Raw genomic sequence first — 72,089 nt, forward strand, 5'->3', positions numbered from 1 at the left:
GCTAATGAAATATGTTTCTAAGTTCCATTTATATATGAAAATGATAATATGGAACTTTTTTTTAACCAATGATAAATGTATGAAATCCAAGTGTTCTAGAAAGTTAAAGGTGAGTAATTATAGAAGGAAAGGGCAAAATGTGCAATGAGAAAGACATGTGTGTTGCATGAACTTTATAAAATTGAGTAATTATACAAGTAAATGATAAAATGTTCCAATGACAATATCTTGTTGACTATCAATTTGAAAAAAGGAAACAAGAGAACAAAATTAAAGTTGTATGTGCTGTTGTATAATCAAATAGAATCAACAAGCATAACCGACAACATATGTTGTAACCACATTATGATATTGGGGGCTTTTATAACCAAAAGAGCAGTAAGGTATGGTTGTGGCTACAGAATTGACTTTCCCAGTCATATCACTTAGAATTTCACCTTACTAAGCAAAGTAGCGTAAAGAGAATCATAACAACTCAGCAATCACATTTTAGTCTTTTCTCTCATCCACATGAACCAAATCAACAAAATAACAACAGTAATAAATAAAAAATTACGACTTACATTTGGCTTTAATTAACTCAAACATTGTTTTCCTCTGTTTTTGGCAATCAAAGATACAACTATCAAAACAAAAACCGAAAAGATATATCGTTACTAGAGGTGGCAACAAGCAAGCCATCTTAATTCTTCTGGAAAAAATTAGGATATAACTCATGCGATTGAGTTACAGTAGCATTTGGTTACCCATCTTACTAAATGCATCTATTTCAATTCAGACAACCATCTAGCCTGTCTTTCTCAAGCTTTTCATGTCAAGGACGAGTCTTTGAAGATTCCCCCTTACCCTATGAATAAAGGAGAAGTAATGAAATTATAAAATTTTAAAAAGTATACGGACAATATAATACAGAATGCTATGAAAACAGATAGAAACTTAGGAGATTTATATTATGTTTCCATGGCTTCTTACATTCTTGATTAACATCTCTTCCAAACTCTTCAAGCAATTTATGCATTCTTAACGGGTTGTTTGGTCCTATCCTAAGAAGGCATCTATTAATGAGATTCCTTAAAAACAAGTGATATTCTTAAACAATTCCTTATTGTTTTCCAGAGTGGTAGTTTGTTATTTACATGGAAGACCCATAAACATCTATTATTGATTATGCATGGAATGGAGAGAACTCGACCCTAGTGACTTTAACACAAGATGGTCTCTTTAAGTTTGTTCCATATATGTTAATCAGCTAAATAAATGTGGGAGATGTTAAAGAATAAAATCAAAAGGATCAGAACATGTCCATAAAAATAGAGGACTACAAGGCCTGAATGAATAAAACAATTTTAAAGCATCAGCTACAAAGTCACTAACTGAAACCCTTGACTTGTATAGTATGCTTGTTAGCAAGTTGAAAAAGCTTCAACTGAAAAAAGATAAATATTAAATTTATGTCTAGTCTAGGTGGCCAATGGTAATCAGTGATAATTGTAACCTAAATAAACATCTACAGACCTTAGCAATTTATCATACGTGGAGAAGTAACATAAAGTGAAAAACTGATAGTTCGAAGTCCAATACAGTGTGGTGGACCATTGCCATTAATTAGAGGGAATTCGATGACCTCTGGTAGTCAAACAATAGTTCAAGGTTATATAAAGTTATAGAGGCTGAGGAAAGTTGAGTTCCAAAAAATGTGATGAAATTTTGGATTTCCTAACAAAGAAGTTCCACATATTCATGAAGAATCCAAACAGAGGAAAACATCTTTAAGAAAAAGATTACAAACAATCTCCAGTTAACAGCTTCCAGAAGTATAAACCTCCAAAAATGAAGAAAGTCAAAATGTATACCTCACATGCACGACCAAGTATGTCAGGCTTCCTTGGGGATAAAAGCTCTGAACCATCCTCTCTCTTTTACTACTGAAAACAAATAAAAAGTAATATGTTAATATTTATTCACAAACATCCACTTGGACAAAGCAGTTTGTATTGGGTCCTGATATTTTAATGTGATCCAACATATCAAGACTTAATGAGTTAACATAGACCCATTCAGACGGATCACTACTTGGGTCGATTCATTTAAAAGTTAAAAGTTACAAGTACAAATTTTATATTTTATAGTAGAGGCCATAAAATCAATGATAAATGGGCGGATTTGGTTATATAAAACATTTATGTATCTACAAAAAATAAATGGGTCATTATCCATCTAATTGAAGAAGTTGGGTCATGGATCAGATCATTACGCATAAGACATGGCGATCCTAAAAAACCGCCACGTGTAAAAAAAAGTCTGTTGTATAGGTTGTATTCTCCAGTTGTTGTTTGAAAAGGAGAGAGATCTCCACCAATTATGTGATTCCATGACTTGTAATAACCCAATGCATCTTCTTCTTCATCCTTCTTCTCTCCTTCATCATATACAAGACTCACCCCACACTCCTTTATATATTCATTACACCACCCGCTAATAGTAATGTGGTCACCAGCCTCCATCTCATTCATCCCAAGCATCCAATGACTTAACACCACCCAACACTTTCCACTTACAATATTCATGTCCCTATGACGTTCGTATATCCACTTGCGGTTTTTTGTTATATTACAAATTGTCATCAATGGCCATATAACGAACTGATCATATACAAATGGAGACCTCTCATCCAAATCTCGCCATCTCTGCACAAAGCAGAAATTGAGTCCTGTAAGGTTGTTTGGGGATGATGGGATGGTAAACGATATTGATGGCCTCAAGCTTCTATGCCTAAACCAACTCGGCATCTCCCTCGCCTCATACATTGTGCTGAATATTCCAAATTCATAAAACATCATCTGCACATACAAGCACCTTAATTATTCACCATAACAATTATATTATACGTATTCATAAAGACAGACAGTTAAGTTTAACTAGACAAAACCTGGATTTCAGATTCTGAAGAATTAGTTCCCACGTGCCTTTCTTAAGGAAGTCTAAATTACTCCAGCCCAATCTACGTAATACTTTTTCCTCAACGCTCACCATTGCTTGGATTTTGATCACCCCTTCAATTTCATACAACCCAAGTGTGCAATCTATCGAAGAATGGTAATCTATCCAGCTTACTGATAACTGGAGTGGGGACATTTCTGGATCAAATAAAACTTTTTTTTTATAAAATACACATCATATGGATTAATAAACAACTCTCTTAGTGTACGTGGAGGATACTCCACTGACTTCAATTTTTTACAATTCTCCATGCTAAGTATCTCAAGTCTAGGAAGGGTTCTCACACAACTGGGCATGGAATTTATAGGATTTCCATCTAAATATAACTCCTTTAACATGGATAGGCTACTCAAGTCCATGGGAAAGGATTCATTGGACAACTTGTTCTTTGCAAGTGACAACCTTACTAAAGACCTCGGTAAAGACATTGCAAAGGACTTCAAAGAATGTGGTATAGCACCCACAAAGGCACAAAAAGAGGTTCTTCTGTTTATGCCAATTTTGTTAAACGTGCACATTTCCAATGATTCCATATCCATATTCTTGATTCGAGATTCACCAAGATTACAACCATCTAGCAACATTGTTTTAACCTTCTTTAACATGCCTATATTTCTTGGAAGTTTTTCAAGCTTCTTGCAGTAGCTCAGATCAATGAGGACAAGTTCGACACATTGCCCAATTGATTCACAAACATCAACCAAACCAATGCAATTTCTAAGTATTAACCTCTCAAGTGCAAGGAGTTGGTCAAAGTCACCAACACTATGAAGTTGTTTGCAGAAACTTAAATTAAGAATCTTCAGTGAACCAAAAGACCATTTCTCTTTTAAACACGATCCATCCAACTACAAAATGAAAATAAATTAATATAGTATTGAATTTCATCAACTCACATGCATGAATAATAAATGAAGATAAGTTTACCTTTTGCCTCTTCTCAAGTCGTTGTGGATTACTATAACAACCAACAAACGATTCAATATTGCTATATGACATGTCAATAGCAACCAGATACTGCACAGGTAAGCCTAAAGGTATAGACTTTAAAAGAAACCCATGCATACACAACCATCTTATTTCTTCTGGAAAGTTCTCATAAGACCTATTGATGTGCACATAATTGAGTTGTAGTAACATCAGATTATCCATGTTACTCAATGCATCAGTTTTCAGCTCAAATGATGCTCCCAACTTCTCATTCTCAAGCATGTGCATGTCAAGGGCAAGGCCTAGAAGATTTCCCTTACCCTAAGAAGAAACATAATGCAAACAAACAAATTAGGAAATACAAAATATTTTGGACATGCACACTACTAAAAGCATACATGGGCTCTTACCTTTTTTTGTTTCAATACTCTGAATGACTCCTTATGACACCATAATCGACTTCGCTTCCATGGCTTGTCAACTGATTCTTGACGTACGTTGAATCTTCCCATCTCTTGAACCAACTGATGCATCTTCAATTCGTTATTCCCTCCAATACTAAGGAGGCATCTGTCAATGAGATTCGTGATTCCGGATGTTGTGTTTATATCACATGCTTCTAATATTGTTTCGCTAACATATCTATCTATTCCAACAAAAAAACAAGCAATATGCTTAAACAAGTCCTTATCGTTTTTGGATGGCAAAGAGTCGAAGCTCATTCTCAAGACATTATTTATACGATCATTTGTTTCTTTCTTTAGCCCTTCCATGCACCCTTCCCAATACGTCATACCCCGATTATGAAGAAGCTTGCCCAAAACTTCAAGAGCCAATGGATGTCCTTGACAGTACTTCACAAGCTTATTCGACACCTCTTCATAACCTTCCTTGGGATGATTGCACATGAATGCATGGGAACACAAAATTCGTTGTGATTCATTATCATCTAAGCCTTCAAGGAAGTGTTCTACACATTTGGCTTTACTGTTTGTTTTGAATAGTGCACAACTCTCTGTCAAGCATCTGTCCTTTGTTGTTATTATAACTTTGCTTCCAGGATGAAAACCTTTGCTCCCAAGTAATGCATCTAACTGATCAGTACTATTGATATCATCAAGAACAAGAAACACCCTTTTACTAGCTACTACATTCTCTATCATTAATGTGTATTTTGAAGCATCATAAACTCGAATTGAACTTGTTTTTGAAATCTCACCGTATAGTTGTTTTTGTATATCAAGCAACCCGTTATAATTTCCATAACATCTCCTAGTGATATCTCCAATATAGCTGCTTTTGTTGAATTCACGCCAATATAGCCCATAGACATGTTTGGCTAAAGATGTCTTCCCGATTCCGCCTATACCCGAAATAGTGAGTATGTCTACCGTAAGTGAGGATCCATCTTTCAACCATGAAGTGACAAGGTTAATATGATAGTCCATCCCAATAAATAGAGGTTGAGCACTTCTTAACGGTACATGTAATCTATGGTGGATGTCCTTCACAATTTCTTCAATAAACTCTGTCTCAAACCTGAAACTTGATTTAATAAGAATTTACAAAACACAATCGACAAATGAGAAAGCTAACAGACCAGATTTGGAGATTTAATTTATCCAAAGATTCAAATCCAACTTATATCATAGTTAGTAATTTTAATAAGTTCTTCACATCAAAACCATATTGTGTCTGCACTTAACCATATAAGTATCTAACGTGTAAGGTCGTAAATATATGTATAATAAGGCCAAAGATACCAATGTAATAAAAGATTTCACTAACGGCCACCTAACTTGATAAGGATCCGAGCCCACTTCCACCAGACACACCTGAGCCATATTTTGGATAATCCCAATAAGCCTAAGCCTTGGATAGTCCACAGAAAGAAAAGATACAAGAAATGACACATGCAGGGCGAAGAATGGAGAAGGTCGTTATGTATGAAGATAGAGAGAGGAGGATATTATTTAGTGAGATTTTGCATAATGTCAGCTCTCTAGAATTTTTCTTGGAGAATTATTGTTCATCGGCTTCAAGCTCGGGCAGGAGGAATTCACATATTGAATCTCCTTTCTGATTGTTTTGAATCATTTGCTTTCAACTAATACATATATCTCTCTTTTCTAATTCATTTACTGTTACATATGTTTTGAGTTAAGAATTTCAGATATAAAGCTCTACCATAACTTCACTTTGTTTCTATAAAACTATCAATGAGGTGCGTCTGAAAAAGCGCCAGTTATGGTATTGTATATTAAATAGTAGACAGATAGAAAAAGGTTCAAATTGATTTTTAACAAAAGCATATAAAAATAAATGAAATGGTTTATTCAAATTGACTAACCTATGATAAAAATACTAAATGCATAGCAAATGTGAAAAAACTACCAGCATGTTTACTTTATTGTGTCTAAATGAACTGATTTATGAGATAACATAATTGAAAACATAGATTCAACTTTGTGCATCTTCTTGATCTTAATACATCAAATATATATGTCTATTTAATGATATTAAAGAAACTTATTGAAATGCATGGGGCGAAGATGATATCAACATTTCATGCGTTAATTAAACAATATTAAAGGCTTATGCAGAAATGGGTAAGAAAGTAATTACCTTCCATTGATGTCATTTCCTTTTAAATTAGCAAGTTCTTTAAGTGCTTTATTCCACCTGTCCATCTTTTGAGCCCATTGACTTCTTTTATTTTCATCTGTCTCTTTATCCATTTTCTGTTTATGCTTAGACATTGCATCTCCAAAGCTACTTTGTTGCTTCCTGGCATGGGTGGGCTCCACATGATAAAATATGAGGATGATAATATGGTCTGATGTCATACGCTGCTCAAGGATCAGCACCAATTCATCAAGGCACCATGTTGAAGAAGTGTAGTTCTTAGAAAACACAATAATAGAAGCCCGAGATGCCTTAATTGCCCTCTCCAATTCCGGTTTCAGATCTTCCCCTGTTTCAATCTCTTCATCATCCAAGAAGGTGGTGATATTGGCATCTATAAGGGCCTTATGAAGGTGATCAGTGAAACTATGACGAGTGTCAACACCTCTAAAACTTAAAAATACATCATATCTATAACCATCAGTTGATGAAGTAGGACAACAAGTTGATGGACTATGGCCATGAGTTGATGAAGATGAAGATTCTTCTGGATGTTCAGATAGAACAACCATTATGAGTTATGTGTTGATGACCCTTCCCACGATTCTTTGTATTTAATTCACGTTTTGCTTATATGTGGATGTATCTCATTCCTCCACATGTTATCAATTACCTCTTGTTTCTCCTTAAAACCCCAAGGCTTGCTTTCCTCACTTGTGCCTTGATGTCAGGATCCCATACACAATACCATTGAGTTCTTCAAAAAAACACTGAAATGATTATAATACAATATGTAGTCATCTCCAAAGTAAGCATGCAAATTAATATGCTCTGGAAATGTTTAGAACTCGTTATACGAACTGTAATTGTGTTAATATGCCAATTTTTATTTCTAATCTTTGGGTTTCAAATTAATTTTGGAGCTATATAGCGCATAGATGTGTATATGTGAGTTTTTAATATTTTATTTTATTTTTTTTTATTCAAAGGCCATTTTATAGCTTAATGAGTGATGAAGTCAGTTACTTTGTGTGAAAAGGACACTGCTGAAAATTCTCTAGCTAAATTGGTTAACTTGTTTTTCCGGCTAAGTTGGGTGCGAGAAAATAACAGACCAATTTATTCATTAAACCTACAAAGCCTCTTTTTTTATTTGATTAACCCACATAAACATCCCTATTGTTGTCTAAGTAAAATCCATTTAAATTTTAGTCGAGTAATCCTTAAACATATCAACACCAGATATGATTCCTGAAACAACTAAAAGAGCCAATATTACCTTCCATGAAAGAAATTATTACAGTACATATAGAAAATTTCAAGCTTTCATTAGATATCAGCAAACATTTGAAAGATCTAATAAAAAAATAAAATAAGTTGATTGACATGGTTGTTAGTAGATCCCCAAAATTAGCGTCAACAATCTTTTCAAATTTGAATTTCTCTATCAGTAGATCTGGTTTCAGCATACATCTAAAGGATTTCGACTAACATTCACAGGCTTATTCGTTCCAAATAACATGTATTTGAAACCAAAGGGTTCAATTTCAAACTCTATACTAGATGTACCTTCAAAGGTAAAAGCACTTTATATACATGATCCTTAATGGTGAGCTTGTTTACCATAATTCAAAAAGAATCAAATGGAAAGAAACTCTGATTATAAATTAGAAAATATAAAGGAACTGAGGAAGCAATTTCCGCAGATTGAAGAATTTCCCAAGGATTAACGATAAAATTGGTCATGAAAGTTTTGGATTTGTCACCAATTAGTCCTGGAATTTCAAACCACGCAAGATTCAACCCTAAAGTTTTACAATGTATCGATTTAGCCACTAGGATGGGCTGCATCAGGTTTCCCAGTTGCCTATTGTTCAAAACGATCTAAGTTCCCTGCACTCGTGTCGGTTTGATTTCAGTCTGTTGTAAACATGACTCAGATATGTGACCTAATTTACCGCATTAAAAAGAAATAAAATGGATAAATACTCAATTCTCTGAGTTCTTTTCCCTAATCTACTTAAGAATCGGGGGAGGCTTTGGAAGAAAGGTTATGAATGAATTGATCCATTGCTCTATGCCCTACTTCTTAGTTCATTTTTTCCTACTCGGACCCGCCATGCTTTCCTAAAGAGAAGAGGAAGAGGATGACACTGGGGATCGTTCTTACTCAAAGGACCCTCAAAAATCAAAATTTTATTATTTTTATTATTGTTACTATTATGATTATTATTAGTATTGGTATCATCATCTAGTTATAGGCCTAGGGGTGAGCAAAAACAGAAACCGAAAAAACCAAAAACAGAACCAAGCGAATTTTGTAGAAATCACGAACACAATCCATGGGAATTGGGAAACATTATAAACCAAAATATTTTTTCTTTATTTCAAACATAATTTTGCCAGTTGATTTATTCACTAGCCTTTTAGCCATTCTATAGCTTAAAATGTATTTTTATTAATTGCAAACTCAGAAAGTAATAATCATATAACAGTATAAAATCAAAAGTAAATGTATTAAGCTCTAAAGGAGTGTCCACTATGTGGGACCATTGTTTGAACGACAGGTTCAAAAAGTTTACATTTGTTTGTGTAACATCAAGAAAATGAAGAGAGAGAGTAGTTAGATTTTACTCACCTAAACAGAAACAAAGATGGATTAGTGTACCCTATTCTGATTACCATATTTAATGAAAGAATTGAAGTTGACGGAGTGTGACATATGACTCAAAATAAAAGCTCTTTATGTGTATCCATCAATCAAGGATAAAATACTTCAAGATTCTAGTCCTCACTTGTGTTAAATACTTCTTAAGCCTTAAAGAACTTATATTAAATAAATGTTAAAAGGAAAAGCACATTAAGCACTCAATTCTACACTATGTAGTTATTGCGGTCAAAAATATAATAGCAGTCACTAGCCGCTATTTAAAATCACGGTTTTCGCGGTGGTATAGTGTTTTTATATTATGTAGAATTCATATTTTGTACAGTATTAATCAGTTAATCATACTTCAAAGTTTAATCTAATCCAGTTAGTTAATCAGACTTCAGAGACTGATTGCCAATATCACGGTTAATCATACTTTAACACGATTAACAAGAAAATATAAGCAATACTTAACATGTTAATTATACTTCAACACAATCACAGTTAGCAAATAAAATGATTAAGCAATTTGACAGTTAATCGTACTCTAATACTTCAAGTCTTCAACACAATTAACAACACAACACATACATTATTTCAACGGAAGTGGTCAAATACCCAAAACCTAATAAATTTTTTGGTTTGGGCTAAGAAAAAAAAATATTTAATGGAACAACACAAAAAAACGTTTTCTTTATGTAATATAGCCCAAAAATGGAATATATTCAAATAACGGTTGTAGTGCCACTATAACGGTGATCATAATCGCAGTAAGTCGTGGTGCTAATAGTACCACCACAATTCCAAACTGCTATTTGGTAAATAGCGTTCCTACACCTCCGTGAAATGCTATAGCACTGTTGTAACACGATATTAACTTCCCAGATTCTACATTACACAATGCAAGAGAGGAGTGAGAAAGAACACCTACTGTTCACAGATTTTAGAGAGAAGAATAGGAAGAATAAGTAGCTCAAAAGTTTTGGAATTCTTTTCTTTATATACATACACATATGCACCATGGACCATACTGGTAATTAAAAAAAGCATGTCATCTTATGACAAGCATGGGATGAAAGAGGAAAGATAACACTCAAATTGTCCCACTCCTTGCATGCTCACGACAATAATGAAGGAGATGGGATGTTTGTGTGTGTTCTACTCCATCTTAACTAGTAGCATCTGCATCCTTTTAATATATAAACTAACTTTATATAAATGGACTTCATTAGGTCCAAAAAGATATACACAACATATATACTAATACTAATGAGTTACTAGTTGTTTTTCTCTCTTGAAAATATTATTTACATAAATAATAATTTTCTAATTACATACAAGTGTTGATAATATTTATAAGTAACCAAATTCTAATAAATAATCAATAAGTGATAACTTCCTATTAGGTGTGACTATGTTATTAGCAAATATCATTCTATAATGATTCTTGTGCATATAGATCCTTCAATCTCCCATTTGTACATGACTCATCATAGATTGATATAGACAGTGGTGAACATCTTACTACATTTCACTGCATCAAATACACGACGAAAATTCCATTCATTAACATTTATGTAACACCCGTTTATTTATTAAATAAATAAATAAATAAATGAAGGACTCGTAGCCCTAAAATAAGTAATTATGTATAAAAGGATGGTCTCGAAGAGCTAATTGTCACAATTTTAGAAGTTGGGGGGTTAAAAGTGTAAGTTTTGGTTGGGTTCCGTAAAGAATTATGAGGGCAGGGATTACTTGGTAATTATTAGGACTTCATTTGAAAAGAATTTGTAGAGGAGAGGTTGTTTAGTGAATATTGAACCTAATTTGTAAAGAGATTTTAATGGTGAGGGTCCAAAGAGTAATTATCGGATTTATATTGAAAGGAAATTGGATGGCAGGGGCCTACCCTGCCGTTATGGAGAAATGTTTGTGGGTATCGGATGTATTTATACACGTTATGAAACCCTAAACCAAAGAAATGAAACAGCCGCCACTCTCCCATTTCGTGTCCGGCGCCACCATCTACCTTATTCACCATCTCCGTTCATTAGAGCCCTCCGCCGCCACCTTATTGCCCCTCATCCCTAGCTGCCGAATACCACCGCTTGCACCACCATCGTTTCTGTCGGGCGGCGTGTGTAACCGAGGAAAAAACCACCGGACAGTCACCAATGTGCCCTCCCCGGTGAGGATTGTGTCGTTGTACGCGCTGCTGTTCTGCTGCTACCGTCCCTCCTCCTCCCGTCTTCTTGAAAGCATTTTTGGGTCGTCACTACCGTGAAACGGAGGTTGGATCGTGGGTTGTGATGTAGTTGCGTGGGTGTGTGTGACTTTCTGTCGGCTGGAGCTCATGAAGAACCATCATGGCCGCCAGCCATGGTGGCTGACGCAGATGACGATGTTGTTGCAGCGAATGGCCGCCGCTGCCGCCCGTTTCCTGTGCTACTGTCGTCGTCGCCCACCATAGGTGGGTGTTGGATTTATTTTTCCAAGCAAAGGATGTGTATGTGTGTGTTATTCTCCGCTGTGGTATATTAGGAAGTAATTGTGTGTGAGTTTTGGGTGGCTGGAAAACCTTGGAGATCACCACCACCACCGCTCCTGCTGCCACCGGCCACCATAGGGTGGCTGTGTGTGTGTTCATTCCGTTTAGTGTGTTTATTTCTTGGGTTGTAATTGTAATTTGGAAATGAAATAATAAAAGAAATTGGAAACCACCACCTTAGGGTGGTGGCTGCCGCCTCCTGCTGCCACCGGCCGCCGTGTCGGGTGGCGGTGTGCTTGTCTTGTGAGTTGACTCGGTTGGGGATGCTTGAAACCCTAGTGTGCCTTGTTAGCCTAATGGGCCCAATGAAGCCAAATGGGCTTAGTGAAAACCCTAATGAGTCTAATGGACTCTAATTGACCCAATAAAACCCTAATTTGGGAAATTAATCGGGACACACGGGAATTATTTAATAACTGGAGATATTAAATAATAATCATTTGCAAGGAATTAATCTAAGTAAGATTGGATTCAATGGATTAAGTCCTTAGAGGATTAAGTCCTTAATGGGTTGAGTATGAAACTTAACCCTAATCATCATTTTATGTGAAACCCTAATTTCACTTGGGTTTATTATTGGGCCTTTCTATTGGGCCTTGATGATTGGGTTATTAATGGGCCATCCAAAGTTAAGCAATTGGACTAGAATAATTTAATGGGCCTAGGGTAAGGCCCATGTAAGGGGCTTGGGCCCAATTTTGAAAATTGGGCCATAGATGGGCCATAGTTTGGGCCTTAATGATTATATGATGTTGGGCCCCAGAATAAGACCATGTATAGGCTTGGGCCCAATTTGGAAAATTGGGCCATATGTTGGGCCTTGATTCCTAGTTGGACTTTAGGCCTATGGATTGGGCCTTGGGTTTGAATAAAGCCAAGCTTGGGGTAATGTAGTAATTATCCAAAGTATGTACTCATGGTTATGTAGTTGAACCCAATTATTAATTGGGTGTTATTTTGATGTTGACAGTTCGGGAATCTGTCATCCAGCAGCTGGGGTTGAGTCTGCGGGACTTCAGCAGTGTGGGATTGTGTCTACGGGACTTCAGCAGTGTGAGGTGAGTTACCTTCCAGTAGGGGTGGGTCTAAGCCCACAATACCGGCCCACCAACAGGGGTAGTTGGTAGATAATTGTCTTTGTGATAATTATCTTGGTATGTTTATGTGATATGCTCATGAGATATGCTTATGTGATATGCTTATGAGATATGCTTATGTGATATGCTATGTGTGTTAGTGGTAGTAGCAGGGAATAGTTTTTCCCTGACTCGGTTCTTAGGACCAAAGGGTAGGTCAGTACCCCAGATATGCCTAACTGTATGATTATATCCTGTTATTGTATGATAGTGGTAGGGGTGAAATAGTCTCCTGTTACCGGTTGAAAGATACTGATGGCGGGTACCGGTTGAAAGATACCGATGGCGGTTACCGGTTGAAAGATACCGATGGCAGTTACCGGTTGAAAGATACTGAAGGGGTATACAGAACCCATGCAATGCTTATCTGTCTGTTTATGATGTTAGTATGTGATCAGTATGTTTATGATATATTATTATGTGGTAGTGGTAGGGATGAATAGTCCCCGGATACCGGTTGAAAGATACCGATGGCAATTATCGATTGAAAGATACCGATGGTATTATGTGATATGTGGTATGATGGGGGAACTCACTAAGCTTCGTGCTTACGGTTTACAGTTTTGGTTTCAGGTGCTTGTTTTCAAAGGAAAGGAGCCGGCTTGATCGCAACGCATCATACTATGATTTCCGCACATGAGATCCTTGGGATTACAATCTGATATGGTTTTATGATATTATGTTTATTATTGACACTTTGGTTTTGACATGAGACATTATTATTGACGGTTTTATTACATATGGTTTTATATTAACTTATTTAAAAATGAAATTTTTGACCTGTATTTTTGGGATGTTACAAGTTGGTATCAGAGCCTTGGTTTGAGGGATTCGGACATACTCTCGGGTGTGTCTGAACTCAAACTAAGGGCTTGGTATGAAAATTTTCAAAAGTAAAACCATTTTATAAAAAGGAGTTTGAGAAGAGTCTGAAAAGAGAAAAGAACTTTGAGAAGAACAAAGTGTGTGATGCGTGCAATCAGCCGAGCTCAAGTAAGTTTTCCCCAAGATACCCATACATGTTATGTTATGGTATGATATGATATGATTATGAGAATTGCATGCTAGATTAGGGCTAAGGATCTAGGAAGATGCCTTATATTCCTGCTGTATGTGCTTGCTGAGCTGCATGATAGTACTGATGAGTTAGTGATAGGATAGCCTATTTAGGTTATGCCTGATTGTGTGAGACTTAAAATCGCATGCTAGTATAGATTCCTGACAAGGGGATAAACTGATCTGATTGGAATATGTTGGTTAGATTTTCCATTGTCTGAATGTTGCTTGCTTGGTGTTTTGAGGGACCCTTAGTAATGTGAGCTAGCTACTAAGTGAATATGCTAAGTCGCGAATGGCTATATTCATGAGGTAGCTAGTTGACATTAGTGGGAAGTTCTTTAGCAGCTGAGGACTGGGTGAGTACGGGAACCTAGGAAAGCCTAGGATATGTTTCAGTGGGTTAGTAGTGAGGCTCAGTGAGACTTGGGTGTACCAGTTTGAGGAAGTGACTTGGAGGATTCGGGATGATTGCTGAGGAAAGTATGGATAGGTGTGGAAGGTAGTATTGGGCCCGTACTACTGAAAGCACAGGATCCGTACTCGAATCGGTGAGAGTCTTGGAGAATCTGAGAAGCTTCGGGGAGAAGTTTGTGACCCGGTTGGGGACAAAGGATGTTCTAGTGTTGCAGCTTAGCCATTGGCAAGCGAGCTAGTGGGCGTGACAGGGTGTCAGACCCTGAAGGATATGATTTCCAGAAGTTGCAGATGCGAGATCGATTTCAAGCACCCTGGAAAGAGGGGTTCGCGCCAGGTGCGTATAGCAAAGGGGTCGCGGGAAGAGACCCGTCACCTCCGATCATCGGGTGAAAGGCCAGCAGGACCGGAGTCAGTGCAATGCGTACGAGAAAGTACACGAGGGAGTTTGTCACTCCAAGGGTTTAGGCTGTTACAGGTGTGTCAGGGTTGATCATGTCGGCTGGAGGTGACTAGGATTCCTCCAGATGTTGCGAGTATGTCATCTTTTACTGCTACTAGATGGATGTTGGGAATACGTATCGCTTTGGAATTGTGAGCGAGTTTGGATAAGTCGGATCTCGAGTCGGTTTTCTGCTAGTGTTTGGATTATCAAGGATCATATATGCCATCCTGCATGCCGAAAGGTCCTTGATGGACCCACAGAGGGACGTACCTTGAGGGGCGGGTTCTGCTTGTACCGTTATCATTCCGGATCTTTGTCAAGATCTGTGCAGGAGTATTATTTAGAGGATACTCGGTCAGGGTTGGGGTGATAGTTCTCCAGTGAGGTCAACGTTCAGGGATTCTATCATTGTTCAGGTATGGTCGGTAATTGTTTATGGATGAACTTTGGAGTTCAAGGCACTACCGTTGCTAGGACAGAACGGGTGACAGGAAGAGGGTAGTGTCAGTCGCGGGTGTTAGATGCATAAGTGGTTGGTCATTGGATGTTCAAGAGAATTGTGTTTTCGCATGGGCTGTGTTCGGTTAGAGTTCAGTGGTACTGCAAGATTGGGAGTGGGGACGAGGATTCGTCAGCTAGAGTGAAGATTAAGGTCTTCAATTGACAACATGTTAGATGGATTGAGGTGTCAGACATGATTAGATTTCAAGAGTACTCATCGAGATTTCCGAGGATGGGAGATCTCAAGGTTTAATCGGCAATTAAGCGCTAGCATTGGCAGGAACAGGTTGTCATCAGTGGGATATTAGAAAGCGAGATGGATTGGGAATCCTTCAATTCTCATGTAATGTGAAGACTTAGTCGAATCTAAGTGGGGGGAGACTTTTTATAAAGTTCTCCAACTATGAGTTCTGGTTGCGCAAGGTGCAATCTCTTGGCCACCTTGTCAACCAGAAGGGTATTCTAGTTGATTCGGCCAAGATAGAGGCCGTGATGCAGTGGGAGATTCCGAGGTCTCCATCTGAGATTCGGAATTCCCTGGGTATAGCGGGTTATTACCGAAGATTTATACGGGACTTCTCCGAGATTGAGGTTCCTTTTGTTGGATTAGATGTCTAAGCCCATAACTATTATTGGTATGTACTTGACCCGAGAGTAGCATGGTCCATTTGGGTTGCATATCATCAGGACAATTTGTAAGGATGGACTTTTGAGAGAAGGTTAGTTATGGTTTATTAATATATTATAAGTTATAATATATTAATATGAAATCATATGTTTTAATTAGTATCGATCAAAAATTAATTTGGAATTAATTTAGTGATCAAAAGAGACTAATTAAATCTATGGGGACTAATTATGATAATTAGTTATATTTATATGTGTTGGGCTTATGATCCATGTTGGACCAAGTTTATGTATGGATACATAAAGAGTTGGGCCACATGAACCATGGATCATAAAACCCATGGGTATGGATTATGGGTTATACCCATGACCCTTGGAATCCTACATATAAATAGGTTACTCCATAGCCAAAATCACCACTTCTTTTCTTAGAGAAATATGGAGGTGTTTTGGTGCATGGAATTCTCTCTCAAGAGCCACCTTTGTCCTAGGTGTGTTGTGATTCCATTTGAGGCATTTCATACTATTGGTACTAAGCTCTTAAGGCCAAATACATCAAGACTTCAAGCCACATAAAATGTATGTTTCCCTAACTAGTATATTATATGGTTTATGTCAAATGCATGCTAGTTATAGGTTTAATGCCTTGGAAACCATTTGCATGTATAATAGAGAAAACATAAATCCAAGGTATTTAGGGTTGTATGTGCACCATACGATGTTGTAGTATACTAAAACCCAACAGTGGTATCAGAGCCTGGTTGTTTTCTGTTATATTGATGCAAATGTTTTATTTTCAAAGTTGAAAAAAAAAGAAAAAAAAAACATGTCGTTTGTCAAATTTTAAGATAATTACTTGTTTTTGTGAAAAACTAATTATTTGTAAAATTTGAATCATTTGCTATATGAGTTGAATTAGGTCAAATTTAGTAAAAGATAAAATGATATGATTATTTTATTAGTTTTAAAAGTTTGATCTAAAGAGTTTTTTGAAACCTCCATAAGTTATGGATATGAAAAGGTTTTTAAAAAAAATTGATTCAAAGTTTTTTATGGAGTTACAAAACTTGGTCTTAATGTTTTAAATAATTCCATAACTTGTTCTTAAGTTATGGAACATGAAAAGTTTCATCATAAAACAAGTATTTAACTCCATAAGTTATGGAATCCAAAAGTTTTCAAGAGTTACAAAACTTGCCCTCAAGTTTTGGAATTTGGAAAAAGTTTTTTTATGATAAAAAAAAAGAAATAATTGAATTCTAAAACTCTTGGGTTCATAACTTAAACAATGAATTAAATGGTTTTAATTTTGAATTTAATAATTGGAATTATGATGTTTTTATTGAATAATTCAATTAACTCTTATGAACTTTATTAATAGATAATTAAAGTGTTTAATTAAAAGAGAATTAATAATTCCATAATGACATGGTTTAAATTTAATTAAATTAAGAGTATAGTTTAATTAATAGATTAAACCACCAAGTATTTTAAATGTCTAAAATACACCCTTATACTATTATAATATTAAAAGTTTAATATATTATATGTATAAGAGCAAATCGTCTTACCATTAGTAGGCCTCATTCACGAAGCCGGTCTATAAGGGGGTATAAGGTTACTGCCTATAAAATGGCAGTTTAATGGGTGTCCACTCTCACCCACCGCTTCCTTGACTGGTGGAGGGTCGTTAGCCGAACAGGTAGGACAAGGACTATAACTCTCCCTTCATTAAAAGTATTAATGATAAATACTAAGTAACTAAACTTTTTATAAATTCCCAATCTTAGTTACTTAGGAAAATGTGAATAAGGTGCTAATCCATGAAATTACACTTTGCACTTTGTTTAAGCTGTTAGTGGAGCGTGTGTGGTTAACCGGCACACTAACCTGGACTTAACAAGGTAGGCAAAGGGTAACTTAATGTTTATCATATTATCGTTGGAGCGTGTGTTGTTAACCGGCACATCGATTGAGGGGTAAATATTAAGGGTACCAAGTATATTTGCATGGTTACTTCACACCTTGTTTTGTGATCCTCGGCATCCCAGTCACAAAACCTGAAGGGCACACTCGAGATTGAAACATGCCATTGAAAAGTTCAATGAATCTCAAAAGAATCTAGGAGTTTCAAAACCAATTAAAACCTAATAATATATTTCGTTTATCTTGGTGGAAATTGGTGAATCGTCATTCACCTACCTTCAAATATTTTATAGCTTGGATTACGGCATCCCTCTTCCAAGTTATAAAATAGTTTGTTGGGTCCTAGCCTTAATATATCATATTGGGTGTAATATTAAGGACTTAAATCAACTTTACGTGAATTTCTCCCATTGTTGATGTCTGGTTTAGACAACAATGATCTTCCCAAACCAAGCTTTCCTAATGAATATGACTTCCCGAGTTTGGCTCATGGAAGTCATACTTCTCTTCCTCCACCTCCTCCAATTATTCTCCCTAACCCACAAGTTCAAGGTCACTCAAGCCCTAATGGCAAGCAAGGTCTATGTGTGATCACATCTTAGAGATGAAGTCACATATTGACAAGCCGGGAGAGTTGGGTGTCAAAGTCTTGAGAAAGTTGGATGTTCAATCACTTTCTAAGTCACATAGTGAGTTCCTTTGGGACTACTATGAAACAGACTATGACATGAACCTTAATGATCATATCTATTTGCTTGGTGCTGCTGAATTAGCAATGATTTGGAACGATAGTAAATCAAATTTGATTAGAAGATCAACTTCCCAAAAACTTTATGGACAGTGACAATGGTGACACTGGAAATCCAGAAAAAGCATTCTCTTCCCAATGGAAAGGGATTGGCCATAGTCAACCCGGTTGACCAAATGGTAAAGAGAAAGGCTAAGTCTGAGATAGTCTCATTACCAAAGGGTCCATATGTTTATTTTGCCAAAGGAAGGGGCGTTGATTGCAAAGCTGCCAAATTTACCTAAGGATGTTAAAGTCAATAAGTTTGACTCTACATCAGGTAGAGCCCATTATCTAACTCTGTTAAGTTCTATTCTGAGATCCTCATTACATGATGTGACTGGGTCACATGTTGATGTTTTAAGAATCAAAGAATAGAGATAAATCTTAAAGGAAGTATATGTTGATTCTGATCGCGAAGGTGGATTTCGATCGCATCAGAATTTTGAGCAGTTGCTTAAGAAGTTATGATATATTGCTAAGGAATAGATAACAACAATTTTCCATGTGGATTGTAAGGATAAGTTTTTCCGCAAAGTTTTAAAATAAAAGAAAATTGTTTAATTTTATTTATTTGAAGTATCCTTACAATGGCATTTGTGGAAAATTGTTGCTTATATGATTCCACTGACAGCAATATTGGAAAATGGATTTGATTCTTTCATTTGTGGTAGTGTCTAAATTTACCAAATCAGGAAAGTTCCTCATCACCCAAGTTTCAATTGGACCGAAACTTGGAATCATGCAAGTTAAATAGTATGATGAATGAGAACTTTCAAGCATTGGAAAATCAAGACTAATTACTTGTTCACATGGATGTGTGAGTCAAGTGAAGGACTAAAGGGATCGAGTACATATTCTTGTGCACTGGTCATGTCCACCACAAAGCTCGTTAAGACTATTTGATTTACTAAAGTTTAGTAAATATGGTTATACTTACAAGTTTAAGTATAATTCTAAAACATTGGAAAAGTCTCAATGTATGGCAGAACGAATGGGAAGAATCAAATTAGGCAGAAATATAAAAGTTTCTCAAATCTGAAAAGATGGGAGAGTACTTTAGTATCATGTTTGTGATCATCTTAATGATTTAGAAATCATATCATAATTAGTCCTCTAAAGGTCATCTTAGTGCATTCTTATGACTAAGAAGAGGAGTCATGAATTGTTGAAATGGTTAGATTAGGAAGATGAGTCATACTTCGTTCCAAAACAATTCTTAGAGTCATACTCCAAGATTGTAACTTGAGTGACATATCTTAAAGAAAGGTTTAAAACACTTGTCAAATGTAAGAGTAAAAGTGTCCTACTCTTGTACATTTGAAATTGGTAAGTTGTGATGTTTTGGATAAAACAAAGACCAACTAAGGCCAATTGTGTGAAGTATTTGTCTTGATAAAGAATCCGTACTATCTCTTGAATATTTGGCAAGATAGTCTTATATGTCAAGAGGGTAGTGGGAGTCTTAAAGATCCTAAAAAGAATTTCAAGAACTAATCAAGAATAAAACCTGAGGTTCTTCACTAGCACACGACTTGAGGTTTATAACCTATCGTGTTGACATATTCTGTGCCCATTCCAGTTAAAGTTGGCTTTGCATAGGAGTTCTGAAAGTTCTCAATTGGTTGCATAACAACTTGGAAGCAATGGCAGGCCCTGTACTGCCAGGTGGCAAGAAGTTAAGATTGCATAAGTTCAGTCCATATGAGTTTGGATTTGTCATTATCCTTGTCTTGTGACTATGGTTTTGACGATTCACATGGATAAGAACACATACACCATAAAATCTAAGGGTCATAAGGTTTCTCTCCGATTAATGAAAATGATGGTGAGGAAACACTTCCACCAAGTAGATTTGAAGCAGATGACAAAAGGTCTAAACAATTGAGACTATGATTACGGCATCCCTTTTCATAGTTCTGAAATTGTTTAGACACACATGCATGCTATCTAAGGAAAGGTGTATGATTTTGATAAAGTTTTATCAAAGCATCTCGTATCAGAAATCTGAACTTTGGTAAGAAAGTCAATAAAGTATTGATTTCTAGAAGTCCAGCTGATTTCTGAGTACATGTCAAAGATAGTGGGAGCATAAGTGTTATGCTAATAATCATCATGTTAGTGGGAGCATGATAATTATTGTTAGTGTTGCAAGTTAGCAATGTTAATTATAGAAAACAAAAGTTTCAATTCGTGAGGCTGCAGGGATTGAAAAAGTTGTTTTGCTATAATTAAGGGAGAGGATATACTTCATTTAAGTTATAAAGGCTTAGATTGAGACCTTAATCATCTTTAGTCAAGAATATATATATGAATTTCATGTTGGATTGGTTCAAATTAAGGAAATTCTATATATTGCGTTCTCAAAATTCGATTATGATTACGACATCCCTCTTCATAGTCAAATTTTGAAAAACATGGCAAATAAAAATATTGTAGCAAAAGACTGGTCTAGAATCATGTCTTTATGTGAGACATCATGAATCGTGTACCATTTGCTTTGGGTACAGGATCGATTGCATGTGCTATAATATTTGTCATTTCTAAATTTTTCCAAATCCCTAGAGGCATTAAGAAGGGAAAAGGTCTAGAATTGGATATGACTAAAATGATTAAGCAATTATGGAGGACAATCTGAGGTTTACCAAAGATTGGTTGCTCAGGGACAATTGGAAGTATAGTACTAATTTTGGAAGGACCATATTGACATATTCTGAAAAGAGGCATCTCTTATTCAGAAGTGATAGTCAAAATGAGAATATGGAGTTGTCTCCATAGATGGAAGTTATCTGTGTAAGATTAGAAAACTTAATGCAAGAAGCATGTCCAAAGAAATGTACTTTGAATATGAGACTTAGTTTCCATGGAGTTGATCTCCATTGGAATACCTTATAATGACTGTTGACAAGTCTTTGTGACTTTGTACATATTCATTACAGGAGGGTCAGTGCATATAATTTTAAAATCTAAACATATTTCGATAAATGATAGGAATTTGAAATTCTCATATTTTTCGATAAGGATTTGAAATTAGAATCATTGAAATTATGTTCAATTGGTTTATTTCACAAAGTAAGGATCATAGACAAACATAGAGTGCATACTTGGTGTATGGCAAAACTATTGTTTAAGAAAAACATAGTGTACATGCTTGGAGCATGGGACAACTAGTGTTTTTAATTCAAGTATAAAGTTGATAAAACCGAAACAATGAATAATGAGTAATCAGTATAGTGATAAATAAAAGTGTTTATTTATATTCATAGGGTTGATACCATATTTGATTCATTTATTCTTGTGTTTCACTTTGCATGTTTTGACTTCCAGAATAACTAAGTCGCTCTTCCTGAATGATTAAGTTATTCAAACCATCCACAGTCGGTCATATGTTGGAAGTAGATATGAATCAAGACTGTCATGGGTTGGTTTGTAGAGGTCCAAGTTAGTGGACAAAGTGGTGCTACAACACTCATGAGTGCTCATAAGTTCTGAGTATTGGATTCAACCCGCACTCATTTGAATCACTTCATGGATTTTATCACGAGTGATCATGAGACGATAATATCTTATATTCTTCAAACCTAGAGATATGAGTTGTTACTATGAGTTGGTTATACATTGATTGCACAAAAACGCATTTGGTAACTCGATGTTATAAAACGTGCCTTTGTATATGATTCAACAAGTAGTAGAACAAGCCATATGAGTCGAAGTTTATCCATTCCTTTTACCTTCGGGATAAAAGCGATATCTGTGGGCCCCTCGATGATTTAGCGATGACACATGTGAGTGCTTGGCCAAGCCAGGACTGATTTGATTTGTTCAATCAGTCAGTCATCATAAATCGAAAATCGGGAAACAACAAATGGACATAGAGAATGATTATAATCCATGTCTCAGTCCATATGATATCTAGAATGGAGGAATATATGATCCCTTATCTAATGGACGCGTCATTGATTTGTTCAGAGTTCGACAGCGGCTTTAAGAGCTACGATTGCTAGTCGGGTTATGAAGTCGTACTTGCAATAATAGTTTTAGACTTATCCAAGTGGGAGACTGTTGGATTAGATGTCTAAGACCATAACTATTATTGGTATGTACTTGACCCGAGAGTAGCATGGTCCATTTAGGTTGCATATCATCAGGACAATTTGTTAGGATGGACTTTTGAGAGAAGGTTATTTATGGTTTATTAATATATTATAAGTTATAATATATTAATATGAAATCATATGTTTTAATTAGTATCGATCAAGAATTAATTTGGAATTAATTTAGTGATCAAAAGAGACTAATTAAATCTATGGGGACTAATTATGATAATTAGTTATATTTATATGTGTTGGGCTTATGATCCATGTTGGACCAAGTTTATGTATGGATACATAAAGAGTTGGGCCACATGAACCATTGATTATAAAACCCATGGGTATGGATTATGGGTTATACCCATGACCCTTGGAATCCTACATATAAATAGGTTACTCCATAGCCAAAATCACCACTTCTTTTCTTATAGAAATATGGAGGTGTTGTGGTACATGTAATTCTCTCTCAAGATCCACCTTTGTCCTAGGTGTGTTGTGATTCCATTTGAGGCATTTCATCCTATTGGTGCTAAGCTCTTAAGGCCAAATACATCAAGACTTCAAGCCACATAAAATGTATGTTTCCCTAAGTAGTATATTATATGGTTTATGTCAAATGCATGCTAGTTATAGGTTTAATGCCTTGGAAACCATTTGCATGTATAATAGAGAAAACATAGATCCAAGGTATTTAGGGTTGTATGTGCACCATAGGATGTTGTAGTATACTAAAACCCAACACCTTTGACCCGACTGACCAAGAAGTCGGTGACCTTTCGTTGGGGGCCTGGGCAATAGGCAGCCTTCGAGGCTCTCAGACAACAGTTGTGCGAGGCACTGATTCTCACCCTGCCAGAGGGTGTAGATGATTTTGTGGTTTACGGTGACGCTTTGATCACGGGCATGGGTGCGGTACTGATACAGTGGGGTCGCGTGACAGCAGGTTTTGGGAACCAGATTAGAACTTCAGTTAGGACTCGGTTGAGGGTTAGGTCGAGTACGTGTTCGACCCGGGACGAAAAGTGTTGTAAGTCTGCGGGTGTAGCCGTAGCATTCACTAGCAGCAGATAGTGTGAGGGGTGTTGTAAGTCTGCGGGTGTAGCCGTAGCATTCACCAGGTTGGCAGATAGTGTTAGGGTGTTGTAAGTCTGCGGGTGTAGCCGTAGGGTTCACCAGGCAGTCAGATAGTGTTAGAGTGTTGTAAGTCTACGGGTGTAGCCGTAGCATTCACTAGCAGCCAGATAGTATTAGAGTGTTGTAAGTCTGCGGGTGTAGCCGTAGCATTCACTAGCAGCTAGATAGCGATAGAGTGTTTTAAGCCTGCGGGTGTAACCGTAGCATTCACTAGGTTGATAGATGGCATGAGCGTGTTGTTAGAATGCGGAAGGAACAGTAGTACCCACCAGTTCGGGTGTAGTAGTGAGGATATGGAAATCCACTGATTGGATTTCGGATTTACCCAAATGGATTAGATATGGTTAAGCCAGTAATGAGACTGTAGGGACGTCACTACAGTTATGAGATCAGAGAAGCAATGGACTGCTTCAGGACGTGTGAGATAAGGCTACCATTGGTCAGGTAGCAATCACTTTTAGTCTTGGATTTGATGATGACAGGATTCGACGCATGGACCCGATCGGTTAGATCAGAAAGTAGTAGAGTCACACTAGCATGATAACTAGTGGCCACTAGTTCCAGAGAAGGATTTCGTTCAGAAGTGGTGTGAGGCGACTAAGTAGGGAGTCCTTTGGCTCCGCAGCCGGGTGGAAACCCAATATTTCAGAGGATTGGCAAGCGAATTGAGACCTAGGAGGTCTCGGTAGCTTTTGGTAAGCAGCTATGTAGCAGCGTATACTGCTTCAGGCAGTTCAGTGTTCGGGCAGTTTCAACGTTTGGGCAGTGATAGTATGTGTATTTTAGTTGCATATGCGCACGGAATAGCTGGTTTATTGGGGAGTGACAAGTCACTCACATGGGGATTAATCGAGCCTAGGCCAAGTATAAGTGATATGCAAGGATAATTGGGTCTGTGACCCTGTTTTATAGTGGGAACCGCGAGTGATCAGAAGTTGAATAGTCAGTTGTGGGATGAACAGACTGGATTCAACGATAATGATTCAGTATGAGTGGTCTGTCAGGGAATCAGACTATCTCAAGGCAGCAGATTTCAGACGAAGTGGATGTGATCTTGTGGTGAGGAATTCGTTCACCTGTGGATTTTAGGGCTTTACGAGGATGGGTCATGGCTACCCTGGGAAGGCTAGGGCGTGCCCAGGCTGGTGACCATGCTGCTAGAGTGGTTGGGCGAGTAAGGAATGGTAAGGAATGATTTCGAGGATGAAATCTAATTTAAGTGGGGGAGAGTTGTAACACCCGTTTATTTATTAAATAAATAAATAAATAAATGAAGGACTCGTAGCCCTGAAATAAGTAATTATGTATAAAAGGATGGTCTCGAAGAGCTAATTGTCACAATTTTAGAAGTTGGGGGTTAAAAGTGTAAGTTTTGGTTGGGTTCCGTAAAGAATTATGAGGGCAGGGATTACTTGGTAATTATTAGGACTTCATTTGAAAAGAATTTGTAGAGGAGAGGTTGTTTAGTGAATATTAAACCTAATTTGTAAAGAGATTTTAATGGTGAGGGTCCAAAGAGTAATTATCAGATTTATATTGAAAGGAAATTGGATGGCAGGGGCCTACCCTGCCATTATGGAGAAATGTTTGTGGGTATCAGATGTATTTATACACGTTATGAAACCCTAAACCTAAGAAATGAAACAGCCGACACTCTCCCATTTCGTGTCCGGCGCCACCATCTACCTTATTCACCATCTCCGGTCATTAGAGCCCTCAGCCGCCACCTTATTGCCCCTCATCCCTAGCTGCCGAATACCACCGCTTGCACCACCATCGTTTCTGTTGGGCGGCGTGTGTAACCGAGGAAAAAACCATCGGACAGTCGCCAATGTGCCCTCCCCGGTGAGGATTGCGTCGTCGTAGGCGCTGCTGTTCTGCTGCTACCGTCCCTCCTCCTCCCGTCTTCTTGAAAGCATTTTTGGGTCGTCACTACCGTGAAACGGAGGCTGGATCGTGGGTTGTGATGTAGTTGTGTGGGTGTGTGTGACTTTCTGTCGGCTGGAGCTCATGAAGAACCACCATGGCCTCCGGCCATGGTGGCTGACGCAGATGATGATGTTGTCGCCGCCCACCATAGGTAGGTGTTGGATTTATTTTTCCAAGCAAAGGATGTGTATGTGTGTGTTATTCTCCGCTGTGATGTATTAGGAAGTAATTGTGTGTGAGTTTTGGGTGGGTGGAAAACCTTGGAGATCACCACCACCGTGAGGTGGTGGCTGCCACCGCTCCTGCTGCCACCGACCACCATAGGGTGGCTGTGTGTGTGTTCATTCCGTTTAGTGTGTTTATTTCTTGGGTTGTAATTGTAATTTGGAAATGAAATAATAAAAGAAATTGGAAACCGCCACCTTAGGGTGGTGGCTGCCGCCACCGGCCGCCGTGTCGGGTGGCGGTGTGCTTGTCTTGTGAGTTGACTCGGTTGGGGATGCTTGAAACCCTAATGGGCCTTGTTAGCCTAATGGGCCCAATGAAGCCAAATGGGCTTAGTGAAAACCCTAATGAGTCTAATGGACTCTAATTGACCCAATAAAACCCTAATTTGGGAAATTAATCGGGACACACGGGAATTATTTAATAACTGGAGATATTAAATAATAATAATTTGCAAGGAATTAATCTAAGTAAGATTGGACTTAATGGATTAAGTCCTTAGAGGATTAAGTCCTTAATGGGTTGAGTAGGAAACTTAACCCTAATCATCATTTTATGCGAAAACCTAATTTCACTTGGGTTTATTATTGGGCCTTTCTATTGGGCCTTGATGATTGGTTTATTAATGGGACATCCAAAGTCAAGCAATTGGACTAGAATAATTTAATGGGCCTAGGGTAAGGCCCATGTAAGGGGCTTGGGCCCAATTTTGAAAATTGGACCATAGATGGGCCATAGTTTGGGCCTTAATGATTATATGATGTTGGGCCCCACAATAAGACCATGTATAGGCTTGGGCCCAATTTGGAAAATTGGGCCATATGTTGGGCCTTGATTCCTAGTTGGACTTTGGGCCTATGGATTGGGCCTTGGGTTTGAATAAAGCCAAGCTTGGGGTAATGTAGTAATTATCCAAAGTATGTACTCATGGTTATGTAGTTGAACCCAATTATTAATTGGGTGTTATTTTGATGTTGATAGTTCGGGAATCTGTCATCCAACAGCTGGGGTTGAGTCTGCGGGACTTCAACAGTGTGGGATTGTGTCTACGAGACTTCAGCAGTGTGAGGTGAGTTACCTTCAAGTAGGGGTGGGTCTAAGGCCACAATGCCGGCCCACCAACAGGGGTAGTTGGTAGATAATTGTCTTTGTGATAATTATCTTGGTATGTTTATGTGATATGCTCATGAGATATGCTTATGTGATATGCTTATGAGATATGCTTATGTGATATGCTATGTGTGTTAATGGTAGTACCAAGGAATAGTTTTTCCCTGACTCGGTTCTTAGGACCAAAGGGTAGGTCAGTACCCCAGATATGCCTAACTGTATGATTATATCCTGTTATTGTATGATAGTGGTAGGGGTGAAATAGTCTCCGGTTACCGGTTGAAAGATACCGATGGCGAGTACCGGTTGAAAGATACCGATGGCGGTTACCGGTTGAAAGATACCGATGGCAGTTACCGGTTGAAAGATACTGAAGGGGTATACAGAACCCATGCAATGCTTATCTGTCTGTTTATGATGTTAGTATGTGATCAGTATGTTTATGATATATTATTATGTGGTAGTGGTAGGGGTGAATAGTCCCCGGATACCGGTTGAAAGATACCGATGGCAATTACCGATTGAAAGATACCGATGGTATTATGTGATATGTGGTATGATAGGGGAACTCACTAAGTTTCATGCTTACGGTTTACAGTTTTGGTTTCAGGTGCTTGTTTTCAAAGTAAAGGAGCCGGCTTGATCGCAACGCATCATACTATGATTTCCGCACATAAGATCCTTGGGATTACAATCTGATATGGTTTTATGATATTATGTTTATTATTGACACTTTGGTTTTGACATGATACATTATTATTGACGGTTTTATTACATATGGTTTTATATTAACTTATTTAAAAATGAAATTTTTGACCTGTATTTTTGGGATGTTACAATTTAATTCCCAAAAGCTCAAAGCTACAATTAATGAACCCCAAAACTACCATTGCTACCTCCATATTCCAATCACATTCTCAGGCCACCATCAGCGGACCAAATTTCTGCCTCTCGTCTCCGCCACCCCTGTACTTTTGTATTTCCGACAACAGCCAATTCACAACCTCTCATCTCCTCAACCCCTCTCTTTTTCCTTCTCTTGTATCTTTCTCCCTCGGAAATTCAAGGCTCGACAAAAACAATATCAAGAATATTTGAAATAGAGCCAGCGATTGAGGACAGATCTGAGTAGACCTAGAGGGAGGTAGAAGTGGCAATGGGGTTCAATAGCAGCAGAGTGCAAATCAAAGGTCCGGAAATTGTGGGCGGCGGCGGTCGAACCATATGATATGAGTCGTCCTGGGAGATGGTCTAAGGTGTATCACAGAAGAAGGAAGAAAGTTGCAGGGGGTGTTTAGTCAATTTCAGTTTTATATTTTTAATTCCTGTTAATAATTATTTAGTTGGATATTATTGAGTTATTTTAGGAAGCCTAGTTTTCGGCTAGGGTAGGGTTATAAGGGGGCATTGACGGCTGGAGGGGGGGGGGGGCAGAGAATTTTTCCTTGTTTTCTTGTTTTCATGTGGAGACTCCTGAATCTCGAACTCAGGCCTTTTGAATTTCATGCAAGCATTAAGTTACTTTTGAATTTTACTTTGGTTTGTTCTTAATTCTTCCCTGTTCTTATCAAATTGGTATTAGAGCACTTTTCTGGAGTACTATTCACCTCGTTTACTGTTCATCGAAACACTGTTCACATCGTTTTACTGTTCACGTTCCTGCACGATGCCGAAACCCGACACCAGATCTGATACCGCTGCCCGGAATTTGAATAAAGATTCAGTCTTTTAAGAGAGTTCATCATGGGATCGGATAGAGAAGATGTAGGCGGAATTAACAAAGATCAGGACCGAATCAGAAAACGCGCCAAACCTTAGATGATCAGTGTCATGCAGAAGTTATGGCACTCCTGATTAAAGTGGCCCAACCTGCCACCCAACCGCCGCCCGCCACCGCTACAGGACCGCCGCCCATCACGCAGTTGTCGCCAATCATCCAATCATTACCACCACCCATCACCACAGCCCGACCGATTATTCAATCGCTGCCACCCCCGAACTTTTCGATGCCACCTCCAAATCACAAACGCCCAGGAACATGAGGATGGCCACAAACTCCTATCATCTACACTCAACCGCCCTTGACCATGCCATCGCTTCAATACGACGAACATGGGTATCCGGTTCCGCCACACAACATGCGTCCAGAATTCGGGTCAAGCAACACCAAATACCGAGCATATACGGGGGAGGGCTGGGGAACCGAGGAACAGCCGGCTACACAACCCGTTCGAATAGGACCAAGCTTTGGGTCTAACCTAGGACATGGAGGGGGATGGGTCCCAAATATGGATTACAGATTGAGAAAACTCAAGATGCCGTTGTTTGAAGGGGAAGATGTTTACGGGTGGGTTTACAAAGCGGAGCGTTTCTTTGATATGCAAGGGTTGACAACGTCGGGTGAGAGACTACGTGTAGCGGCCCTATGTTTGGAAGGGCCGGCACTGGCATGGTATAGATGGAGTGACACCCGGATGTCTTCCGGTGTTGGGAAGATTTAAAGAATAGGTTGCTGGAACGTTTCCAGACGTCATAGGAGGGTAGTTTGCAAGAACAATTTTTGGACATACGACAGATAGGATCGGCCCGTGAATACATGGGGTGTTTTGAACAGATGGGTGCACAGCTGGAGGGCATCCAGGAGTCAATTTTGGAGGGTACTTTCATCAAGGGGTTGAAACCGGACTCGTGCAAGTCGGTTCGGATCTTGCAACCACATGGATTGGGACAGGAGATGAAAATGGCACTTGTGGTAGATGAGAACGGAATTGGAACAATCACAGGGTCAGACAAAGGAAGTACATAAGTCAATGTGAACCGCCCGTTGGGCACAGTTAAAACCACAGCAACAGGAGCATTGGCAACCAGCACCCCCTTCCGTCAAATGATCGACACGGAATTTGCGGACAAGAAAGCCAAAGGGTTATGTTTTCGCTGCGACGGGAAGTTAGGTCCAGGGCATCTCTGCCCAGAAAAAACCCTTCAGGTGTTGTTGGTGGGTGATGAAGAAGGGGAAGAAGTTGTTGGTGGGTGATGAAAAAGGGAAGAAGAGGAAGATGAAGAGACAGAGACGGGAGAACACACACACTTAGACATGATGGCGGTATCTGCTAGTTCGGTCGCCGGATTGACCGCACCACACACTATGAAGCTACGGGGTACCATCGGACAACGCGAGGTAGTGGTACTCATTGACAGTCGAGCAACCCACAACTTCCTATCATTACGGCTGGTCCAGCCATTAGGATTGTCCATTTCAGGAACGTGCGAGAAGGAGATTAGATTAGGCAACGAAGGTGTAGATCGAAGCATCGAGATTTGTAAAAATGTGCTACTATCGCTGCCAGGTTATGACTTGACCCACGATTTTTACCCGCTAGAATTGGGAAGCACGGACGTCATATTGGGTATCGTGTGGCTGCAAACACTGGGCGACACATGGAATAATTGGCGCGAGTTAACCATGACATTTAAGGATAAGGGTCGTAAGGTGACTCTACAAGGTGAACTGGGGTTAAACCGATCAGAGTCGTCCCTACAATCGTTAGTGAGGGGTATAACCCGGTTAACCAAGGGTTCTTTATTGAGGTATGACAACTGGAAGCCAACGACCATAAGGAGGACCGCACTCACCCGGAACTAGAAGGCATGTTGAAGGCATTCGTGGATGTATTTGAGTTGCCGACAGGGTTGCCACACCCTCGAGGTCACGAACATGCCATCACGTTAAAAAACGACACCGAACCCATTAATGTGTGGCCATACCGCTACCCAAAACTACAGAAAAACGAGATAAAGTGAATGGTGGAAGAGATGCAGACTGCCGATGTCATACGACCGACCTCTATCCCGTTCTCGAGCCCGGTCCTTCTAGTCAAGAAAAAAGACGGAAGCTGGTGTTTCTGTGTAGACTACCGAGCATTAAACAAATCTACAGTGTTAGATAAGTTCCCAATCCCGGTCATTGACGAGTTACTAGACGAACTTCACGGGGCAACAATTTTTACAAAATTGGACTTGAAATCGGGTTACCACCAAATCCGGATGAAACGGGAAGACGTGCCAAAAACGGCCTTTCGAACTCACAAAGGGCATTACGAATTTATAGTAATGCCCTTCGGGCTCACAAACGCTCCGTCGACATTTCAATCTCTCATGAATAAGGTCTTTCGTCCCTATTTACGTAAGTTCGTCTTAGTTTTCTTTGATGATATTCTCGTGTACAGTCGAACTTTAGCCGATCATCAACAACATTTAAAGGTGGTGTTCGAATGTTTGCGAAATGAGAAGTTATTTTGCAATAGAAAAAAGTGTGTCTTCGGTCAAGCTCAAGTTGACTATTTGGGTCACGTGGTGACCGGTGAGGGCGTAGCAGCTGATCCTAGCAAAATTTCGGCAATGTTGGGATGGCCGGTACCTAAAACGATCAGAGAACTGCGAGGTTTTTTGGGACTAAGAAGGTATTATCGAAAATTTATGTAGGGGTATGGCAGGATCGCGAGACCGTTGACCGACTTACTCAAGAAAGACAAATTTCTTTGGGGAGAGGAAGCATCACAAGCATTCCAGCAACTTCAAAAAGCGATGACACAGGTACCTATGTTAGCGTTACCGGATTTTACTAAAGCTTTTACAATAGAGACAGACGCTTCAGGGTTCGGAGTCGGGGCAGTTCTTATGCAACAAAATAAGTCGGTGGCTTATTTTAGCCAAGTCTTAGGCAACCGAGCGCAACTCAAGTCGGTGTACGAACGGAAACTAATGGCTATTGTAATGGCGGTACAAAAATGGAGACCCTACTTGTTGGGACGCCGGTTCACGATAATAACCGATCAGAAAAGCCTAAAGTATCTTTTAGAACAACGAGTAGTGGCGGGTGAGCATCATCGATGGATCTCAAAGCTTTCCGGTTTCGATTTTGAAATTTTATATCGGCCGGGAAAGGAAAATGGGGCAGCCGATGCGTTGTCCAGGCGAGGAGAAGGTGTCAAGTTAGCGGAACTTACAATTTCACAGGTAAGTCAGGGTAGCGAGCTCTTGGCTGATTTGCTCAATGAACCTGAGTTGGAGGAGATACGAAAAAAATTAGAGACTTCAGGTGAGGAATTGCCTGGGTATAGCATCGATCAAGGGCAAGTGCGATACAAGGGTCATCTAGTCATTCCCCGAGCATCCAGATGGGTGTTGCTGCTTTGTCAAGAATGTCATGGAGGGGTAGCCGACGGACACGAGGGAATGCAAAAAACGTATCAACGCCTCGTAAGAGAGTTATTTTGGGTGGGGATGAAACGCGATGTTGCGAGATTCGTGGCTGAATGTACCATCTGTCAACGTAATAATCATTTAAGCTTGGCACCAGCGGGTCTGTTACAACCGTTGGCGTTACCAGACCAGATTTGGGAGGATTTATCTATGGATTTCGTCGAAGGCTTGTCGAAATCAGCGGGGTATAGCGTTGTATTTTTAGTAGTGGATCGTTTGAGCAAATTAGCCCACTTCATTCCGCTGAAACATCCATTCACGGCAACATCAGTGGCGACTACTTTCATCCGTGAGGTGGTACGTTTACATGGTATACCCCGTTCAATCGTATCGGATAGAGATAAGGTGTTCGTGAGTTTATTTTGGAAGGAAATCTTTAAGTTACAAGGAACTACTTTGAAAAGAAGTACCGCTTACCACCCTCAAACGGATGGTCAGACGGAAGTAGTAAATCGAAGTTTGGAAACATATTTGCGGTGTTTCTCATCAGCTCACCCGAAGGAATTGGTAAAATGGTTGCCGTGGGCAGAATATTGGTACAATACTTCATACCATACGTCGATTCGCATGACTCCTTTTAAAGTATTGTATGGACAGGACCCTCCCAAATTAATTTCGTACGACCATGGGTTGGCTATTACATTCGCAGTGGATGAATACTTGAGTCGTAGGGATCAAGTTCTCAAGGAAATACGGGGTCATTTGCTAAGGGCTCAACAGTTGATGAAAGCTCAAGCGGATGGGAAACGTCGTGATGTGGAGTATATGGTGGGGGATCGAGTGTACTTGAAGCTTCGACCGTATCGACAGGTTACTGTTGGGCACAAACGGAACGAAAAGTTGGCTCCGCGTTTTTATGGACCTTTTGAGATTATGGAGAGAATAGGCAAGGTGGCTTACAAACTTGGTTTACCTGTTACAGATGCCATTCACCCTGTTTTCCATGTTTCACAGCTTAAGAAGGCGGTGAGAGACCAGCCGGTCTCAGTTGATATTCCAAGAGAGTTGGCTACTGGGGTTGAAACAGTGTTGTTGCCCGAAAAGGTGTTGCAGAGTCGGGATAGTTCGGGCAGCATTGAATGGCTGGACAAGTGGGTTGGGCTACCAGAGGAAGAAGCTACTTGGGAAGATCGTGACTTTATCAAGAATCGGTTTCAGGAGCATCACCTTGAGGACAAGGTGAATTTTCAGGGAGGGAGTATTGATATGAATCGTCCCGGGAGATGGTCTAAGGTGTATCACAGAAGAGGGAAGAAAGTTGCAGGGGGTGTTTAGTCAATTTCAGTTTTATATTTTTAATTCCTGTTAATAATTATTTAGTTGGACATTATTGAGTTATTTTAGGAAGCCTAGTTTTTGGCTAGGGTAGGGTTATAAGGGGGCATTGACGGCTGGAGGGGGGGGGGCAGATAATTTTTCCTTGTTTTCTTGGAGACTCCTGAATCTTGAACTCAGGCCTTTTGAATTTCATGCAAGCATTAAGTTACTTTTGAATTTTACTTTGGTTTGTTCTTAATTCTTCCCTTTTCTTATCAGTACTATGGTAGTGGGAGAAAATGACATGTATGTCTCGTTCTTGCTGCCTCATGATTTCACACCTCACCGTCTTTACCAAACTAGCAAACATCAACCAACACCACCACAACCATCATCACCATGCATCTCCACCCAAATCGATAACACTAGCAAAAAAAGAAACATGGGACATCATCTTCACACTTCACCATCTCTCCCTATGTTCTCATTTTATTTTCTTTTTTTATGATATCATAATCAAAAGAGAGTTGAGCATTTGTTTTTCCTTCTAATTTCAGACCTACAACTCAAGATTTAAAGGGAAATAGCGTCGGTTTTTTTGGTGTGTCTTGTACTCCTGAACCAAATGAACACAACACAGAACTTGGATTTTCGTAATTTGGTGACTGGCAATAAGAGAGAGAGAGAGAGAGAGAGAGAGAGAGAGAGAGCCTTTTTTCTAATTAGTAATTAATAAATAAAAAAATTAATTAAAATTATAAAAAATAAAGCATAAGGGTATAATAGTTCTTTTTAGGTTACATAGACCAAATATAAGACAAAACTAGACAAACATAATCTTAGTGTCAATTGATTTACTCATTAGTCTTTTAGATATTATAAGAGTCAAGATCAAATAAGAAGGAAATTTTTGGTAGGAAGGTAAGAAGTTTTTTTTCTACATATTTTTTTCGCGAACAAACAAAATGAATCATTAGATGATTCATTTGTAAGATGATTCACAAGAAAAAATTCTCAAAAAAACATCTCGATGATTCATTTATACAATGATTTTGTTGTTATTCACTAAAATTGTCATAAAAATGAATTTTTTCTTAATTTACTTAAAAATGAATCATAAAGATGTTTTTTTGGGAATTTTTTCTTGTGAATCATCTTACAAATGAATCATCTAGTGATTCATTTATTTTGTTCGTCAAAAAAATATGTAGAAAAAAAAAACTTCTTACCTTCCTATCAAAAAAAATATTTTACCGGATCTATATCCGATATTATAAACACCGGGGAAACATTAAAAATTAAATATTTTTTCTTTATTTAGAACATAATTCTAATGCCGATCGATTTACTCACTAGTCTTTTAGCCATTCTATAGCTTTAAATTTATTTTTATCCATTGCGAATTCAGAAAGTAATAATCATAACAGTATAAAATCAAAACTAAATGTAATTCTAAAGGAGTGTCCACTAAACGGGGGCATTGTTTGAACGAGATGGGTTCAAAAAGTTTACATTTGTTTATGTAATATCAAGAAAATGAAGAGAGAGAGAGAGTAGTTAGAGGGTTAAATTAGTTATAGCCATTCTCACTCACCTAAACCGAAACAAAGATCCATAAATGTACCCTGTTCCAATTATTGTACCTAAATTTTACACATTTGATTCATCTTATTTAGCTTTACAGATTGTAACCTTGATGTGTATTTGTAATGTTAATTATAAGAACTTCCAGAATCTCAACAAGCAAATGCAGTTAGTAGTATGGTATATGAAGCAAATACAAGGCTTATGGTAACCTAAACTTCTTTCCTGATAACAAACAGCTTAGGAGAACCTATGTATTCAAGCCTCTTTAGACATGAAATAAAGGACAGCCCTCTTCAAAAGTTGATCACTCAAGTTTGGAAATTGAAAAAAAAAAAAAAAAAAAAAAAAGAGGTGAAACATTTGTTGTTCGTTAACAGAAATCAATTACTATAGACTGTAGTTTGTGGGATCTTATTATACTTCAATTAACAGATCCTATGAATGGTATGAAAAGAATAAATAAAAAGTTATAGTAATAATAATTAACTATTTAACTAATTAAGGGACTAATTTGGCATGTATTAAACTTTAGGTTTTAATTTAAGCATGGATTGAACATTGGGATCTATTAGCAAATTTTGAACTATAGCCTATCCCCGTGGCTAAATCGATTCATTTGCAAAACTTTAGGGTCTAATTTACCATGGTTTGAACTTCCAGGAATAAATGGTGACAAACTCAAATTGTATCATTAATCCAATTCCCGATGTGCACAAAGTTTTGTTCATCATTCATTCTGTACTTAAAGCAAGAAGCTCTGTGTACTAACTTAATTGATATATAAAATTAAACAAAAGTAATTGAAATAATAAAAATTCAATTACCTGTTAATGAAATAAACAAACGATTATGATGTGATTTAAGATTAAGAAGATGAAATTGACTAACAATATCTGAAACTAACTTGTAAGAATGTGGCTTGAAAGCAGCGATGATAGAGAATGAACCAACAGTGATCGAGATGCTTCATGGTGTGGCTTCTTTTTTTATTCTGTTTTACAAGTAATGATATTTATTGGTACATGGCCAATTCTAATTAATAAAGTAATAATATTTATTAGTCAAATTCTAAATAAGTATCACCTGTAAATTTCAAGAAAGCAATAATGTTTATTGTGGCAAACTTTGTTAAAGTACAAATTTTAGAAATAATGATATTATAAGAAAGTACAAATTTAAAAAAAGTAATGATCAAACTCCAAGAAAGTCATGACAAGTGCCAACTTTCAAGATAGTAATTATATTTTTCACAGAAAAAAAAAGTCCACAAAATAAAAATTCTACAAATAATGATATTAATAAGAAAAAAATCCAAGAAAATGCAAATTCTACAAGTAATGATATTTTTTATGACAAATGTCAAGAAAGTAATGATATGTGTTAGAAAAAATTTCAAGGAAGTACAAAGTCTACAAATAATGATAATTATTAAGAAAAAATAAAAAACCATAATGATAATTATTAGGACAAATTCTATAAGCAATGATATCTACTAGGGCAATATTTAAGAAAATAATGATATTTATTGAGGCAAATTTCAAAAAAAAAAAAATAAAGTACTAACTCTCCAAGTAATGATATTTATTATAGTAAATTCAAAAAAAAATATTGATATATATCAAAACAAATTTCTAACAAGTATAATTCTACAAGTAATAATATTTATTATGCCAAACTTCAAGAAAGTAATGATACCTATTGAGACAGATTTCAAGAGAGTACAAATTCTACAAATAATTATATTTATTAAGCAAATTCCATGTATGTAACGGTATTTCTTAAGCCAAATTCCAAATAAGTACAATTCCTAGAAATAATGATATTTATTAGAGCAAATTTCAAGAAATTGATGATATTTATTAAAGCAAATTTCAAGAAAGTATAAGCACCATTCCATCACATTATATCCACTACGGTAAACTTTTTTCACAAAACTTATTTATGTGTCCACCAAAGTGAAAAAACTATGTAATTGAATAGAACATCATTAAAATTATGAATAGAGCTTGTAAATTTAAAAGCAATCTAAAAAAACTAAGTTGGGAAAATGCTCTAAACAATAGCTTGTTTGACTTTTGGATATTAGCTTATTTGACACAAAAAGCTCCTAAATAATAGATGCTCTTAGATGTATAACATAGTTTTCACTACTCAACTAGCTTGTTATATTTATATACAAAAAAAAATGTTAAACTGTATAAATACTACTGTTGTCATTTGTTGCACACATCATCCCTCCCTTGAACTTCGTTACTCAACATCATCTTGTCCTTTCTATAACTACATAACATAACAGGAAACTTGTATTTTTTGCATCTTTTTATCCTTAAAATGAAATATATGCCTATTTGATGATATTGAGGAAAGTTATTGAAATGCATAGAGAGAAGATATTAAAATTTCATGCGTTAATCAAACAAAACTGAAGGCGTATGAGAATATATGTCACATTTCTCCTTATCTCGGGCTTATTTTATCGTGTTGTCCAAGAATTACTCTCATCCACACAGTATTGATTATGAAAGTTGGTTTCACCAGCTTTCCTCACTTGTGATTCAATGTCTGGATCCCGTACATAATGCCTCTACATAAAATCCAAGTTATTAATGTTTATAATATGCTACATAAATCTCATCAGATAATTTATCCTCGATAATAAAAATAACTTAGAACAAAATAAAAGTTTTAAGTGATTAAAATACATTACATATGCACCTCCAAACTTTTCCATTTGAATTGATACGCCTCCAAATGTTTAAAGTTCATTATATGAACTTTAATTGTCTTAAATAATATGCCAATTTTTATCCCAAGCTTCGAGTTTCAAGTTGATTTTGAAGATATACAGCGCATCATGTGCATATGTGTATTTTAACCCCTGATTTTTATTTTTGTGTTCAAAGGTCATTCTATTGCTTAATTAGTGCTAAACTCGGTTGCATTGTGCACAAAGGATGTATGGGAATCAAGCTTAGGCATCTAAAACTGGAAAAGAAACGCAACAGAAGCTGTTGGATTTTCTTATTTTAAGCAGAAACAGGCTGATAATTCTCTGTAACAGCAGCCTCGTGCCAGTGGCAATTATGTGACAAGTTTTTTGGATTCTTTAACCATCACATATACAGCTAAATATTGATAATAAAAAAATAACCAACTGTAACATCCGGATTCCCAGGTATCTTATTTTATGTATTTATATTGAGTTTTGAAGAGGAACTCGGCGAGTAGGCGCACCGACTCGCCGAGTAGGATCGCACGTGGTTGGACTGATTTAGTGACGGACTCGGCGAGTCCACGCTGTTTAATGAAACCCTAATTCTCGGGGCCTGAGCCCTATTTAAGGGCCTTTATAGCCACCATTTGCGGCTACCAGACCCCTGAGAAACCCTAGAGAGCAGAGAGAAGGCTTGTAGTGCAAGAGGAAGGCTAACTTATCATTCTAAGTGCAATTTTGCAAGAAAGAGGAAAGAAGGACAAACAAGGAGGGTTGAGGACCTCAGATCTATCACCCATTTCATCAGAGGAGGCTACTAGAGGTACTAATCTGTGCTCAAACTCGTGTAGTTGATGTTCTAGTTGAATCTAGGGTTTTCTTATGCCTTCTTTGGCTTGGATTCGAAGTATGTGAGGTCCCAAGGTGGAGTTCTTATTAGATCTGGACCTTAAGAAGTCCAGAGAGTCCTATCCACCTTGCTTTTTGCTATTCCATTGGAGATATGGCCCTAGGTTGCCATTTTAGGGGTTATTTCACCCAAAGAAGCCTTATGGTCATTGCATGAGTGTAAAGGTCGGACCTTTACGTGATTATAGTGGTTGAGAAGGCCAGATCTATGGATTAGAGGAACAAATCTGACCTTAGAAGGTTATTTGAGTGTGAGCATGGAATGAACTCGCTGAGTCTATGAACGGACTCGACGAGTTGAGTCGGGTTGCCCCGCGACTCGCGATCTGTGACGACCCGTGGAGTATAGGGTTGACTCAGTGAGTCAATAGAGGACCAGGGGCGAAGAGGGCAGGCGTGTACTCGCCGAGTCACCTTAGAGTGAATGCTGATGCGGTGTGGATGGTAGTATAGGGCCCGTACTACTGAAGACACCGGAGCAGTGTGCACCCTAAGTAAGAATCCATTGGGTACTAAGGAACAAGTAGGTTTGAGTTATCGAGTGCGAGTATACTTGAGCGATTCTCTGATATTATTGTGTTGTATTTCAGAGACATCATGGTTGGGACACGCCACAGACCTGAGGCGAGCGGCGTGAGTGACGAGGAGCTTCGTCAGATGATCCACGATGAGGTGGCAGCGGCGATTCGGGCCGAGATTCCGGAGATGTTTGGGTCTATCAAGACCACACTGATTGAGAATTTCGATGAGCGGTACCCCGCTGTGACTGAGGATGCTGCTGCTGCAGCTACTGCAGTTGTGGCTGCTGCCAGACCTCAGGGAGGTGACTCGTTGTTGCTTCGGGAGTTTAGCAACACGAAGCCACCAGAGTTTGATGGGACGCAGGATCTGATCGCTGCGATGAGATGGCTTGCTGATATCGAGGGATGTTTCTATACGTGTTCATGTCCAGAGCATCTGAGGGTACGGTTCGCATTGAACCAGCTTCGCTTGGGAGCGAAGGATTGGTGGAAGTTCGGGACGGCGAACTTCACTCTTGTAGAGATTTCAGCGGTGACCTGGGAGAGGTTCACCGCCATGTTCAGAGACAAGTATGTTCCCCCGGTGGAGAGGGAATGGTTGGTTCAGGAGTTCTTGACCCTCAAGCAGGGTACTGATTCGGTTACTGTGGTTACCAGGAAGTTTCATGAGAGGGCGGTGTTTTGCCCTGAGCAGGTGTCTACTGAGCAGGCACGTATGAGCCGGTACTTGGGCGTTTTGAGGAGGGATATACGGGAGTTCGTGTCGAACTCGACTTACCGGACATTTGCTGAGCTCCAGGCAAATGCCCGGAAGAGGGAGATTGAGCTGGAGACTCAGGCCAGGGAGGAGGCCGAGTCTCAGAGGGTGGATCGGCGGCCGGCACAGTCTCAGCCGGCAGCCAAGCGGGCAAAGCCCGCTGATTCGAGGATTGGAGGTCCGAAGGGCCGCACTTGCGGGAAGTACGGTAAGAGCCACGAGGGGGTGTGCAAAGCTGGGGTGTGTTACAAGTGTGGGAAGGAGGGGCATTATGCGAGGGATTGCCCCAAGGGGTTGACGGTTTGCTTTCATTGCAACCAGACCGGCCATCGGAAGGCCGAGTGCCCACAGCTACTGCAGGGATCAACGCAGGCATCTGCGCCTACTACTCGAGCTACTGAGACCCGGCCAGCGAAGGCCGAGGCACCGAAGGCTCGCGGGAGAGCCTTCCAGTTGACAGCGGAGGAGGTCCGCGCAACGCCCGATGTCGTGGCTGGTATATATTCTTTCATTTATTTATGCTGAGTTTGAGATATTGTGCTTATATGATGTTATGCGTAGGTACTTTTCTTGTGAGTTCTGTACCTGCCTTAGTGTTATTTGACTCGGGTGCGAGTAGATCATTTGTGTCGATAGCGTTTAGTCGGCACATCAGTAGCCAGCGAGAGGCGTTGAGTCGACCTCTACGAGTTTCCATAGCTGACGAGCGAGCGGTATATGCTACGGACGTGATCCGAGGATGTGTACTCGAGATCTTCGGTGTTGAGTTTCCGATTGATCTGGTCCCGATTGCGATGGGGGACATGTGTGTTATAGTGGGGATGGATTGGTTGAGCCGATTTGGGGCAGTTATAGACTGCGAGTGACAGTTGGTGACGATACGAGACCCTAGTGGGGGAGTTCTTACGATGTACGGTGAGGGTACCTGTTCAGGGTCAGCATTCTGTTCGGCTGCTAGAGCGAGACAGAGTCTACAGCAGGGCTGTAGTGGGTTTGTGGCCTATGTGACGGACACACGAGTAGCGGCGGGTAGACCCAGTTCTGTCGATGATGTGCAGATAGTGCGTGAGTTCCCGGACGTTTTTCCCAAAGAGTTACCGGGTGTGCCTCCCGAGAGGCAGGTGGAGTTTCGCATCGATTTAGTTCCAGGGGCAGCGCCTATCGCCAAGGCGCTTTATCGCCTTGCGCCACCAGAGATGCAGGAGTTATCCTCGCAGCTTCAGGAGCTGCTGAGGAAGGGGTTTATACGACCGAGTAGCTCACCGTGGGGAGCGTCGATCCTTTTTGTCAAGAAAAAGGATGGTTCACACCGGATGTGCATTGAAAACCGGGAGCTGAACAAATTGACGGTCAAGAATCGTTATCCATTGCCGAGGATTGATGATCTGTTTGATCAGTTGCAAGGAGCGTCTTGGTTCTCCAAGATTGATCTGAGGTCTGGATATCATTAGATGAGAGTGCGTGACGAGGATATCCAGAAGATGGCGTTCAGAACTCGTTATGGGCATTACGAGTTTGTGGTGATGCCTTTCGGGCTCACCAATGCACCGGCAGCGTTCATGGATCTCATGAACAGGGTGTGTAGACCGATGTTGGATCGTTCGGTGATCGTAATCATCGACGATATATTGGTGTATTCGAGATCTAGAGAGCAGCACGAGGAGCATCTGAGAGAGATTCTCGGGGTATTGAGGACGGAGAGACTTTATGCTAAATTCTCCAAGTATGATTTCTGGTTACGAGAGGTCCAGTTCCTGGGACATCTCGTTAATCAGAATGGGATATTGGTCTACCCGGCCAAGATTGAGGCGGTGATGAGTTGGGAGGTGCCGAGAACCCCCACCGAGATCAGGAGTTTACTGGGATTGGCCGGCTACTATCGGAGATTTATCAGGGATTTCTCCAAGATCGTCGTGCCTCTCACCAGGTTGACCCGGAAGGGTGTTGCTTTTCATGGGGTCAGGAACAGCAGACCTCGTTCGAGACGCTTCGCCAGAGATTATGCGAAGCCCCCGTGTTAGCCCTCCCAGAAGGGATGGAGGATTTTGTGGTGTATTGTGACGCATCGATATCGGGGTTGGGTGCGGTGCTTATGCAGAGAGGGCATGTGATAGCGTATGCATCGAGGCAGCTGAAGCCTCATGAGACGAGATATCCCACCCACGATCTGGAGTTGGGGGAAGTGGTGTTTGCCCTCAAGATATGGCGTCACTATTTGTATGGGGTTCGGTGTACCATATACACGGACCACAAGAGTTTGAAGTATCTGATGGATCAGCCCAACCTAAACATGCGTCAGAGGAGATGGTTGGATGTGGTGAAGGATTACGATTGCGAAATCCTGTACCACCCGGGCAAAGCTAATGTTGTAGCTGATGCCCTGAGTCGCAGGGCGGAGAGTGCCCCTATACGAGATGTTTGTTTGAGATTGACCGTGATGACTCTGGTGTTGGACACCATTCGAGAGGCCTAGGCAGAGGCCGTGATAGCAGCGAACCGCAAGAGGGAGCGGGTGATCGGACAGGTGTCTGAGTTCATGACGGATAGCCGAGGGCTGATGACCTTTCAAGGTCGGATTTGGGTGTCGTATGCAGGCGGGGCACGTACCACTTTGATGGAGGAGGCGCACATGTCGAGGTTTTCGATCCATCCCGGGGCCACTAAGATGTATTTGGACCTGAAGAGAGACTATTGGTGGCCCTGTATGAAGAGGGATGTTGCGTGGTTTGTGGAGAGGTGCTTGACCTGTCGCAGGGTTAAGGCCGAGCACCAGCGTCCGCATGGTAAGTTGCAGCCGCTTGAGGTTCCCCAGTGGAAGTGGGAATAGATTTCCATGGATTTCATCACCAAATTGCCGAGGACCGCGAGGGGTGCTGATGCAATTTGGGTGATCGTCGACCGACTGACGAAGAGTGCGCACTTTCTTGCTATCAGTGAGAGCTCTTCTGCTGAGAGGTTGGCAGAGTTGTATGTGAGGGAGGTGGTATCGCGTCATGGAGTACCGATCTCGATTGTGTCAGATCGAGATGTACGTTTCACTTCCAGGTTATGGAAGAAGTTCCACGAGGAGCTGGGTACGAGGTTGCATTTCAGTACCGCCTACCACCCCCAGACGGACGGACAGAGTGTGCGAACGATTCAGACGCTCGAGGACATGCTCCGAGCATGTGTGTTGGACTTCGGAGGAAGTTGGGACACGTACATACCGTTGGCTGAGTTTTCCTACAACAACAGCCACCATTCTAGTATTGGGATGCCTCCCTTCGAGTTGTTGTATGGTATGAGGTGTCGGACTCCCATTTGCTGGGGAGAGGTGGGGCAGCATGTGATGGGTAGCACTGAGATAGTGCTGCAGACGACAGAGCAGATACAGCAGGTTAGACAGAGGTTACTGACGGCTTAGAGTCGCCAGAAGAGTTATGCGGATCGGCGACGATCCGAGCTGGAGTTCCAGGTAGGAGATTTCGTACTCCTGAAGGTATCTCCTTGGAAAGGAGTGATCTGGTTCAGGAAGAGGGACAAGTTAGGGCCCCGATACATCGGTCCATTCAGGGTGACCGCGAGGGTGGGCAAGGTAGCTTATCGGTTAGAGCTACCTGCAGAGTTGAGCCAGATTCAAAATACCTTCCACGTGTCCCAGTTGAGGAAGTGTATAGCCGACGAGTCGGCAGTAGTACCACTGGAGGATATTCAGGTGGATGCGAGCCTGAATTATGCGGAAAGGCCAATCGCGATCCGGGATCGGAAGATCAATGTTCTGAGGAACAAGGAGGTGTCACTGGTGCAGGTCCAGTGGCAACATCGGAAGGGGTCCGAGCTGACCTGGGAGCCGGAGTTGGAGATGCGGGAGCAGCATCCGGAGTTGTATGACGAGCAGGACTTCGAGGGCGAAGTCTGATTCTAGTGGGGGAGAATTGTAACATCCGGATTCCCAGGTATCTTATTTTATGTATTTATATTGAGTTTTGAAGAGGAACTCGGCGAGTAGGCGCACCGACTCGCCGAGTAGGATCGCGCGTGGTTGGACTGATTTAGTGACGGACTCGGCGAGTCCACGCTGTTTAATGAAACCCTAATTCTCGGGGCCTGAGCCCTATTTAAGGGCCTTTATAGCCACCATTTGCGGCTACCAGACCCCTGAGAAACCCTAGAGAGCAGAGAGAAGGCTTGGAGTGCAAGAGGAAGGCTAACTTATCATTCTAAGTGCAATTTTGCAAGAAAGAGGAAAGGAGGGCAAACAAGGAGGGTTGAGGAGCTCAGATCTATCACCCATTTCATCAGAGGAGGCTACTAGAGGTACTAATCTGTGCTCAAACTCGTGTAGTTGATGTTTTAGTTGAATCTAGGGTTTTCTTACGCCTTCTTTGGCTTGGATTCGAAGTATATGAGGTCCCAAGGTGGAGTTCTTATTAGATCTGGACCTTAAGAAGTCCAGAGAGTCCTATCCACCTTGCTTTTTGCTATTCTATTAGAGATATGGCCCTAGGTTGCCATTTTAGGGGTTATTTCACCCAAAGAAGCCTTATGGTCATTGCATGAGTGTAAAGGTCGGACCTTTACATGATTATAGTGGTTGAGAAGGCCAGATCTATGGATTAGAGGAAAAGATCTGACCTCAGAAGGTCATTTGAGTGTGAGCATGGAATGAACTCGCCGAGTCCATGAACGGACTCGACGAGTTGAGTCGGGTTGCCCCGCGACTCGCGATCTGTGACGACCCGTGGAGTATAGGGTTGACTCAGTGAGTCAAGAGAGGACCAGGGGCGAAGAGGGCAGGCGTGTACTCGCCGAGTCACCTTAGTGCACTCGGCGAGTCGGGTCAATGTGTGGCCGTTGACTTTCGTTGACTTTTAGGGTTTTGGTCAACAGTTGGACTTTTGAGTCAAGGATGGGTAAAATGGTCTTTTACCCTTCTGAGGGATTGTAGAAGGGGGTTTAATCTAGCCTTTGAGAGCCATTACTTATTGAGGATATTTTGTATGTGATTAGGCGGGGGTAGATCAGTAGATTCGTGTGCGAGATCATCCGCGATACCCGAGGTGAGTCTTCTCACTGTACATTACCTAGAGTGGTATTTATGTGTAGACCAGAGGGTCTTGTATGCTATGTGTATGTATGAGATTATGTGCATTGTGTTATATGTATGCTATGTGTTGTATAGACCGGACCGGAGGGTCCAACGATATAGACCGGACCGAAGGGTCCAACGATACAGACCGGACCGAAGGGTCCAAATGATACAGACCGGACCGAAGGGTCCAATGAGATATGACCGGACCAGAGGGTCCAACGAGCTATGACCGGACCGAAGGGTCCAACGAGCTACGGGACTGGAGGGTCCCGCTGAGACACATCGGACCGGAGGGTCGTATTGTAGCCTCGAGTGGCGTATGTGTTGCATGTGGTATTTTGGGGAACTCACTAAGCATTTATGCTTACAGTTGTTGTGTGATGTGTTTCAGGTATTAGCGAGGATCGCGGGAAGGCGCCGACATGATTCGTACACACTCAGGAGATTATGTTTTGAGATTCTGGGATTTGTTATGTGACGATGATATTTGATATATTTTGTGGGATATTTGTTTTTGATGAATGAAAGTATGTTTTGGAAATGAAAAATTGTTTTGAAAAATTACGTTGTTACACCAACATATTCAGTTAAACTACAACATCTATGTTTTGATTAGATTAACCCACATAAACATCCCTAATATTGTCTGAATAAAAATCCTTGGAAGTTCATTTAAGTAATCCGCAAACAAATCAACACCAAATACCATTGTAGAAACAACCACAAGATTCAGCATTACCATCCATGAAAGGAATCACAATACATATAGGTAATTCCAAGCCTTCAATAGATATCAAGAAACAATTAAAGAAATCTAAACACAAAGAAAAAAAACAAGTTTCTTGACATGGTTGTTAATGAATTTCCAAAATTAACAACAACAATCTTTTCAAACTTGAACGTCTCTATCACTAGATCTAGTATCAACATATTCATGGGCTTGTTGCCTTGTTGCAAATGATATGTTTTTAAAACTAAGTACTAACAAATCATGCATGCCCCCTTCTATTTGTTCAATTTAAAACTCTATACTAGATGAAACTTAAAGATAAATGCACTTTATACACAAGTGTATAGACACCATTATCAATTTCAAGTTGCATCTTCTTTTTGGTGTCTACTGCCCCTAGAACATAATTTTGAGTTAGGGCTCTCAAAGCAATGAAGCCAAAGGCATAAATAAGGAAGTGGCCATATATAACTGCATCATAATAAAGTAGATATTATCCCTGGTCTTAGGTAAGACAGCTTAGGATGCAGCTACAAGCATGTCAATCAAGGTACGATTGTGTGAAAAGTATGATTTAAGTGACAGATGACATAAGTTTTGCCGATTAGAATCCCTTATCCTCTTTCAAACCCCCAAATAACCTAAACCTAATCCAGCTTATTTGTAAAGGAATGGAGCACTAATTGATTGATTTAGGAGTTAGGATCTAGAATTTGCACTAGCAAATCGTAATGTAGCTTAATTGAAAATATTATGATGTGATTAATAATGTAACAAGATGAAATTGTCTAACAATGTGTGAAACTAACTTCTAACCTGACGACAAAGAGACGTGAAGCGGCGAGGATAGAGGACGAACTAACGGCGACGAGGCAGAGAAAGATGGCAAAGGGAACGACGGTTAGTTGGCAGGCAAACAGCTAGTCAACGAGGAAGGAATGATATCAGGTATCAACGAGAAAAGTCGGCGAGAAATAAAATGGGGTTTTCTTTGTTAACCTAAATGAAGTATTTGCAGAGAACAGGAACACAAAATTACTTTACACAAAAGTTGTGTTACTTGATTCTTAAAGAAGTAAATTACAGAACATTGAAAACTAGATAGCCATGAGGCTTACATAGAAACGGAAACTGCAAAAAGTAACTGACCCACTAACATCTACTTGAGAACATAAAGGAAACCTACCCATTACTTGAAAGACAAAGTCAAATGAATAAAACTTGGAAAGAAACAAAAGGGCATAAAAGTAAAAAGGATAGAAATGTGCAAAGAGACCAATACACGTGACCAGGTGTTGTACTTTAACATTCCCTCTCAACACCTGCTTCAGTCATTCCAATTTTCTCATAGAATTCAATCATCTTCTTGCTTGGCAATCCTTTCGTGAGAAAATCTGCAACTTGGTTTGAAGTTTTAATGTACTGCAAGTCAATATCCCCCTTTAAAACCTTCTCTCTAATGAAGTGATAGTGAACTTCCACATGTTTTGTCCTCGCATGGAATGTAGGATTCTTGTCCAGCTGAATTGACGAAAGGTTGTCACAAAACATTGGAATGTTGTATTCAACTTTTTGATTTAAATCTTTCAAAAGTTGTACAAGCCACACGATTTCTTGGCCAGCCATTGTTGCAGCTCTATACTCTGCTTCAGTTGTAGATAGAGACACAGTGGGCTGTCTCTTACTACACCACGACACTGCACTCGACCCCAACATGAAAACAAACCCAGTTATGGAACGACGTGTGTTTAAATCGCCTGCATAACTAGCATCACAATATCCAAAAATCTTGCAATCTGGTTCCCTCTTAAACATAATTCCACAGTTAATTGTGGTTTTAACATACCTTAGGACCCTTCGAACTGCATCCAGGTGGAATTTTCTTGGAGTTTGCATAAATCTGCTTAACACCCCCACAATGAAAGCTATATCTGGTCTTGTTAGTGTAAGATAGATGAGACTCCCAACAATCTTTATGTACATGGTTGCATGTTCTAACTCTCTACCCTTGTTTGCACATATCTTTGCATTTGTATCTACTGGGGTCACTGCAGGCTTGCATTCATGCATGCCAAAACGAGTCAACAGATCAGCAATGTATTTGTGTTGATGTAACACAAGTCCTTCACTTTCATATTTCACTTCCAAACCCAAGAAATGTTTGAGCTTCCCTAGATCTTTCATGTTAAACCTAGTACATAGATTCTCTTTCAATTGAGCAATTACGTCTTCAAGATCACCTGTGATAATAAGGTCATCTACATAGACAAGAACGACTGCCACTTTATCACCCACAAATTTCACGAATAAGCTTGCATCTGCTGTTGTTATGGAATAGCCATTGTGCTCAAGAAATTCTGCAATCTTCCCAAACCACGCCCTAGGCGATTGCTTGAGTCCATAAAGGGCTTTCTTCAATTTACATACATACTTGGGATGTTGCTTGCTCTCAAACCCCATAGGTTGCTGCATATGAATTACATGATCCAGGTCACCATACAAAAATGCATTGCTCACGTCCATCTGCCAGAGATTCCAACCTTTGCTTGCTGCTATGGCAAGAAGAACACGCACAGTGGTTGATTTAGGTACCGGGCTAAATGTATCTTCATAGTCAAGCCCAAATTTTTGTGAGAAACCCCGTGCTACTAAACGAGCTTTAAATCTCTCAACTGAACCATCTGCACGTTGTTTCACTTTGTACACACACTTGCACGAGATGGGCTTTACATCATCAGGTTTTGGAACCAACTCCTAGGTTTGGTTTCGGACTAGGGCTGCCATCTCTTCTTCCATTGCGACCAACCATTCACGCTTTGTGCATGCTTGATCAAACGTTTCTGGTTCACGAATTCCACTTTCAACAATAGCAGCATTAGCATATCTAGGATTTGGTCTTTTAAGTCTAGATGATCGTCTAAGAGTTACTGGCTCAATATTTTCATCTTCAGTGTGCACATTATTAAACACTCCAGTCTGCCATGGTTGTTGAGCTTCTGTATGAGCAACATCTTCTTCAGCAACAACCTCTTCATCAATAATACTTATATTAGTCTTGGAAGACTCCAAACCTTCTTTAAGCACATCTGAATCAGGAAGAGTTTCACGATTTGAAGACCACCATGACGATGTTTCATCAAACACCACGTTTCTAGAGACATAACATTTTCCACTGTTAGGGTCACAGCATCGCCATCCTTTTCTTTCTTGGTCATACCCAACAAATATGCATCGAACTGCCTTCTTCTCCATTTTATACCGCAAGTGACTAGGTATAAATACATAGCATACACAACCAAACACACGTAAATGGCTTACATTGGGTTTGATGTTCAAGAGTATCTCGAGAGGAGATACATACTGAAGACCTTGCTGAGGAATTCTGTTGATGACATATGCTGCTGTCTTCATAGCTTCAGCCCAAAAACGACCTGGAACATTTTTGTCATGGATCATACTCCCATTAATCTCAGCAATATGACGGTTCTTTCTTTATGAAACTCCATTTTGCTGTGGAGTGCTTGGACATGACAACTGTCGCTTGATTTTGTGCTCAGTTAGATAGTCGGTAAACTCTTTAGCAAGATACTCACCGCCATTGTCTGACCTCAAACATCTTATACTGTGCTACACATCTCTTTCTGCTTCAGCTTTAAATTCTTTGAATTTGCTGAATGTTTCAACTTTCTCCTTCATGAAGTATACCCAAACGAATCTTGAATAGTCGTCTATAAAAGTGACCATATATCTCATACCTCCAAGTGAGAGCTGTTTGACAGGTCCAAACACATCTGAATGCACTAGTTCCAGGGGTTGTTTGGCTTGGTACATGGACTTCTCAAAAGGTAACTAATGAGCTTTGCCATATTGGCAACCTGCACAAACAAGATTCTTGTTTACTTCAAGTTGGGTAAGACCAGTGACAACCTTCTTCTTCATCATCATATTGAGTTTGTCGTAAGCTACGTGACTTAAACACATATGCCAAAGATCTACATTTTGATTCTTCTTTGTCTTATCTACATATGCTGTTTCAGCGGACATCACATAGATAGACTCTGATCGTCTTCCTTTGGCAATGGGGTGAGATGGGGTTTTAAGCTCCTTGTATACTTTTACATAATTAGGACCGAAAAGCACATAGTGACCTGCTGAGGTTAATTGAGGCACATAAAGAATGTTCTTTTTTATCCCAGGGACATGATACACACTTTGTAACATCATCTTTACCGTGTTCTCTTCCGGGTGAAACTTGACATCACCGACATGGGCAATTGGCAACCTAGAGTCGTCAGCAATCACGACTACACGACTACCTCCATATTCAACTGGATCTTGGATAATTTCTTTTTCACCCGTCATGTGATTTGAACAACCTGAATCTACAATCCACTGATCTAGTCGTCTCTTGGTTGTAGCCGTGAGAGCCATAATGTCTTCCTCTTTAGCAAAGTGTACTTCAGCATCCCAAACATCTTCTTTGGATGTAGCTGCATTTCCTTCTTCCATACGTTCTGATGGACAATCCCTTGCTCTATGACCCTTCTTATTGCAGTTATAACATTTAAATGGAAACTTTTTGTTTGAGTAATTTTTCTGCTTCTCTTCAGGCTGCTCTCTATTCTCATAGTCACGAGTCTTTCTTTCATCACCATGACTTTTGTTTCTCTCTGAATTTCTTTTGGAACTAGAATTGTACTTTGTCTTAACCTTCCCTTTTCCCTTCTCCACATATAAGGCTTCCTCCTCAGCTTTTAATGTGACTCCCCCAATTTGTTTTGCAAGAGCCTCTTGCCCTGCTAAGAGGTTTTCAAACTCAACTAAGAATGGTTGTACATACCATCCCTGAATAGCTGCAACAAAGCTTCTAAATTCTGATTTTAGGCCACGTATAATGATCCGTTTCATACGAGTCTCACTGATATGAGACAGTGGATCAAGTTCTGAAATCTCCCTACAAGTTGACTTCACCTTATGGAAGTATTGAGGAATAGACATCTCACGTTGAGACACAGAGAGCAACTCATTTTCCAGAAGTTGCAACTTTGTGTCATTCTTTTTCGAGAACAGTGATTGAAGAGTTTTCCAGGCTTCGGCTGGAGTCACAGCATCCCGGATGTGTTCAAAAATGCCTTCTTCAACTGTTGTCTTCATAATAAACATTGCCTTTCCTGCCTTGATCTTCCATTTTCGCAGAACCCCATTGTTATCTTCAGCTTCTGGTTGCTCTTTCTCAGTACCGTTTACAACCTCCCATAAATCATGCCCCTGCATGTACGAAGTGATACAGGTGGACCATGTGTTGTAATTTTGGTTCTTGAGTTTCTTGACACCACCTACTACTTGAAGATCAGTCATGGGTCTGGCTCTAATACCAGATTGTTAACCTAAATGAAGTATTTGCAGAGAACAGGAACACAAAAGTACTTTACACAAAAGTTGTGTTACTTGATTCTTAAAGAAGTAAATTACAGAACATTGAAAACTAGATAGCCATGAGGCTTACATAGAAACGGAAACTGCAAAAAGTAACTGACCCACTAACATCTACTTGAGAACATAAAGGAAACCTACCCATTACTTGAAAGACAAAGTCAAATGACTAAAACTTGGAAAGAAACAAAAGGGCATAAAAGTAAAAAGGATAGAAATGTGCAAAGAGACCAATGCACGTGACCAGGTGTTGTACTTTAACATTTTTTTGCCTTACGAATTACGATCCAGACTCCGGAGGCTGAGCTCCATAGTTTTGTTTCTTTTTAATTTCCCCTTTTTAGGCAAATTACGTAAATAACAGACTTTATTTCTTTATTTCTTTCTTTTTTTTGAGAGAACGACCCAAAATAAATAGGCAGGAATGAATAATATCCAAAATAACCGTAATTTTTTTTACCAACTTTGAACCCCCCCTAACTTTTTCATATGAGTTTGTTTGAGCTGATTTTTTTTATTGTATTCTTTACTAGGTGTGAGACTCGTGTATTACACGGGTTTATAAAAAAAAGTTTAATATAAAATTATAACCATTATATATTTTTTAAAGTAATAATTTTACATAAATACAAATAATATAATAAATAAAGTAAGTAACTTAATATATAATGTAAAATATTTGAAAGGTTGTAGAGCATTTATTATGAAATTAAATAGAATGATCTACTTTACATATATAAATCTCACTAAAATGTGGATTTTAAATTTAAAAAAATGAAAAATACAAGAAAATGTCAAGTTGTAACACCCAAATTTTCAAAACAATTTTTCACATTTTATAAAACACATTTTCATTCATAATCGTTATAAAAACACCATTGTATCACATAGTCAATCATAACATCATATCCCAAGATCATAGTAAAAATCTCCCCGTGTGTGTACTGATCAAGTCGGCGCCTTCCCGCGATCCTCGCTGGTACCTGAGACACATAACACAACACTGTAAGCATAAATACTTAGTGAGTTCCCCAAAATACCACATATAACACATATTAGTCACTCGAGGCTATAACTCTGATGACCCTCTGGTCAAGGTGTCTCTGTGGGACCCTCCAGTCCCATAACTCTGTGGGCCCTCTAGCCCTAACTCTGTGGGCCCTCTGGCCCTAACTCTGTGGACCCTCTGGCCCTAACTCTGTGGACCCTCTGGCCCTAACTCTGTGGACCCTCTGGCCCTAACTCTGTGGACCTTCCGGTCCTAACTCTGAAAACTCTGTAACATACATAGCATATAACGCATAGAAATCACATCATGCAAAAGCATACAACATACTCTGTCTCATAGCTCTAATTACCACTCTAGGTAAAGTATAGTGAGAAGACTCACCTCGGGTAACTCGGTAAAGCTCGAACTCTGTAAAATCAGGTCTAGCCTCCGCCTAATCATGTAAAATAAATACTCTCAATCAATACATCTCTCAAGGCTAGACTATTCCTCCTCTTAGTACTCTCAGAAGGGTAAAAGACCATTTTACCCCTCTCATAACTCAAAGGCCCCACTATAGACCAAACCCTAAAAGTCAACCAAAAGTCAACCCTCCGGGTTACGCTGCGCGTACCAGATGTGTACGCTGGGCGTACCCGGCAGTCTCAGAATCGGGGAACGCCTCCCCGTACGCCGCGCGTACTGGGATTACGCCCGACGTTAATCCCAGTTTCAGTCCCTTAGCTCTTGAGGTCTTAAACAGTTAAGACTCACGTCCAACTTCTAGATCTAACCATTTTTAAGCCTCTTAATCCATAAAGTCGATGACTTTAAGCCTTTGCATGGCTGAACAAGTCACTAACACCCAAAATATACCATTTCCTAACACTAGAAAGCCCAATACTCAAACATGATCTCATATCCACGACCAAGATGGGAACTTTATTGATCTACAACACAAATACCACTGAAATGGGACAGATCTAGGTCCATGGAGCACATTACACTCATAAAGTCTCCACATTTGGGACTTTTAACCCTAAAATGGTCCATGAAGCAACAAACCAAATGAAAAGGAAAGTTTTGAACTTTATACCTCCAAATGCAGCTCCTTCCTCTGTAGATCTCAGATCCAAACTTGCACTTCAAACTCTAGTCTCCACAAACTCCTCTCCTTCTTCTTCACTGAATTTCGGGATGTTACAATTCTCCCCCACTAGAACTAGACTTCGCCCTCGAAGTCTCACTCAACAAATAACTCTGGATACTGCTCGCGCATCTCTAACTCCGGCTCCCAGGTCATTTCAGAACCCTTCCGATGTTGCCACTGGACTTGAACCAATGACGCCTCCTTGTTTCTCAAAGTCTTGATCCTTCGATCCACAATCGCAACCGGTCTCTCAACATAATTCAGGCTCGCGTCCACCTGAATGTCCTCTAACGGAACCACTGCCGACTCATCAGCGATACACTTCCTCAACTAAGACACGTGGAAGGTATCGTGAATCTGGCTCAACTCCACAGGTAGCTCCAAACGATACGCTACACTGCCCACCCTGGCAGTCACCCTGAAAGGACCAATATACCAAGGTCCCAACTTACCCCTCTTCCTGAATCGGATCACCCCCTTCCAAGGAGATACCTTCAGGAGTACAAAATCACCAACCTGGAACTCAACCCCCGAGCGACGTCTGTCCGCATAACTCTTCTGGCGGCTCTGAGCGGTCAGCAACCTCTGTCTGACCTGCTGAATCTGCTCAGTCGTCTGAAGTACTATCTCTGTACTACCCATCACACGCTGCCCGACCTCTCCCCAGCAAATAGGAGTCCGACACCTCCTCCTATACAACAGCTCAAAGGGTGGCATACTGATGCTCAAATGATGGCTGTTGTTATAGGAAAACTCAACCAAGGGTAAATACGTGTCCCAACTTCCTCCGAAGTCCAATACACATGCCCGAAGCATGTCCTCGAGCGTCCGAATCGTCCGCCCGCTCTGCCCGTCTGTCTGTGGGTGGTAGGCGGTACTGAAATGCAACCTCGTACCCAACTGGATATCGACTCAACCCCGACCTCTATCATCTGATACTCATCGTTGGACCCTTTGGTCCGGTCTATATCGTTGGACCCTTCGGTCCGGTCTGTACAACACATCACCAGGACTCAACTCAACTCAAGAGTTTGGTCCGCCTGTAGTTGGAATCGCTCGTTCCAATGACTCATTCAACTCATAGCTTGGGGACCCGCAACCCATGTGTACTTTACTTATCCAATCCCTTCGGATTGGATGTCCACACTTACTCAGAATGTAATGATTCCCAATCATTGAGGAGACCCCGGTCTCACCCCTGGTCCGACCACCAGGCTCCCAAAACTCATGCGTAGGGCTTTTCAAGCCTAAAACCCTCCTGTGTCATGCTCAGATCAAGAAGGCTTCCTCATAACAACCTCTCGCTAATTAGTGCGTATTACGGCTCCCCATAACATCACCACAACCTCCTACTAACTAGTGAGTACTACGGCTCCCCATAGTATCACAACAACCTCTCTCTGACTAGTGAGTACTACGGCTCCCCGTAGTATCACAACAACCTCTCTCTGACTAGTGAGTACTACGGCTCCCCATAGTATCACAACAACCTCTCTCTGACTAGTGAGTACTACGGCTCCCCATAGTATCACAACAACCTCTCTCTGACTAGTGAGTACTACGGCTCCCCATAGTATCACAACAACCTCTCTTTGACTAGTGAGTACTACGGATCCCCATAGTATCACAACAACCTCTCTCTGACTAGTGAGTACTACGACTCCCCATAGTATCACAACAACCTCTCTGACTAGTGAGTACTTGATCGGTATATTTTACATCACGCTTAATATACTATAATTTATGTAAAATAACCGATTTTATCTAAGAATGGTGCTACTTTGACATGTATTTGAATTATGTTTGTAGGTGGTAAATATGATGAAAATGGTACAAAAAGATGCAAAAAGAAGTTCAAGGAAATACACGAAGAGAAATCAAGATTGAAAACAAAAGAATTGAAGATGTTCGGGTTTGGAAAGACGAGAAAACAAAATAAAAAAATGAAAAATTGTATTTTTAAAATAATTATAATTTAATTAAAATGATTTATTTAGGAAATAATAATTTTATTATTTTCTAAATAATTTAATTTAATTAAATGTATTTTTAATAAAATCAAATTAAAAATAATATATAAAAATCATGTTTTTTTTAATAAAAATAAAAAGAATTTAAATTAATTAATGAGGTTTAATTAAAATAAATTATTGGGAATTAATTATTTAATTTCTAAATAATTTATATTAATTAAATTAATTTAATTTAATTTAAATTGAAAAAAAAAAAGAGAAAAAAAAAATAGAAAAGACAAAAAATCGGAGCCCAAACCCGGAGCAGAAGCCCAAACCCGGAGCCCAGGTTTCAATTCTCGCGACCCGGATCCGAAGATCCGAGACCCGATCCGCCCCGCCCCGCAACCAGATCCCCTCACAGAAAGATCCGAAATTACCGATCCATACCCGGCTCCGACCCGGGTTGGATCCGCGCTTTTATCCGCATATGACGTCATCCATGACGTCGTCGCATCCGACCCGCACCGTATCCGATTCGCTCCGACCCGAAGATCCGATCCGTTTCGTCTCACATCAAGGTCCGCGCCTTGACCCGGATACCGACCCGATCTGGATCCGCGAAAAATAGCCCTAAACGACGTCGTTTTGATGCCAGCTCCAAGTACTTGTGCCATGTGCTGAACCTACGGGTTTTCCTATCTTTTAAACACTTTCCAACCAATTTTAACCACTTTTTCACCACTTTTCCTATTTTAAACCCAAATTCTTCCCAACAAAACCAAATAATTCCATCTTTTTAATTCTTTTGAATTCTTTTTCATGAGATTTAGATTGGATCTTAGATCCAATCTAAAAGCTTAATATTCCTAGCTTTATTTCATTCTTTTTGGTATTTAATTTTCCAAAAATTCACTATAAATACCACCTCAAAATCACCATTTCAACACACCCTCTTACATTCTTACACACCTCATATACCTCTTATACCAACCTACTTTCATACCACCACCTTCTTTAGGAAATTTCTATATTTTTTTGGAAGCATTTTAGTCTTCCAAATTCCTTTCTTTTTCAAAGAATTCAAGCCATCAAAGATTCAAGACTTTTCAAGATTCAAGATCAAGACATCAAGAATTCAAGAATACAAATATGAGTTTGTATAAGTCTACAATGCGCGGCTAAATCCTCTCGTGATCGCAACCGGGAGTAGGTTTTAATTCTTACTTATTGTATTATTTTTGGGTGTGAACATTTGAATTTGTTGAATATTATTTGTGGATTTTGTTTATGTTTTTAACATTATAAAATCGTTACACTTATTTTATTCATTTATCAATTAATTATTCCAAGTTTAAAATACTTTTAAGTGATCTCCCCACCGTGCCAAATCATCCAATAGCGGTGTGTAGGACGGAGGGTGCGGTTACACTTATTTTCTATTTTGGACTTAGACTTTAATTGAATCGACTATGAAAAATTAATAACACTCATTTCTAATTCATATAATTATTAATTCTGAAACCGGAAGCGATCATTGTTTTTAATTGAATTAAAATCATATATTTTTGTTTGTCATCATATTTATAAATCTCAAATTAATCATTATTTCTTTATCGTTAAATCAAAATAGTAACTAAACTATTAACCATAAGCTCCTCTGGATCCGACCCTTACTTACCACTCGCTAGATTAGTGGAAATAAGGTTTATTTTTGACGCGACAACGACCGCTCGTCAAATTTTGGCGCCGTTGCCGGGGAGTTAATTGCGCTTAATATTTAGTTATTTTGATTTTGATTTTATAAAAAATTAAAAAAAAAATTTGATAAAAATTTCACATTTTCTTTTTAGTTGTTTATTTGATATATTTTTTTTTTATTTTTATTTTTAGTATAATTTTCGAATATATATTTACAATTAAAAAAAAAAAATTTCACATTTTTTTTTTTGATTTTTAAGTATTATTTCGAAAATATATATAAAAAAATAAAATTTTTTTTTTTGTTTATTTGATTTTTTTTTAACTTCGAAAATATATATAAAAAAATAAAAAATACATATAAAAGAAATTTATTTGATTCTTATAGTCTTTATTTATAATTGTTAAATTCCTTTTACGCGTTTGTATTTTTTTTGTTGTGCATGCATACTCGTTATTCGAGACGATCCTCTCCGTTGCTTTTTAACTCAGAAATCGAAAGAGCGGCAAGAAGAAATCGTGTTACTCACCGCGCCTTAATTTTTGAAGAAGGCAACAAAACCGACGACAAGATGACAGACCGAAAAACCATGGGAGATTTTGCACGACCCTCACTTGACGGGACCAAATCATGCATTAAACGACCTGAAGTAGGAGCTACAACTTTTGAGATCAAGATGCATGTGATCCAAATGGTGCAAAATAGTGCGTAATTCGATGGCTCACCCGATAGTGACCCCAATACACACATCACTAGTTTCTTGGACATTTGTGACATGTTCAAGATGGATGGAGTAACTGAAGATGCAATCCGACTACGCCTCTTTCCTTTCTCTTTACGAGGCCGTGCCAAGAGGTGGTTCTCAACATTACCCGCTGAATCCATCACCACTTGGGAAGACTTGGCTGACAAATTCCTAACCAAGTACTTTCCACCATCAAAGACAAACATGAGGATCAATGAAATCCTTTCATTTCAAGCTGAAGATGGCGAATCGCTATACGAAGCATGGGAAAGATACCGAGAGCTACTCCAAAGATGCCCACATCATGAGCTACCTATGTGGAGGCAGGTTCAAACATTCTTCAATAGTTTGGACATTCATACACAACAATCACTCCATGCAGCTGCCGGAGGTTCCATAAGGAACAAAACACCAGAAGAAACTTATGAACTCATAGATGAAATGGCAATGAATGGCAGTCCCGCTCATTCGGTCCAATATCGTGGCAACAAAAACAAACAACTTAAATTTGAGAGTGTACATCAAACCGATGAAGTGCTGACTGAAGTCCTTTCCCAAATGCGGAAACTGACAACTGAAATCAGTCAACTCAAACAAAACCCTCAATCTAATGTTCAAACTGTTTGCAGTTTATGTGAAGGACCACACAAGGCTAAAGACTACAGAAAAGGGAACATGTTTGCTCAAAACAATGATAAAGTTGAAGAAGTCTTTTATTCTTCCGGTGATCAGGCTGATTTGAATGAAGAAAGGCGAAATTTCTATAGACCACAACAACAACACAATCAATTCAACAACCAAAGCAACAATGACCGATGGAGGAACAACAACAATTCAAGTTCAAATTGGCGGAACAACAACAACAACTTCAACCCAAACTGGCAAGGCAACAAGGTCAGCAACAACAATTCGGGCCAATCCAGTCAAAATCAACATCATGGGCCGGTTTCTTCTCAAGCAAATCATGGAAAGACAAGTGAACCATACCATGATAAGCAAATGGAACAATTGATGAACATGATGAAGGAAAGTCTCAAGCAAAATGAAATTAACTCCAAATCAATTTCAATACTTGAGAAGCAATTGGGACAAATAGCAGAGCAAATAAATCGGCGACCACCTGGCAACCTTCCGGGCACCACGCAAGTAAATCCTCAACACTCAAGAGCTTCAACTAGCAACACCACCACCACCAACACCAACAACAACGCACATGTAAATGAGGTAAGTATTCTGCGTAGTGGTAAATCATATGATAATCAAGTGCATAAGCCTACACCAAACTCGTTAAAAAATCCTGATGAGGTTTTGGTGGAGGATTATGTATCTTCTGATAATGAAAGTGAAAAGACTCTTAAAACACCAATTGAACGAGAACATAAATTGAAAGGAAAATTGCATGAGTCGGAACAATCTAAAGTTGGGGAAGGACATGTGGAGACAAATACCACCCCTTACCCAACAGCTTTGAAAAACCCAGAAAAACAAGTTTTTAAAAAAAATGATGATATTTGGGAAACTTTTCGACAAGTCAAAATTAACATCCCACTTATCGATGCCATTAAGCAAATTCCGGCTTATGCTAAATTCCTCAAAGATTTATGTACTCAAAAGAGACGTCACCGAATTCCAACAAAATCAAACGGTACAGCACATGTTAGTGCCGCTTTGACAGGAATACTTCCACCCAAATTAAAAGATCCTGGAGCACCTTTAATTACAATTGAAATTGGAAACATAAAAATCAAAAAGGCACTTCTTGATCTTGGAGCAAGTATCAATGTCCTTCCTGGTAGTTTATATGATAAATATGACCTTGGCCCATTGCAACCAACTAACATTACTGTATCCATGGCCGATTTGTCACTTAAATTACCACGGGGGATGTTGCCTGATGTCATAGTCAAGGTGGAAGATTTTTATTACCCAGTTGACTTCATAGTTATGGACTCTGAAAAACACTTCAAGGACAAACAACAAAATGTCATTCTCGGTCGTCCCTTTTTAGCAACTATAAATGCTCAAATTAGTTGTCGAGATGGTGCAATTGACGTGACTTTTGGCAACCGCAAGTTGAGACTACAAGCCTTTGAACCGAACGCTAACTCTCCAGATCATAATGATTGCTTTATGATAGACACCATCGGGGATTGTGTTCACGAGCATACCGCAAATATGCTCCTGGACATAACCAATGATTTGGAGGATGATTTTTGTGACAGTGACAGATCTAAATCAATTGAAGATCAAAAAGAGTTTCTGAATGCTATCCATGGTCGCACGTCAACTTGGTCAAATAATTTTGATGATCTCCCAGATTCAATTGATTTAAAGATAAAGCCATCATTGGAAGAACCACCAGCATTGGAATTGAAGTTATTACCGAAGCATTTGAAATATGCCTTTTTAGGAGAAAATCAAACGCTTCCGGTGATCATTGCATCAGATTTGACAGAGGAACAAGAACAAGCATTACTGAAGGTGCTTAACACATACAAAGCCGCAGTTGGATGGACAATAGCCGATCTTAAGGGAATAAGCCCAGCAGTTTGCATGCATAGAATCATTACCGAACCGTCAACAAAACCATCAAGAGAGACGCAAAGAAGATCGAACCCTAATATGAGGGAAGTCGTGAAGAAAGAAGTGTTAAAGTGGTTAGATGCCGGAATCATCTACCCAATCTCTGACAGTGTATGGGTTAGCCCAACGCAAACCGTTCCAAAGAAAGCTGGCATCACGATCGTAGAAACTTCAAGTGGTGAAAAGATAACCACTCGGCCGGTAACCGGGTGGCGGGTTTGTATTGATTATCGCAAATTAAATACTGCCACTTTAAAAGACCATTTTCCTTTACCTTTCATTGACCAAATAATAGAGAAATTATCAGGTCAAAAGTTTTATTGTTTTCTGGATGGGTATTCTGGATACAATCAAATACCTATACATCCTGAAGACCAAGCCAAGACTACTTTTACATGTCCCTATGGTACTTTCGCATTCCGACGAATGCCATTCGGATTATGTAATGCCCCTGCCACTTTTCAAAGATTAATGACTAGTATTTTTTCAGACATGGTCGGGGAGTCCTTGGAAATTTTTATGGATGATTTCTCTATTTTTGGATCAACATTTGACACATGTCTCCAACAATTGGTAAAAGTTTTGAAACGTTGCACGGAGACAAACTTGGTTTTAAGTTGGGAGAAAAGTCATTTCATGGTTAAAGAAGGAGTTGTACTTGGGCATGTTGTCTCTGAAAGAGGATTTGAAGTTGACCATGCCAAAGTACAACTCATTTCCTTATTACCACCTCCCACAAATGTCAAAGGCGTGAGATCTTTTCTTGGACATGCAGATTTTTATAGACGATTCATCAAAAATTTTAGTGCGATTTCAAAACCTTTATGCAATTTGCTCTCTAAAGACGCACCATTTTCTTTTGATGAATCGTGTATGAAATCCTTTCAAAATTTAAAGGGACAACTTTCCCAAGCACCAATATTGCGATCACCTGATTGGTCACAACCTTTTGAAATCATGTGTGACGCAAGTGATTATGCGGTTGGTGCTGTATTGGGGCAACGGGTGAATAAAAAGCCCGTTGTAATCTCTTATGCTAGCAAAACTTTTTCCGATATACAATTGAATTACACAACAACGAAAAAAGAGTTGTTAGCAGTTGTTTTTGCTTTAGACAAATTTCGCTCATATGTTTGGGGGTCAAAAGTTGTTGTTTTTACGGACCATAGTGCTTTGCGTCATCTCATGCAAAAGAAAGATGCAAAACCGAGGCTTATTAGATGGATATTGCTACTACAAGAATTTAACTTAGAAATTCAGGATAAGAAAGGAAGTGATAAAGTAGTAGCTGATCACTTGTCCAGACTCCCCATTGATGTATCAAGCAATTTCAAGGATGAAATTCGGGATACCTTTCCCGATGAACAATTATTGAACATCAATGGATTACCTTGGTTTGCTAATATTGTGAATTATTTGGCTACAGGAAAAATACCAGAGTATTGGACAAAGCAAAAGATGAAACATTTCATGGCACAAGCAAAACGGTTTATTTGGGACAATCCAGACTTATTCAAGATTGGACCAGATCAAATAATTCAGAGATGTGTCCCTGACCATGAAATTCAAGATTTATTGGCTCATTGTCACTCATACGCATGTGGAGGACATTTTAGTGCTCAAAAGACGGGTCACAGAGTTCTAGACACGGGTTTCTTCTGGCCAACAATTTTTCGTGATGCGCATGTGTTTGTTAAATCCTGTTTGAAATGCCAACAAGTTGGGGGGATCTCAAAAAGAGACCAAATGTCATAAAACCCCATCTTGGTTGTTGAAATATTTGATGTGTGGGGAATTGACTTTATGGGTCCTTTTCCAACTTCTTTCGGCAATATTTATATTTTGGTGGCTGTCGATTATGTCTCAAAGTGGATTGAAGCCGAGGCCACCAAAACAAATGATCACCATGTTGTTTGTAAGTTTGTCAAGAAAAATATTTTTGTGAGACATGGTATCCCTCGTGTGATCATCAGTGATGGAGGGTCACATTTTAAAAACTTTAAATTTGGCAAACTACTCAAAAAACATTTTGAAGCACCAATTAGTATTACTTGTATGGATATAGAAACAAACAATAGGATGCATAATAGTGAGAAAGTGGACCGTAACAGACTGATACATTTCATGCAGTAGATCAGCTTTCTAGAACTTGTTTTAACTCTATTTTAAGAATACTAAATATCAAAATGATAAAGGCAATTCATTTATTTTTATTTTTAGCCAATTAACCCTTAAGCCTACCCATTTGTATTTAAAATCCCTGTTGTTAACCACTTTGAGCCTTAGCCTGTTCATTTCTTAAGCAGATTTAAGCCATATCCCAAACACTTTCCTACCATGTCTTTCGACTTTATAAGCAAAGTGTTATCATTTTCGTGTATGTATTTGTTATATATATTGTTCATATTTTAGCGAGTCAAATAAATTGTGAAATTTCATAAAATTTCTTTTGCTTGGTTCTAAAAAATTGGTTTAATATATATATATATATATATATATATATATATATATATATATATATATATATATATATATATATATATATATATAAAAGACAGCTACCCCTTTATTTGAATGTTCTCTTTTTGTTTGTGTAAGTATTTATAGTTTTATAAACTTAAGGTTAGATATCAAGAAATTAACGTTGTTCGAAACATTTTACACAAATTTTCGACATTTTTAGAAAATCTAAGCCTAAGTTTAAAGTTGTATGATGTGAGATTTTTTTTGTGTTAATTGTTATTTTTAGAAAATCAAAGTTTAGAAACAAATCTAAAGTTTGAGCTTCCATACTTTGATATATATCTGTTTTGTTTAAAAAAAAAAAAAATTATTAAAAATAAAAGTATAGCGTTAGTGAAGGTTAGTTAGAAATATTTTATATGTTTGTAAACGTTTGCAATTTTTGTTTCAAGTTGAGTCCATATATATACACTTTGGGGTTTTGCTGTGCAAAAAAAAAAAAAAAAAAAAAAAAAAAAAAAAAAAAAAAAAAACCAGAACCAAGCATTTTAGTTTGAATAACTTTTGTATTTTTGTTAATAATAAAAGTTTAATTTGAAATGACATATTCAAATAATTTCATGATTTTTAAATTGAACATAATCCAAAAAGATTTTTGTCTTATCTAAACGTTTTGAGTCATTTTAGATAAGTTGTAGATGTTATTAATGTTTGTATATAGTTGTATTGTATTTATCAAGTTATAATAATTATCTTTGTTGTGCTCTTAAAGTCTAAAAGACCCAAGTCACCAATCCAAAAACATCCCTACCCTACCCTTAGCCGAACATTACAACATGAAAGTCCTTTTGATTGCTATTTAAGTAGTCACTAAGTAGAGGTAGATCAAGCCTATGGTTAAGCGATATCTTTAAATCGACCTTGAAACACGTCTCCACTTCAAAGAAAGAAATGTGACCTCATTTGTTGCTATATCTTGATCAGGTGGTATTGATTGGTGCTATTTAATTCAGTTATGGTTCCATGTGAAAACTAGTTTATAATTCATATCTTTAGTTTTCAAAAGCATCAAAGAAGTTTTCTAGCACACTAATCAATTACATTTGGATCTTTCTCGGGACGAGAAAGAGATAAGTTGAGGAGGTTTGATCGGTATATTTTACATCACGCTTAATATACTATAATTTATGTAAAATAACCGATTTTATCTAAGAATGGTGCTACTTTGACATGTATTTGAATTATGTTTGTAGGTGGTAAATATGATGAAAATGGTACAAAAAGATGCAAAAAGAAGTTCAAGGAATTACACGAAGAGAAATCAAGATTGAAAACAAAAGAATTGAAGATATTCGGGTTTGGAAAGACGAGAAAACAAAATAAAAAAATGAAAAATTGTATTTTTAAAATAATTATAATTTAATTAAAATGATTTATTTAGGAAATAATAATTTTATTATTTTCTAAATAATTTAATTTAATTAAATGTATTTTTAATAAAATCAAATTAAAAATAATATATAAAAATCATGTTTTTTTTAATAAAAATAAAAAGAATTTAAATTAATTAATGAGGTTTAATTAAAATAAATTATTGGGAATAAATTATTTAATTTCTAAATAATTTATATTAATTAAATTAATTTAATTTAATTTAAATTGAAAAAAAAAAGAGAAAAAAAAAATAGAAAAGACAAAAAATCGGAGCCCAAACCCGGAGCAGAAGCCCAAACCCGAAGCCCAGGTTTCAATTCTCGCGACCCGGATCCGAAGATCCGAGACCCGATCCGCCCCGCCCCGCAACCAGATCCCCTCACAGAAAGATCCGAAATTACCGATCCATACCCGGCTCCGACCCGGGTTGGATCCGCGCTTTTATCCGCATATGACGTCATCCATGACGTCGTCGCATCCGACCCGCACCGTATCCGATTCGCTCCGACCCGAAGATCCGATCCGTTTCGTCTCACATCAAGGTCCGCGCCTTGACCCGGATACCGACCCGATCTGGATCCGCGAAAAATAGCCCTAAACGACGTCGTTTTGATGCCAGCTCCAAGTACTTGTGCCATGTGCTGAACCTACGGGTTTTCCTATCTTTTAAACACTTTCCAACCAATTTTAACCACTTTTTCACCACTTTTCCTATTTTAAACCCAAATTCTTCCCAACAAAACCAAATAATTCCATCTTTTTAATTCTTTTGAATTCTTTTTCATGAGATTTAGATTGGATCTTAGATCCAATCTAAAAGCTTAATATTCCTAGCTTTATTTCATTCTTTTTGGTATTTAATTTTCCAAAAATTCACTATAAATACCACCTCAAAATCACCATTTCAACACACCCTCTTACATTCTTACACACCTCATATACCTCTTATACCAACCTACTTTCATACCACCACCTTCTTTAGGAAATTTCTATATTTTTTTGGAAGCATTTTAGTCTTCCAAATTCCTTTCTTTTTCAAAGAATTCAAGCCATCAAAGATTCAAGACTTTTCAAGATTCAAGATCAAGACATCAAGAATTCAAGAATACAAATATGAGTTTGTATAAGTCTACAATGCGCGGCTAAATCCTCTCGTGATCGCAACCGGGAGTAGGTTTTAATTCTTACTTATTGTATTATTTTTGGGTGTGAACATTTGAATTTGTTGAATATTATTTGTGGATTTTGTTTATGTTTTTAACATTATAAAATCGTTACACTTATTTTATTCATTTATCAATTAATTATTCCAAGTTTAAAATACTTTTAAGTGATCTCCCCACCGTGCCAAATCATCCAATAGCGGTGTGTAGGACGGAGGGTGCGGTTACACTTATTTTCTATTTTGGACTTAGACTTTAATTGAATCGACTATGAAAAATTAATAACACTCATTTCTAATTCATATAATTATTAATTCTGAAACCGGAAGCGATCATTGTTTTTAATTGAATTAAAATCATATATTTTTGTTTGTCATCATATTTATAAATCTCAAATTAATCATTATTTCTTTATCGTTAAATCAAAATAGTAACTAAACTATTAACCATAAGCTCCTCTGGATCCGACCCTTACTTACCACTCGCTAGATTAGTGGAAATAAGGTTTATTTTTGACGCGACAACGACCGCTCGTCAGTACTACGGCTCCCCATAGTATCACAACAACCTCTCTCTGACTAGTGAGTACTACGGCTCCCCATAGTATCACAACAACCTCTCTCTGACTAGTGAGTACTACGGCTCCCCATAGTATCACAACAACCTCTCTCTGACTAGTGAGTACTACGGCTCCCCATAGTATCACAACAACCTCTCTCTGACTAGTGAGTACTACGGCTCCCCATAGTATCACAACAACCTCTCTCTGACTAGTGAGTACTACGGCTTCCCGTAACATCACAACACCCTTCCCTAGTAGCTCCTGAAGCTGCGAGGATAACTACTGCGTCTCTGGCGGCGCAAGGCGATAAGGCGCCTTGGCGATAGGCGCTGCCCCCGGAACCAACTCGATGCGAAACTCTACTTGCCTCTCGGGAGGCACACCCGAAAACTCCTAGGGAAAAACATCCGGGGACTCTCGCACTATCGGAACGTCATCCATCGAACTTAGCCTCCCAACGGCCTCTCGTGTGTCCATCACATAGGACACATAACCGCTGCAGCCTTGCTGAAAACTCTGTCTCGCTCTGGCGGTTGAACAAAATGCCGACCCACATCGGTTACCCTCGTTGTACACCGTAAGTACTCCCCCACTGGGGTCTCGTATCGTCACCAACTATCGCTCGCAGTCTATGACAACCCCAAATCGGCTTAACCCAACCATGCCCACTATGACACACACGTCCCCCATCGATATTGGGACCAGATCTATCGGGGACTCAACACCGAAGATCTCGAGTACACATCCTCGACTCACATTCATAACATACTCCGCTCGCTCGTCTGCTATGGAAACTCGTAGAGGTCGACTCAACGCCTCTAGTCGGCTACTGATGTGCCGACCAAACGTTATTGACACAAATGATCGACTCGCTCCCGAGTCAAATATCACTAAAGCAGGTACATAACTCATAAGAAAAGTACCAGCCACGACATTGGGCGTTGCACGGACCTCCCCCGCCATCAACTGGAAGGCTCTCCTGCGAGCCTCGGTTGCCTCGGCCCTCGTTGGCCTGGCCTCGGTAACTCTAGCAGTAGGTGCGGCTTTCCTCAGATAGAATACTCGGTTCTTCCTCGCTTAGGGTTCGAACCATCCCCAATTGGCGTACCAACAATCTATCACCCCGACTGTCCCCACCAGTAATCATCGCACCTACTCTTGGAAGGTGATACGCAACTCTCGATGATCTCCTGACAGAGATCAAACAACTCCAAATACCAGGATCTCGTATGCAACCTTCAGTACTTACCATCGTGACTGCCTCTAGTCATTTAGGATCTCACACTATACCCTCACCGGACCTCCCAACTGTCCAGTGTTAACATTAACCCTGGATCTGGAAATAATGAACCATCATACTCCTCATCCTTGACTCCTTGCCCAATGTTCCAACATGCCCCTTATCATAAGAGCAGAAACCACATTTCCACTCCTTATACCTCTCAAGAACCATAGGAGTCACTGCCCTGATATACCCCTCTTGATCGCCCAACACTGCGGCTAACACATGCCCTATTATACTCAAATAGGGTGTATCCTGATCCTTGACCATTTCAGTCTTCACTGTCAACCTGCTCAAGCTATACCATTCCCTCGCGACAGACCTACTGCCAGATACTCTGATTGAAAAGTCACCATCAGTGCGATTCCACAGGGCTCACCCCAACTCAGAAACCAAAATCTCAACACCCCTTACGTCTCCCATAAGAAACGGAAATAGCACCACTCGGGTCACGGAAAGTGACATATCTACTATCGGCCGGCTCTCCAGCTCAGACCGTACCCCTCCATAATGCACCGTCCCTACTCATCTCTTAGTCTTGTGACTCCACTGGCATATCACCAACAAATCCCTTAGAGCTAACTCGTTTTCCCTATCAAGGGATGCTCCACTAAAACTCGTTCTCCCTGGCCTTCTGGGCCCATACTCCTTCACATCCGACCTTGGTCTAGATAATCGCTGCGGAATAACCGACAAAACCAGAAGCACTCACCGCCACATTTCATGGTACTCGATCCATGTCCTCTCTTCTCAACCCGCCTCAAATCATGGTACTCGAACCACAAAATCACCCCTCGATCTGCCACCAATCATGGTACTCGAACCATGACATCACCTCGTGATCTGCTACCAATCATGGTACCCGAACCATGACATCACTTCTCGACCTGTCACCAATCATGGTACTCGAACCATGACATCACCTCTCGATCTGCTACTAATCATGGTACTCCAACCATGACATCACCTCTCGATCTGTCACCAATCATGGTACTCGAACCATGACATCACCTCTCGATCTGCTACTAATCATGGTACTCGAACCATGACATCACCTCTCATTTTGCCACCAATCATGGTACTCGAACCATGACATCACCTCTCGATCTGCTACTAATCATGGTACTCGAACCATGACATCACCCCTCGATCCGCTACTCACAATCCTCCGGATCGCCACGGTCATTTCGTCAAAATCATACTACGAATCTCTTCATCGCTAATACCGCTGCCCTCCGGCGTGTGCGGTGTTCCAACCATGATGTTTCTGAAACACAATATGAAGATACCAGAGACTCGATCGAGTATACTCGCACTCGATAACTCAACCCTACTTGTTCCTGAGTACCCAATGGATTCTTACTTAGGGTGCGCGCTGCTCCGGTGTCTTTAGTAGTACGGGCCCTATACTACCGTCCACACCGCATCAGTATTCACTCTAAGTCCTCCTCCTTGGATCCCAAGTCCCAAGTACTCTACTCTCTTTAACCATATGCTACTCACTAGCAGCTCTCTCATAACTCCTCGCTGCTATCTAAACACTCTCAAGTATCCCTAGCAGCAAAACTCCTAGACTAAGGCATCACATATCAGGCCACTCTAGTCCTAATAAGAATACCTAGTCTACTCTAGCATGCATAGCATAACTCATCGCATATCATAACATAATATAACACTAATTGCAAGGGTATTTTGGGAATTCACCGTTCGGGCGCTGGCTGATCGTACACACGGCTCTGCTCTGTTTGTCTCAAAACTCTTTACTCTTGTGAAAAATTTTGCAAATTTTATTTTGAAAATCTCTCAATTCCTCAGTTTGAGTTCAGATACGCTCGAAGATGTATCCGAATCCCTCAAACCAAGGCTCTGATACCAACTTGTAACACCCAAATTTTCAAAACAATTTTTCACATTTTATAAAACACATTTTCATTCATAATCGTTATAAAAACACCATTGTATCACATAGTCAATCATAACATCATATCCCAAGATCATAGTAAAAATCTCCCCGTGTGTGTACTGATCAAGCCGGCGCCTTCCCGCAATCCTCGCTAGTACCTGAGACACATAACACAACACTGTAAGCATAAATGCTTAGTGAGTTCCCCAAAATACCACATATAACACATATTAGCCACTCGAGGCTATAACTCTGATGACCCTCTGGTCAAGGTGTCTCTGTGGGACCCTCCAGTCCCATAACTCTGTGGGCCCTCTAGCCCTAACTCTGTGGGCCCTCTGGCCCTAACTCTGTGGACCCTCTGGCCCTAACTCTGTGGACCCTCTGGCCCTAACTCTGTGGACCCTCTGGCCCTAACTCTGTGGACCTTCCGGTCCTAACTCTGAAAACTCTGTAACATACATAGCATATAACGCATAGAAATCACATCATGCAAAAGCATACAACATACTCTGTCTCATAGCTCTAATTACCACTCTAGGTAAAGTATAGTGAGAAGACTCACCTCGGGTAACTCGGTAAAGCTCGAACTCTGTAAAATCAGGTCTAGCCTCCGCCTAATCATGTAAAATAAATACTCTCAATCAATACATCTCTCAAGGCTAGACTATTCCTCCTCTTAGTACTCTCAGAAGGGTAAAAGACCATTTTACCCCTCTCATAACTCAAAGGCCCCACTATAGACCAAACCCTAAAAGTCAACCAAAAGTCAACCCTCCGGGTTACGCTGCGCGTACCAGATGTGTACGCTGGGCGTACCCGGCAGTCTCATAATCGGGGAACGCCTCCCCGTACGCCGCGCGTATTGGGATTACGCCCGACGTTAATCCCAGTTTCAGTCCCTTAGCTCTTGAGGTCTTAAACAGTTAAGACTCACGTCCAACTTCTAGATCTAACCATTTTTAAGCCTCTTAATCCATAAAGTCGATGACTTTAAGCCTTTGCATGGCTGAACAAGTCACTAACACCCAAAATATACCATTTCCTAACACTAGAAAGCCCAATACTCAAACATGATCTCATATCCACGACCAAGATGGGAACTTTATTGATCTACAACACAAATACCACTGAAATGGGACAGATCTAGGTCCATGGAGCACATTACACTCATAAAGTCTCCACCTTTGGGACTTTTAACCCTAAAATGGTCCATGAAGCAACAAACCAAATGAAAAGGAAAGTTTTGAACTTTATACCTCCAAATGCAGCTCCTTCCTCTGTAGATCTCAGATCCAAACTTGCACTTCAAACTCTAGTCTCCACAAACTCCTCTCCTTCTTCTTCACTGAATTTCGGGATGTTACACAAGTGGAAAAAAAATTCAAAAACTCTTAGAAAATGACACGTGTCAAATTCAATAAGAACATGACATTTGGCAAAATTGATTTTCATTTATTAGATCAGACGAATTCATGTAATTTTAGCTCTAAAATAAGCTATTCAGTCAAAATTATGAAAAAAAAGGTAACTTCACATAGGAACTTCATACCAATCATCCGACATTGGGTTGTCCCAATAACAAGGATGATTTTCTAAAATCAATAAATAAATAAATACAACCACAGGCCACTTATATTTTCGTAAGTGTTAACTTACAAACATTTAAAAATAAAAAAGAAGTGGTGACTTATGAAATCTCAAAAAAAAAAAAAAAAAACAACCTAGATTTTCCGAGATGGTGGCCTATGGAATTATTGTTATTTTGATCATTTTCATTTTTTTTTATATTTTATGGAAAACCTTGAAAAAAAATATTATTATTCTCATTTTCTCATTTTTGTTAATAGATATAGGAATATATAATTAAGTTTTTCCAATAAATAGATATATAATTTTTTTAATGGTAATCAATTTTCATTTAACTTTTTTTAATCATATAACATCATATTTATACCACAATATAATGTGCAATAATTATCCAACAAAGTGAAGGGCTTGTCATTTGGATATGACACCTTTTTTTGTTATATAGCATCATATTTATGCTAATGTGTCATATTATTATACAGACTAATGATTTAATAGTCAGGTAATAAAATATAAAACCATGTCATATTATTATAGAGACTAATGATTTAATAGTAGAGTAATAAAATAGATTTTATGTACATATTCGGTCAATTTCTTTTTTGTTTAAATGATTATAATAAAAGTAATTTCAATTGTTCAATACACACTATTGACCGGCATAGCCAGTCTGATCGACTTACAGTGACTCCTTAGTTAATTTAATGACTTACAGGGTAACAGAATATTTCTTTGTATAAATTTTGTCACTTATTTTTTAAAAGATTTATCATTAAAGTGACATGTAATGTTAAAAACACCATTAAAATAACATGTTTTGTTAAAAAAAATGTAACATCCATAAAGTTTGGTGGATGTCGAGTCAACTTTTGAAAGTTCAAGAGTTGACTTAATTAATGTGAGAAAAACTCATGGTTGACTTTTATTTAACATACTTAACCTTATTTGGGGGTGGGGGGGATAATAAGTTAAGAGAAGCATAATGTTTTTCACCTTAGTTTAGGATGTGATTCGCCCTCATAAACTTATCCACAAGAAGAAAAGAGGGTGAAAGATAAATACAAAAACTTTTAACGGATGTCGACTGCTAAAATATGATGGACCCTTCTACCATATTGTGTTACACGATTGGGTCTTAGAGTTGGTAATGGACTTTAAAGCTTGCAAATGTTACACTAAAGGTGCATGTTGC

The 72,089-nt window shown here is 39.3% G+C and overlaps 1 protein-coding gene across 1 annotated transcript; it reads right to left on the reverse strand.

Moving 5' to 3' along the window:
* Positions 1 to 541: 541 nt before the first annotated feature.
* Positions 542 to 36,218, reverse strand: LOC145162699 (disease resistance protein RUN1-like). Its single transcript, XM_079081768.1, has 8 exons — positions 36,151 to 36,218; positions 6,556 to 7,325; positions 4,341 to 5,469; positions 3,928 to 4,251; positions 2,930 to 3,848; positions 2,255 to 2,840; positions 1,854 to 1,925; positions 542 to 847 (listed from the first exon to the last, which is right to left on the reverse strand). Exons 2-5 carry the CDS (start codon positions 7,125 to 7,127, stop codon positions 3,111 to 3,113), a joined length of 2,763 nt encoding a protein of 920 aa, XP_078937894.1. The 5' UTR covers positions 7,128 to 7,325; positions 36,151 to 36,218; the 3' UTR covers positions 542 to 847; positions 1,854 to 1,925; positions 2,255 to 2,840; positions 2,930 to 3,110.
* Positions 36,219 to 72,089: the final 35,871 nt, after the last annotated feature.

Source organism: Lactuca virosa, chromosome 1 (genome assembly GCF_052849685.1).
Source record: "Lactuca virosa cultivar CGN04683 chromosome 1, Lactuca_virosa_CGN04683_v6, whole genome shotgun sequence".
NCBI lineage: Eukaryota > Viridiplantae > Streptophyta > Magnoliopsida > Asterales > Asteraceae > Lactuca > Lactuca virosa.

Bases quoted from the DNA above. Each gene is read 5' to 3' on its own strand.
- LOC145162699 (XM_079081768.1), bottom strand. From the start codon at position 7,127: ATGGTTGTTCTATCTGAACATCCAGAAGAATCTTCATCTTCATCAACT. The intron at 5,470-6,555 runs GTAATTACTTTC...ATCAAGTTTCAG, and splicing joins GGAAATGACATCAATGGAAG to GTTTGAGACAGAGTTTATTG. The intron at 4,252-4,340 runs GTAAGAGCCCAT...GTTTCTTCTTAG, and splicing joins GAGTATTGAAACAAAAAAAG to GGTAAGGGAAATCTTCTAGG.